Source organism: Coptis chinensis, chromosome 7, assembly GCF_015680905.1.
Source record: "Coptis chinensis isolate HL-2020 chromosome 7, ASM1568090v1, whole genome shotgun sequence".
NCBI lineage: Eukaryota > Viridiplantae > Streptophyta > Magnoliopsida > Ranunculales > Ranunculaceae > Coptis > Coptis chinensis.
Window position 1 is genome coordinate 64,864,626 of NC_141462.1, and position 72,089 is coordinate 64,936,714.

Below are 72,089 nucleotides of genomic sequence, written 5' to 3' on the forward strand. Positions count from 1 at the left end.
ATCAAGGCTTCACAACCCCCTCTAATGGAGGTTAGCCTTGAATCATTCCGCAATCATTTCCATTAAGATTAAAACTAAATATAATAAAAAGCATTGAAATTTACTTAACTAAACAATAATGAAATCTAATTTAATGACCAAATTGAAATAAGGACATGAATTGAAATTATATCTAGAATTGGAAATGACAAAAATCGAAATTGATAACAAATACTACTTTATTGATCTAATCCAATGAAGAACAAGATTTAAGGTTTAATCTAATAAAGGATTTGAAACTAATTAAATAAAACAATTAAATCTAGATCTAGAAGCTATTTTAATGGCTACTTTCTATTCTAAGCTATCTACCCTAATTCTCTACTTCTTAATCTACCATTAACAAAGACTTAAGCTTTTGTTCTTATACATTCAGATCCAAAATTCGTGCATGGGCTTGGAGCCGGGGTTTGGGCGGAGAATCGCCCCAAAACCCAATTCTTCGATCAAAAGGCCTCTTCAGCTGCAGTTGACTTCCACAGACTTTTCGTCCACTTCTGCTCCTCTGATTGGGTCAAGGCTTGGACCATTACAAAGCTCTTTCCGAGCCGGTCGTTTTGACATAAGGTATGCCCAATTCCGAGGTCTGAGTCCAAAGATACGGCTTTCGGAAGTTCTACTGACTTTTGCTCCTGTATCTCGCTAAAGTGGTACATTTCTGCACATAATGGACTTTGAAGCCTGAAATGCATAAAAACGCGTAATCAGTGTTAACTCTTACTTATTATTCACATAATTGGTCTAACAGTATGATTATTAAGGGGTTAAAACTACAGTTTTGGGCTCTTATCACCAGCATTCTATCGGTGAACTGTATGCCAGTTCGACCTGGATCTAACATGTTCATTAGCATTTGATCGATGAACTGCATGCTAGTTCGACATGGATCTAACATGCTCACTAGCATTTTATCAGTGAACTACATGCCAGTTCGACCTGGATCTAACATGCTCATTAGCATTTGATCGGTGAACTGCATACCAGTTCGACCTGGATCTAACATGCTCACTAGTATTTGATCGGTGAACTGCATGCCAGTTCGACCTGGATCTAACATGCTCACTAGCATTTGATCGGTGAACTGCATATTCCAGTTCGACCTGGATCTTACATGCTCATTAGCATTTGATCGGTGAGCTGCATGCCAGTTCGACCTGGATCTAACATGCTCACTAGTATTTGATCGGTGAACTGCATGTCAGTTCAACCTGGATCTAACATGCTCACTAGCATTAAATCGGTGAATTGCATGCCAGTTCGACCTGGATCTGACATGCTCACTAGTATTTGATTGGTGAACTATACGCCAGTTCGACCTGGATCTGGATGCTCAAATTCTTGATGGATTGCACTTCCAGGAAGAGCAATCATCAGCATTTGTTTAGTGAATTGTATGCCAATTCGACCTAGAACTTAGAATCCTCAATGGGTTGAGCATTTAGGGAAGCAACCATCATTATATGTTTAGTGAATTATATGCAGTTCAACTTGAAACTAGAGATAGTGTTTCTGGGCGAACGAAGTAATGAGACTTCAATTAGTACTCCAGACATCACCCAAGGAGTTGATAGGAAATTTCGAGTTAGATCCAGAACCTAGCATGCAATTGTAGCCTGGACCTATGTCGGCATAACTGTGCTGAAGAAGACTTTGCCACTCTTGACTTAGTCAACAGTGTCATCCTCAATGGGTTAAGCCTTTAGGGAAAATGACCACACTATCTATTCAATAAATTCATTTTGACTTGGAACCAGAGATAATGTTCCTGGGGACTTGAGTTGTATGCCAGTTCCTTGCATTCCCATGACATCACCACTGGGGTTGCTAGGAAGATTTGGGTTTGATCCAAATCCTAACACACGATCAATGGCTTGGACTTCTGTCGACATAATTGTGCTGAGGAAGACTCCTCTACTGTTGTTCTAGTGATAACCTATTTATTTTTTAAATAAACATGACCTATCGTTAATGAACACAGTGTCGTGCTGAAGACACCGAGATACCATTGTATAGAGATCCCATCCGATGCTATTTCTCTCCTACGATCGTGATCTCCACTATGGTTAAACATGATAGCTCCCATGATGTCCTAATCAGATTCTGGTTATGCCTCTGTTTTACTAGTTCAACTTTTTAGGGTTACCTATATTGTTCCAAATAAACTTTGGGGGTAATCAGAGATAGAATATACATATTAGTCCATCTTATGTCGTATAACAATGGAATTGTTTAAATGCATGCATAAATAAGCACAGAACTTAAGTGAGCTACAAAGTTCAACATTATAAAACCACTAACTATTAGTCGTTTATCTTCTTTAATGTACTAATATTCTAAAAAGTGTTGTGCGTACAAATTCCTTTGGTTTAAGACACTGGTTTTGTGATGACACTCAACTCTATGGTTAGTATAATTGGTGGTCAAATCAGTTCATGAGACGCACCTACATTACTAAGATAGATTACCTTTGCCTATGGTTAGTCTCTTTTGATGATCTACCGGTCTCATGAGTTGATCCGGTAGAGGCTTCTACACGACTAAGGTAGAACACATCGTTTCTTTTACACTTCACTAACTCCTAGTTATTCCAAATAAGCTATGAATCAGAGGCATTTGAACTCAAGGGTTTGAAGTTGGTAAAGTTTTTTGGTTTCAGTTCATGTATATAGACAAGAACTAAAAAGCAAAATGAGCTTAAGTGTTCAATCCAATATATCCGATTGAAATGTGGAGTCGCGAGTGTATCCTAAAATAAACTGTTTAAACAATTTAGTCTGAGCATAGACACTAAGTTATAGGCAACTTTAGAGAACTTCTCGCTCAAAGAGTTAGAGCTCAGTCCACGAGTGGATTGCAGTTCACCTCATATGAGCACTAGAATTGTTAGTAACACTTATTCACTCATAATTCAGACTAGTTATTATTAGAGATCAAGATAACATGGATCTAAGCCAATCAAAGTAAAGTTCTGAGGTGAAACACAGAATTCACAGGAGATCTCCTACCAAGAGTCACACCTCAGTGGTGTCAGCTGACTCTTGATAGGAGAGGAGACATCTGTAGGGGTAATATCCCGCCAGTGTCCTAAAGACACGGGGTACAGTGAGATTATCTCGAAGGATCATTATTAGAAAGAGAATGGAGCATAAGATAATGGCTCTAGAACTAATTTGGTCAATTCTGGTCAATTCCTACGAGTTTAGGATAGTTCCTTTATTTTAACTAGTAAGTTCTACAAAGTAGTTCGGGAACTGGGCAGGTCAATTCCGGAATTGGTCCAAAACTAGATGACGACCTTGTACAACTGTATTTCAGTATTAAAAGGACTCTTAGACGTGTTTAGAATAGGTGTTCCATTTATAGCAGACTTCTAGGTCTAAAGGCTTATTATGGAAACCTAGTCCAACCATGTCTCCTTCTATGTGATAACTTCTATTCTGATGTTGATCTTATCTTGAAAAGAAAAGAGGAAACCCTAACAAGAGGATGGTTTCTTGGTATCCTAGGAAACCTTATTCTGGGGCCTTCCATAAGTCACTATATATAGGAAGCAACAGTATGGGAATAGGGGACGGATCCCTAATGACCAAGATATAGAGGCGGCTCTCTATAGGCCGACTTCTAGTCATCTCTTCTTCCCCACTCAGTATGTTATTCAGCCCCATAAAGAACTACGGCAGACTTGATTCCTGAAAGAGGATACGTAAGCAGCCACTTCGTGGTTCAGTCCATATGATCAAACACTCCTATTAGCTTCGGTAGATACACTTTGGACTAGAACATGGTGTGAAGACATCATCAGCTGATTGTGGGATACTCAGAAAATCCTCTACACGCACCTTGATCAATACGGAGACAGAGAGATTACGGAACCTTGAATACTGACTTCGAACCATGGAGAATAATGAGACAGAGAGATTGCAAAACCTTGAACATGATGATAAACAGTACTGGTGAACAGTAATAATGAATACTAGTTATGAACAGTGATGATGAATAGGAGCGATGAACAATACCGGTGAACAGTATGATGAATAGTACCGGTAATAATGAACGATGAATAGTACTAGTGAATAGTGCTAGTGAACAGTAAATCCATCTAGATAAAGATTGAAACTTGAATCGAGATAAAAGAACTTCTTCTTGTGAGAAAGATTGAAACTTGACTTGAATTGAATACTGAAAATTGAAAAAAAAATTGATTTTGATTTTGATTGTTGGTAAGGGATTCCTCTCCTAGCATACCACTAAACTTTGATTTGAACCTGATGCTCTGATACCATGTTAAATTTCATATTAGTGGTGATGCTAGAAGAGTTGTGTCATTGATATATTGAGAGAAACCAAGAAGAAGAACAATGGATTGAGATATTGGAGATTGATTAGGGTTAGAGTGATCAGTTATTAAGTTCTCTACCCAGAGTTACATATTTATGCTAACCTACCTTGGATGTGAAGTAACCCAAAACATGAGAAGTGAAAGTATTAGATATGGATGTCCACACTTATATAATTGTGGGACTTTACATATAGGACATATTCCAATATTAGTTATCAATTCATAACTAACTAAATGTCTGATATTACAATTCATGTACCTTGACTTGTACTCTGCAAGTGGATTAGCTTCTACAATTAGAACTCTTATTTTGATTTGCCTATTTCAGAATTTCTGATAGTAATCAAAATTGGAATTGACAGCTTGAAATATGTTGAGAATGTTAAGTGTTAGGTGTCTTTTATTGTGTCTAAATGTTAGTCTTAGTAATATTATGTAGTGAATATTTACTCCCATATTGAATAACTAAGAGTCTTGTGTTATGTTCTCTCCTTATTTAGGTGTGTGAGCCCTATGTAATTGTTTACCTTGCTTAAATAAATATTTCTTTATAGTTTTTACATGGTATAATGTATGACTCTAAAAACTGACAATCCTTGATCTAATTGGAATGAGAGAGGTGTCGATCTGAGTGTTTCTATTAGGTACGACGTGTACTGGATCGGAAACTCTGTGTAGCCCTTTGCTTTCGAGGAAGGGGATGGTATTTGCATATAGAAGAGACTGAGTCGTATGGTTGCCTACATACCCCGTTGAGGGGATCAAGCCTAATGTAGTTCCACACCTTTTTAGCATGTTCTCTTAGTGGAGGGAATGGGTCAGGTAGCGAGGGTGAACGAACGATGGTCATGCGCCTCCTTCATTTGAGGAAGACGACAGCGCTGTCAAAGGTTCTAATGCTCCCTCAAAACCCTAAGCCTCTTCTCCTTCCCTCAAATGGAACCTCTTCCCCCGCCCCACTCTCTCTCTCTCTCTCTAAATCTCCTCCTATATCTCCTCTCTCCTCTCTTTCTAACCCTAGCTCTCTGCCTTATATACTCTCTCTGTGCAGTCCACTATGGACCCTCGATCCCGTCTTTCATCTCACGTACAATGGGACTCCACGAGTCACCCTCTAGACCGCGGAGTCCACTCTTTCTCGGCTGTGATCCTGTACTCCGAGGAATAAAAGCACATAAAGAACAAAAGTGTTAAGTAGCACAATTAACGTAAATTTAATTTCGGATAACCAAAGTAAGCAATCATAGCAAGCACATCCCTAATCATTCGTCATATTCAAAAACAGGATAAGAATTTGAAACCCTAAATTTATTTTTAAAGCTAAAACAACAAGTTACAGTACGTATTGCACTAAAAAAACCCTCAGCTACATCATCATAATCCTAAATTTTTAGAAAGCCCGACAATCGAAACAAACTAAAGGCAAGTTATACACAATTAGAGTCAATATCCTACCAATTCAAAAAGCAAGAGTAAAGTCCTCACCCTTTATGCTCTTGAAATAGTCTCAATGAACCATAGTTGAGGTTCCAATCGTGAGAGAGAGAGAGAGAGAGAAAGGAGAGCGTGAATTTGATGCTTCCTGTAAAGGCTCGAATTGGTGTAAGCTTTACAAGTCTTGAGTAGGGAGAAAAATGTAGATTTGGTGTGAGTTTGACTGAGTTCGCGATAAATGCGAACTACCTATGTATCAAGCTCTTGGGTGCAACTTAAATCAAGTCAAACCTAGTTCCACTTCTCTTTATATAGGCAAGTTGCCCGTGCTTCCTCCTCTCCCGCGTCAAGTCAGATTTAGGTCTTGAGATCATCTAGCGAGCCATGATGGAGACTAATAGATGTTTAATGAGGTGCACAACTGACACTCCACTCTTGAAGGAAACAACCAAGACATATGTTACTAGCCATTAGGGACTGGGTAGAGTGTATGCCGCAGAGGTCGCTTCTGGTAGAGGTCACTTACCCGACTTGAGTGGCTATGAAGTGAGCTCATAGGACGGGTACCGGAGGTCGATAGGCATGCAACTTAAATTGGGTGTGAGTAATTGGGGTGAACTCCTTGTACAGGTCGTCTTCCTAAGTCGGCTTTTATTGATGCGATCTTGTGAGGTGGTGACCCTGTGTTGGACACGTGTGTAATTTCCATTGGTTGTCGATATTACTCCCCCACACAGCCCCCTCTCCGTATGTTGCTTTGTATAAAGTAACGAGCTGCTGAGAGAGTTCAATAGCACGTGTATGGCACATTGGAGGAGGTGAGGGGTTTTGAAGTGGAATATTAACCGCCTTGTTTTGTGGGGAAATGAAGAAATCACATAATTTGAAACTGCTTAGGAAGACGTGTAGGTCTAGGCTTTAATGTAATTATTATAAGCGTTGGGAATTGAACATATATCTTGTATAAGATGCTTTTTGGAGAGTTGAGGAGTTGTTGGCGTCTTCACTTCTTCAAAATTTTGGATAGTGCTTAGGTTAGTTTCTCTACCATTTTTCTTTTCTCCTTTGCTCTTGTCTAATTAAAGCAAGTTCAATGGGGGCTATATATGGGCTGCTAAAGGCAAATATAGCACCACAACCACAAAAATGTCATTCCAATGGGGCTACTAAAAAGGTCTTAAATTTGGAAGGAGTAAAAAACCCAGCCAAAGTTAAGACCTTCGCTAGTAGCTGCTATAATAAGTTTGGGAGACGGACGACATAGTTTCTCCCCCGCAGTGTGTTAAATTCGGCCATTCGAAATTGTAAACGTCCCGTCCGTTCAAAAAAATTTCAAAAAATAATGGATGGACGGCAGAAACTATGTCATCCGTATCATTTAGCACTTCAAAACAGAAAACGCAATTGGATTGGTTTTTTTATTTTGAGCAACCAAATTTGGCTGGGCAAGCTAAAATGCCTATGTGGCACTTTTAGCAGCCCAATTTAGCAGCTCTCCATTAGACTTGCTCTTAGGCTTAAATAGATCTTTGGCATTTTAAAAATAAACGAAAGAGAAGAAACCCAACTATGTATGATCCTGATGACACCCATTCTGACGAGGTGAAAGAAAAGTCGTTAGGGTTTGATGAAGTGGAGGAAAGGGTGGAATCTGAGTCTATTATTGCTGTTGTGAGTAGTTTGAGTTCTGATGAAGCTTCATCTTCTAGTGGTTTACCTCCTAGGATCGTAGATAAACATGTTGTAAATAGTTTTTTAGAGTTGAGGGACGTATATGATATACATGTAAGCGGTCTGGAAATGCACGATCTAAGTTTTGTGGAGAATGTTTTTAGTTCAGAGTTCGTCCCAAGGGACTATGGGGTAGTTATCTGTGAGAGACAATTGAGAGATGGGATGAGGTTGCCATTGTCTAAGCTCACCTATGAGTTCTTGAATTTCTGTGAGAAAGTGCCCTACCAGTTCGTTGGTAATACCTGGTATTTGTTTAAAGTTTTTGACATGTTGAATGAAAGTGGTGATTACCATATTGAGGTCGAAGACATTGTTGAGCACTTTGTTGTGAAGCGATCTAGTGCAAGCAACTTTAGTCTTCAGACATTAACTAAGGCGTCTAGAGTTATGCATGGGGTTAGCAATGAACCTTGGGAGAAGAGGTCATTGCTCTTAATCGGGAATTACTATGTGGGTGGAAGTAGTTGTTTTGCTTTGTAGACACGTGTGTTAATTTCAACTTTTCATAACTGATATAATGACCAAACTAACCTTGTGATATTTTGACAGTGACAAATGTACATTCGTTAGACACGGGTCCTTAAAACATATAGTTTTAAGATGCGAGATTGACATTTTCTATATGAAAATTGTTGGTGTCATGGTTTAGGAAACGACAGTGACAAAAACACTTTAAAAATTGTTACAAATGCCTTTTTCTGTACTAGTGCGCTATAAATGCTCTTTTTAGACATGTTTTACGATCTATGGATAGAAGGAGATTGGTGTTTTGGTATGAATTTGACTGAATTCATGATAGATGTGAACTGCCTACGTATCAAGTTCTTGAATGCAAGTTGAATCAAGCCAGACGTAGTTCCTCTTCTCTTTATATAGGCAAGTTGCCCGCGTTTCCTCCTCTCCCGCATCAGTTCAAGTTCTGGACTTGAAATCATCCAACGAGCCATGATGGCGAGTAATGAGAGTTTAATGATGTGCGCATCTAAAGTTCCAGTCTTAATGGTGACAGCTGTGGCGTACGCTACTAGCTTTTGTGGTATGAGCGAATGCGAGCTTTTTGGAGGTGGCTAATGGTTTCAGACTGATGGGACGATCTCCTTGTAGAGGTCGTATACTTGGCCGAGTTGTTGAGAAGCGATTTGGTGAGGCAAGTAGTGCTGAAGTGATCTGGAGGTGTGGTTGAAGGAGATCGCTTGACAGCTCTGTTAGTGTTGGACACGTGTTTGGTATTCATTGGTTGTAAATATTATCTCCTCACATGTGCCATCTGCTTTGGTGCGTCCTCTCCTTTGATGAGTGATATTTGTGTATCCATAGTCCTCCATATTTGCGAGATCCACGTGGTGAATATGGCTACTATATATATATATATATATGAGTATGTGTCCTGGACCATTCCTTCCTAAGTGGATAAATCTTGAATGGGTGATAACTGATATCAAACTTTCAAGTGTTGGACTGTTTGTGTTTAGGTGAAAAAGCTAAGAACCAGTGCACGGCAGGATCAAGTCATTTTCAAACTTAAATAAGGTTCCATAAATAGTCACTTGGGTGAGTAAGTATTTCAACTTAAAACTACACCCACCTAAATATGTACGCATTGAAGTGATTTGCACAAAAAGTACTTGGCAATGTAAGAGTACTCTCCATTATAAACATCACCTACAATGCTATAAATATGGACCCATATATTAATTTTGTGTCAATTATGCTGACGCTGTTCATTCGGATACCACACATAATGCATGACTGCAAAGTCACTCTCTACTCTGCAGATACAGTTTGCTATTGGCGCAAGATAAAAACAAAAAGCTAGTGAAGAGATACAGAAACCCTTTCTGGTTTTGTCTGTTTGTACACTTGTCAGAATATGATAGGCCCGAGAAAATGTTGCAAAGCAACTTTAGAAAACTAATGAGGCAACCGTGCAGCCATTTCAGGGAGGAGCGGAGTATATGATCGAGGGGTCAGTATTGCATTTGTAATTTCAGAAATTTTTATACCGATAGTCATACAATGCAAGTATGCAACACAGGAATTTCGAACCAAGTCTACATATTTCCGTAACGGCATACCCGAAGTACCAAATTATGTGTCACACAGCTCACAGCTGGAAGATTCGTACCAACTCATTGAAGCCAGGGGTGGAACCAGGATTTTATTCAGGGGGCTATTATGAAGTTGAACTGTTGAACTGGAGAATTATTTATATATATATATATATATAGGGTGTGGACTAGCCTAGATGTTTTATAATATATATATATATATATATATATATATATATATATATATATATATATATATATATATATATATATATAGAGTGGGCCTATATGACTAGATCAAGGATGTTTTATTGGGTTTGTATATGCCCACAGATTAATATGGATAGAAACCTGCATTTTCATAGTATAAGACTATAAATATAGTCATTTTTTTTTTTGGTGGGGAAGTTAGGAGGGTGGGTGATATAGCCCCTGTTAGCCCTTTCCTAGGTCCGCCCCTGATTGAAGCTGAAGAGATATTTCATAATGGTGATATGCCATTCTGCACAACTTAGTATGAAATTGCGAACATAATATAATGCTCAACCTTTTTTTTTTTGGTGAACGCTCAACCTATATTGCATGTAACTGACTAGCTGGGTGATACCAATTCAATTAAGTTTCCACTTCCCCAACGGCACAATTGCACAAGAGGCTACTTAGGACCGCAACAAAACTTCAACGCGCCATATGGTAACACAATAGAATGGGCTTTGTTTCTACCAAAAAATGAAACAAGACTGGGCTTTGTTTGTGTAACTCAGCTACAATATGAGCCCCGATACTAAAAGATCAATCTCTTAGCATTATGGTACATGCTGCATCTAAACCGCCGTTAGATAGCATGGTGATGTTCACCCACACCCACACACAAATCTCTCTTCAAGATGTGTTACTATTACCTCCATATAATTGAAACTCACTCCTTTGTGTTGCCGTTGCTATTAAACAAAAATAGATAAAAGAATCATATATATCAACCATCTTTCGAATAGACGTTTCTTAACAGAGGTGATTTCGAGCTTTAGTTGATAATTTGTTCCTTTTCTACTAGTGAGTTTATTTCTTTTCTAAACTTGCCATTATTTTATTTCGCCCTAGATCTATTTATGGAGCAACCACATCAAAATGGTGACAGTTCAAAATTTTCTTGTGATGTTGTTGAGGACTATTGTAATAGTTCTAATAATGAGGAAAACATGCATGCTCGAATTTGTTTATGAGAATTACGAAAACCATTGTCTATTTGAAGGACATGAGCATCTTGAATGTGAAAATATTGTCGGAACCAATGCTGATAATGTTGAAAGCATCGAAAATGGCAGTGGAGGCGTTGAAATGGATGAGGACATCGAAGACATGTTAAATAGCATACGACCCTGTGTCATTGAATTCGAATCTCCAGAAGAAGCCTATGGTTATTATAATTATTTTGCAAGGAGAACAGGATTCAGCGTTAGAATATACGCCACATTTTATGTGTGGAGGGATGGTCATGATCACACATATCGAACCGTGACATATGATTATTGTGATAATATTGTCACATACAGCTGTTTGATGTTTGAATTTGTTGGATACATGTGCATGCACATTATGAAGATATTTGTAGTTGTGGATGTTTTGAACCTTCCAGAAAAATAAGTGCTTAAAAGATAGGCAAAGGATGCGAAGTCTGGATTAGTGACAACCAAAGATAGAGAAGAAATGCTATTATCGAAAAAAATATATATACATAAATAAATAAATATAGAGAAGAAATAGTAGATGATTGTCGTGCGTCTGTTACAGTAAGGTTTAGCCAACTCTGTCGTGAATTGAAGTCGTTAATATAGCAACTAAAAGTGTTTTATCAGTCGAAGCATTCAAGGTTGCAATGAAAGGTATCTATAATCTTTTAAAGGAAGTTGAAGTGACATTCAAAAATGTGGAAATCAGCCCAGCCTATGAAACAACTTGGAAGTGCACCAAGAGAAAAGTTGAGCCAAACGAAGTTTGGAATACGTATGCGCTAAGTGAAACCATTGAAAGATCTACCTATTGCAAAACATAAGGGGTGATAAGACCCTAACACTGTAGTTTAAGCCTCCTACCAATAATACTTTTAGACCAATTATGCGAATAATAAATAAGAGTTAATGTGGATTACGTGCTTTTATGTATTTCAGGCATTGGAGTCAATTATGTATAGAAATGTGTCACTTTGGCAAAATAAAGGAGCAAGGGTTGGTTGCTAAGAAGTTCTATAATTAAAGGCCATGATTTAAGGAGAAAAAGCCTTTTTAAATCCCGGTCAAAGTCAACGCGGGCAGAGACAGCGCACAAAAGTCAGCAGAACTTCCGAAGACCATATCTTTTGACTCAAACCTCAGAATTGGTCCTACCTTATGTCAAAAAGACCGTCTCGGAAAGAGATTTCCAATGGTCCAAACCTTGACCCAATCAGAGGAGCAAAAGTGGACGAAAAGTCTGTTGAAACAAAATCCGGCTGAAAAGGGCTCTGCGGACTGAAGAAATTGGGTTTTGGGCTTGATTTTCTAGCCCAAAACATGGCTCCTTAGCCCATGCACGAAAATGTGGATTTGGTCTCCTCCATTTCAACACACAAGACTTAACTCTGAAGGGATAATTAGGTTAGGTAGAAAGTAGCCATTAGAGGATGATCTAGATCTAGTTTTGAGTTTTTATTCCATTAATTAGTTTTCAATTATGGTTTTAGATCTAGTTTTACCTTTCAATTAATTAGTGTTAGAACAAGTAGATTATTATTTTAGAATCAAATATTAGTTCATAATAAAGTATTCATTTTTATCTCAATTTAGTTTATTAATTAAATTCTTATTAGTTTTAGAATTGTCAAATTCATATCTTAGTTGTTAATCATTTTTTAGTGTTAATTTAGTTTTGAATTGTTGAATTGAAACTTTATATTAGTAAAGTTAGAATCTTTATACCATGTCTTGTTTAATTTCATTGGGAAATGATAGCATAATTATTCTAGGCCAAACCTCCATTAGAGGGGTTTGAGGAAGCCTTGATGAAAGCTTGATTGTTGTTAGTGTAGAATAGTCGTAATTTCTATTCCATTCTAGAAAACGATTAGTTCACCATGAGAATGGGTTTAATTGTTTCATATGCTAGATGTTAGTTGGTAGAGATTACCATAAACAACTAAGAATTAGGAAGAACCAATTGCTATGCGAAAGCATTTCAATTCGGATTATGACGAATCTTTGTTAGTTGATTAAGTCGAGTTAAGGTGGAATCAATCCCCCCTAATTCCTCATCATATAGTCAATTTAGAAATTCCGTAGTTTGAATTAGCGTATCTTGTTATTTGAATTCACATCGTAGTATAATTCCCTTCGTAAAACTCTCATTAACTTTGGATAGACCGATAGTTGTAGAAAATATTGAATACTAAAGAACTAGGAGTGGAACGAATATTTTACTCCAACTCTATTTCGATAGATTCAAGAGTAGAAATCTTTGATAAATATAGTACAAGTTCAATTTTAGTTTTACTTGCGTTTGAGTTTCATCGTTTAGTCATACGTAAACTATTCATTTTACTTTTATCAAATGGCGCCGCTGCCATCTTAGTTCCCTTTAATATTGTTTTCTTTAGAATTGTTAATCTTCCAAAGTCCCATAACCCACCCACCCTTGTTTGATTCTAACTGTGGTTCTCTATTTCAGCACTGAAATTTTCCTCGCAGAATTACATGGAACGCGACCCGCGCCCTAGGCAGGATAAATTGGAGCGCTACCCGCGCCCAAATCACTGGAGCAAAGTGCACCCTGTGCCCTTCCAAGGCATAAACTGAGCGCGCCACGCGCCCAAACGCCTGGAACTCCAGTTTGACATGAGTGCGCCCCGCGACCTCCCAAGGCATAAACTGAGCACGCCACATGCCCAAACGCCTTGAACTCCAGTTTGACCTGAGCGCGACCCGCGCCCTCTACTGAAACTGCCCGATTTCAACAGGTTTGTTTCAAACTTCCATTTTTCAAGGTTTTCAGTATTCTAACTTGTTATATACACTGAGCTCGCGTAAACAAGACGCTATTTATAAGCGAAGCAAGGAGGCATTCAGGTACTCCTTTCTTCCACACCTCGCATCTCCAGTTAGAGGTTTATACTAGTATATCAGGATTGTTTGTAGTGTTGTCGTGTTTAGTTAAGATTGGTGTTAGCCTTGCATGAGATTAAAGTTAGGTCGAAGAAAAACACCTAACGTAATCAACCGGCAACGTCAACAAACACGCCTTTCTAGTATACCACTCACTACACCTCTAGCTAATATACCACACACACCATCTGAAATAATGGCTGAAGAAAGAGAGTCTCCTCTCTCTGACTTTTACAAAGCCTTGAACGATAGCCCTAAATCTTGCATCGTTCTATTAGACCCAGTGGGGGATTTCCGAATCCCCCCAAATATTTTTAATTTGTTACCCATTTTTCATGGGTTAGATCATGAAAAACCTTATCAGCACATGCGTAGGATTGACCAAGTCCTTACTACATTCCACCATCCTACGGTTGGTGCTGAACAAATTAAACTAAGGGTGTTTCCTTTCACTTTAGCCAATAAGGCGGCGTCTTGGTTAACTGCCCAAGCGCCTAATTATGTGGACTCGTGGGCCGAACTTGTTCAACTATTTATGGAACATATTTACCCACCACTAAAGACCGATGAAATGCTTTCCAAGATTTATTTCTTTCGACAGAATCCTCATGAATCATTTTCAGAGGATTAGAATCGTTTCACCGATCTTCTTATAGAGTGTCCACACCATAACCTCGCGAAAGACACGTTAGTTCGTGCCTTTTTCAAGGGACTATTATACCACCACAAAACGGTGCTTGACATAATGAACGGGGGTAGTTTCCTCAGTAAAGGAGCCTTAGAGGCTTATAAATTTCTACAAGATCAAACAAAGCATAATAATAACTGGGAGGTAGTGACGATATCCCCCGTTCCTCTAGTTCTTCTTCAACAGTTGAGGCCGCCGGGATGTTTGAGATGAAACCCGGTCCTGAGCTTAAAAACTTAATCAAATCTCTCACTAAAAAGGTAGAGGCTATTGCTGTTCAACAAAAGCCTACCTCTGTCATGAGTGTCAACTCTATTCCCTGTAATTTATGTTTGAGTCCTGGGGATCCCGACTCCTATTGTCCTCTAGTCTATGAACATCCATCCGCACAAGCGAACAATGTTTATTCCATTAATAGTGAACCTAACGCACCTTGGAGACAAAACCCCAATTTTGGTTGGCGAAATAATCAACAAGTTACACCTCCAGGGTATAATAATCAAAATGTTAGGCCAGCACCCAATTACAACCAAGCTCCCTAGAGACAAGGACAAGAACAAGGTAATTATAATAATTATAATAATAATAATTATAATGCTAATAGAGGTATCGTTCCTGTTAATAACAACTATCACAACCCACCTGTTAAGAATCAACGTGAGATAGTTCCAGTCACACCACCTATGACCACTACACCTACACAATCGGATCGTCTTGACGCCTTCATACAGATTAGCCAACAACTTTTCCAAACCATGGCTCAATCTAACCAACAACTTTTCCAATCCATGGCTCAATCTAACTAACAGGTTTTACAATCCATTAATCATTTAACCCAAGAGAAAGCCCAACCAAAAGGCGTGTTTCTAGGTCAAGCATTACCTAATCCTAAAACACCAAACACGGCCTTTGAGGTAATCGGTAATACTAGTAATGAAAATAGAAACGTAGGTGAGTTAAATGCTATCACCACTCTTCGTTCTGGAAGAGTGGTTGATAACGCCGTAAGTATGCCTATGGTTACCCCACCAATAGTCCCTACACCTAATATTTTACTAGATACCAAACTGGAAATTGAAGATTCTACCCCTGTAGAGATACCAGTTAAACAACAACCTAAGAAACAAAAAGCCAAGGTTAAACATCCTGTTGACCCTTATGCTAAATATAGAGAGAAACCACCGTTTCCCCAGAGATTAGTAATGTTAACCAAGGATACGAATTTTGATGAGATTAGGGAAGTTTTCAAAAATCTAATGATAAACCTTCCTTTTCTTGAAGCGATAAAAAAGTTACCTCACCATGCTAAGTTTCTTAAAGAGTTGTGCACTACTAGGTGCAAGACAAATATTCCTAAAGACGCCTTTTTAACTGAACAGTTCTCAACTCTATCGGAAAATAATGGAATCCTCAAGTACAAGAGCCCTAGTCATCCTACTGTACAATGCACCTTGGGGGATAATCACATGACAACTACTCTATTAGACCTGGGGGCGAGTGTTAACTTACTCCCTTATTATTTATATAAACAAATCGGTCTACAAGAGATGCAACCAACAAAAATGATGTTGCAATTAGCAGATCGTTCTATTAAGTATCCTAAGGGTGTGGTTGAAAACGTGCTAGTCAAAGTTCAAAATTTTTACTACCCAGCCGACTTCGTTATCCTCAACACAGAAGTCGCTAACGACTCTGTTCCTATCATTTTAGGGCGTCCCTTCTTGGCTACTGCCATCATGCTCATAAACTACCGCGATAGTTTGATGTCCTTATCCCTTGGCCATCTTTTTGTTGAGGTAAATGTTTTTAAGACGATTCAACAAGCATTACCGTGATACGAATCGCCGAGAGGTTAGCATGATCGAGAGCTTCGCTCGAGATTATTTTGACAACACGTTTCCTGATAATCCGATACCCAAATTTTTTTCCTTTGGAAGTTCAGACTCCGATGTTTTCGTCCCTACACTAGTTGATACCCATCTTATGGATGAGGACAAGATTGATGACTTTCTCAAGGATACAGAAGAATACCATAGTAATGTGGATGTGACCAAGCTTGATGAGGAATTTGAAGAGTTTCTTAGAGCAGGTGATGAATCACCCGATCAAGAACTACCTTGCACACCATCCGCCACGATTCCCCTCCTTCTACCCTTTCAAAGGAACCTAGAGTTTGCACTTGATTCTCTTGTTTTTCCTGTGCTTCATGATTTTCTAAACTCTCTTGTTAAGAAAATACTACCTAAAGAGCCACCTGACACTTTCATTTTTAGTTGTGTGATAATACCAACCCATGTCACAAATGAGTTTTATGCTAAAACCACATTCTCATTTTTTCAATTCCTTACTTCTAAAATTCATCCATATTCACCATATCTTCCACAACCATCCACTTTTTCACACTTATTCATTTGGCCACCTTTTCGTTAGAGAAAAAAGAAGGTGCATGCTCGGTTATGTTCTAGATCTATCAGACTTCGCTTTCATTTCACTAAGTTGCGTCGTCAAAAATCTTGGTGCTTGATTCTATTTGGGGGTGCATTTCATGTTATTTATTTATGGAAAGACCCACAACTCTTTAGGTTATTGATATATGGTAAACTACATGTTCATTATATACATATGTATTAGATAAAGTCTTGAGTATCTGACTATAAAATACTCATATTATTCTTCGGTGTACTTCCTTTCACTTCCATATATTGGTCAGTACACCATTCAGGTAACCGGGCCCTCCCCTTGGAGTGTGTGGCTGTAAGTATCGGATCCTAAGTCCACGTTTAACATAATTCACGTTTTCCACTCTTGCATGTTTTCTCGGTTTTTGAGTCATGTTTCTCTATGGTGTGAATTATGCATTTATTGCTTTATTGTTTTTCTTATATTAAATTTTATTCATAAAAAGTAAAACATATCAAATCCATAAAAATAGTAATTTAGGAAGTCTCGGGAATCTGACTTTAAAAGACCCACGTTTAAAACAAATTTTCTAAACTCTGTTATCTAAAATTTGTTTGGGGGTGGGGTGTTCGTTTTCCATTCTTGATTGTTCAACCTTCCAATTGTGTTGCTTAGGCCATTTAATCGTATTTCGATTTGGGTTAACATTATCTATTAATTTAGATTTCATTCGTTCGCATAACTTACGTCATGCCCACACTTTGAGGCATTTTCCATCTTCTTATATGTCACCCACGGTTGGAATAGAGTGTTTTACGGATCATTGAATTGAAAATTCTCTCCTGATCATTTCCATATCTCATTTGCAAAAATCGGACCGGTAACGAAGCGGCAATTTTAGTTTGAAGTTGCGCAAAAAATCGAAAAAATTCAAAAAATCAAATTAGGCTTGGGCCCAATCTCGTGTGCACGTGTCACGCACATGCATCTCCATCTTCAAACCAACAGTTCGCGTTTCCCATTTCACCACCGCCATTAACAAACATTCAAACCCTAACCAAAAAAAAAAAAAAAAAAAAACTAACTTAACCCACGCCCAAGTTCATTCCCACCCCAAATATTCTCCAAACCTCTCCCACCACCATCTCCATCAATTTGAACCACCCAAACATTCGAAAATTCAAAAAAACTTTGAACTGCCACGCCACCACCATTGTTTTTTTAGTGAGGTTGTTTCACATTGTTTCCTACACCTTATACAAACCCTCAAATCAGTACAAAACTTCCAATGGCTCAAAGACGGAGAATTTTGCCGGAACAAGCGTTTACGGCCGATCGCTTCGTGCCATTTTATGGTGACGAGATGATTAGAAGGGATTGGAGTAGGTTGTGGTACTTGACATAGGATTTCTATCACTCTGATTTGGTGGAACAGTTCTATAAAAAAAAAGAGTTGGATGTGAATTGAGTTTTTGTTAAAGTGGCCGGGACGAGGAGAGAAGTATCTAGGAGGTTGCTGGCTGAGATTTTAGGCATTCCGCCTAGATGCCATCTCGACACCACATTACAGGAATCCCAATTTGGTGGGATCGAGCCTTTGATGAATGCGACGTTTGTGGAAGGGAGCTACAATGCGAGCTCACATTATGTTTGCTAGTCGTCACTACGAACCAACCAGCTGGTTGTAGCTCAGTGGATTGGTAGGAATGTCACGAAAAAAGAAGGTAAATGACATCAGTTTAAACTGTCTTCACGTTCTTTGGATACTCCAGGAGCAGAAGTATAAATTCTGTATTCTGGGGTTTTGATTAATATGATTATGGGAGTTGGGAAGAGTATTGCACCTCTCTACATATTGATAACAAAGATCATGATAAATTTTAGAGCAACTCTAAAAACTGAGCGTACTATGATTAAGATGCATATGAATGTCGTAGCATATATGGACTGTGTTCAGAAGGTTTGGAGGTTGCCTGAAGACAGGGTAGGGGAAGAGATTGACTCGGAGGATGAGGAGGACACGACATGTTTTGATGCCGATGCCTTGGAGAGGTGTAGGTCGAATGCAGAACGCATGTCGGTGCTTCACCGTGGCATGCGTTCCCTCAATACTATTTGCAAAGATCTCCTGACTCGGCAAGCTACCATCCATCGTAACTTCGAGACTCGAGCCCAGCGCGAGGATGAGTGTTGGGAAGAGATGAAGGCCGAGATGGAAGCTCAACGGAAGTTCTGACCAGATATGCTTGACCACTACCCACCCCCATGGTGGTTCTTCTTCTGAGGAGGTGTTTGTGAGGCACAAGTGTCGTCGCCGAAGGACGGATGGTTCTGGACCATCGGGAGCTCAGGAGTCATCTCCTTCCCATGTGCCATCCACTACCCGCAGCGTGTTCTTTAGGGATATTATGCGTTGATGTTATTTTGTATTTGTTTTTATTTAGTTCGAATGTTAATTTTTGGATTCCGTAGTTAAATTTGAATTTGGTAGTTATATGTTGTACGAATTTCAATTTTAATATAATGCAGTTCTTTTCAAATTATGCGTTGTTTTTATTGTTAATCCCACCTTCCCGAATTGTTTGGGGGTGGTATTATTTACTATAACATGATTTGTTATATGATCCTTCATTTTAGAAGTTATTTCGGAGTGATAGTTGAGAATATTGCCGATATTGGCATGCCTAGGATTAGATGTGGTGGTAGGATGAAATCTATAAGAGTTTAGAAGTTACTATTCTAGATTCAGTCTAAGAGATATTAGGTTTGTAATAGAATCAAGAATATGGGTTGTTTCCGTTTCCGGTTTTGGAAATTTTTGTTTCCGGCAATTGCCTTAAAACTTTTTGGAAACTTCCCGATTTGTTTTGGAAACTCAAACCTATATAAACTTCATTCATTCTCCACACAAAACTCACATCTCTCACATTCATCTCTCACGTTTTCCTTCTTTTTCCTTCTCACTTCCGCATTTCAGCACCTCGGAGCACACCTGCGCCCTAGGCACTATCAGTCAAATTTTACCCTGAACGCGACCCGCGCCCTACCAAGCCAAACCTGAGCGCGACCTACGCCCAAAACACTAGAATTCCAGTTTTCCTCTTGAGCGCGACCCGCGCCCTACCCAGGCATAGGTTAAGCGCACCCTGCGCCCGTGGGCACGAAAAATTCCGATTTTTGGTGGGTTGTTCCAGGATCGTTCCAGCTATTCTAGAGAGTAGTTTTGTGATGACATCACCTATAGTCATACCTAAGCAGTCTTTCAAACACTTGTTGGGAAGCGAGACTTATGGACATTGGTTCCGCGACAGGATCTTGCAGTTAAGATGGAGGTATCTACTGGTAAGTGAAGATGACTCGTATTCACCTAAGCTTACTGAATATTTTTACAATAATGTTAGTTTCTATTGTAACCATGATGGAGAACAAGAATTCTCCGTCATGGTTGATGACACGCCACTAGATTTCTGTAAGTCTTTGGTAGCGTTAGTTTCGGGATTGCCCTTGCCTGACCCTATGCACACGTGGGGATATATGACCAATAATGCATACTTTCATGAGTATTATGGAGGAGGGGTATTTCGAGTAATGGACCAAGGGCGATATAGCATAGCCCTTGGTAGCCTATCCCTGAATGTAGGCACAACCATGTTATTCATTATGATGAATATTTTAGGGGAGTGGCAGTTTACTTCTGCAAATAGTACCGCTAGTGACATTTTCCTTGCTTTAGTTAAAGGACGTCGCCGCTATGCCATTCCACGAGTATTAGTGTCTAGTCTTAAGAGAGCCCACATCATGAGGCATAAGTATCTTCTTATGCTTGTTTTGGTTTGCCGCATCATGCATGGTTGTTTACTTGAATTTTGTACCCAGTTCACGGATTGGAAAAGGGTTGAAGTCATGAGACCCACCAATTGGGTGGTTCGCTCTTTTCGAGTTATGATTTAACCGGGATGGCAGGTGCAACCTTATTTAGTTGCTCCTTACTATCCATCAGACATAGTAACACTCGACAGGTTAACACGTGTTGATGATACCCAGCACCAGGCTTGGCAAGTTATCATGGCATGGCAGGACGCGAAGGAACCTCATCTCTTTAAAGATAATGAGGACGAGGAGGACGATTAAACGAGAGATAAGGTAAGTTTTTAGTTTTAGTTAGTGTCTGCTTATGTCCCAAGCAATTTATTTCTTATTAACCCCATAATGGGTGGAGCTCCTATATATTTGCGTCAGTTTTATTTTCTATATTAGTATGTTTTAACCTTGTTTTGCAGATGTTCCAGAATTTCACGCGTTTCTATGGTATTTTACTACCCTTTATATTTAAATACTTTGAGGCAAAGCATGCTTCTTGTTTGGGGGTGGCATAGAAACACGTGTAATTAAGGCATCTGTTAGGATATAGATATGTATAATATGCACTTGTTTTCTAGTTAAAATTTCAAAAATTTAAAAATAAAAATAAAACGTATGTTATACACTTAGGAATATTGGTATTGTTTTCTTTCTCTATGCTCTTAATAATCTAGAAGTCTCACGTAGCTTTTGCATTATAATAGTCTTTAGAAACTTAGGTTAATATGTAGGTAATAATCTTTATATCTATCTATAAATATATTACACTACTACAGAATGACACATTTACCACGGTAGGTGAGAAGTTTTATACCACTGCTTTACCAAAAACAGTGACAAAAACATGTATACCACGGTAGAAATTTTTATAGTTATTTGTTTACTAGCTAATGCCACGGTTTCATGAAAACCGTGGGATCTAGTTTGCCATATGCCACCGTTCAAATTATCTATGTTTTTTAAAGAAGAGTACCTCACTGTTTCGCACAAACAGTGGTTTATAACTTATGCTATTTTTTATTTGGAAAAAAAAATCTTATCTACCGTGGCCTTTGAAATTTTAGGGCCAAAAACCCTCATTATATCGGAAAAAAGGACTCAAAACCATCTCATGGCTATTCGCTCTTGAACTTCTTGACAACCCTGTGAGCTTCTCGATTCATATTTTAATTCAGATAAGGATTTCTCCTTTCCAAATTTAGAAGCAAGATTTATCAATATGGTTCGATTTTCACTATGCTTCTTGCGAGGGTTTTCAAGTTACCGAAACGAGGATCCGAAGTTGAATGAGTTTGTAGATTATTCAAAGAAATTAAACAATTATGAGAAATCTGGTGTGTCAAAAAGATGTTGGGACTAATTCAGATGATGGGTTTGATTTGGGGAGAATGAATCGTTTGCTTGAAAGGCTTGGAAACCCTCAGTCCAAATTCAAGGTTTGAGCTCATTTTAAAGTATGTTTGTTTTTATCAAATTTGAGTTGGGAACTTTAAAGTGGCGCACTTAGTGTTTGATGAAAGTTCCAAGTGAGTGGTATTCTGTTGGTTGCTATACTAGGTATGATCAATGATGTTTCCTTCTTTTGCGAGAAAGCTACATGGTTTGTTTACGTACTAAATTTGGTTTGTTTTATAATTAGATAGCAGCTTTTCTTTTAGTGTGCAGCCCACACCTTTGGAGTATATGCATGGGAACGAATTTAATTAGGAAGAGAGGGAAATAGTCTAACATGAGGCATTGAGTTGCCTTTTTCGTCAAGAAGTTAAGAACATTTGTTGATGAGGTAAGGAAATTTAAGGCGAAGGAATTTTTAGTTGGTGTATTTTTAGTATCCTTGTAGTTTTGAGAACTTAGGTTATTTTTCTTTTTGTGAATTTGTTGAAGGGTTTAGTTAGGTTTTAACTTGCCTGTTAGTGGCTTGGCGATGACCGACCTGTAGTAGTCTGGTAGTGGCCTGGCATGGCTGTAACAAGCGAGACACACAAAAACCCATTCGTTTGTATCTAGCAAGGTATTTGTTTTACGGTTTTTCTTAGTGGCTTAATAAAAAATTGGACTGAAGAAATAAGATATGGAGGTTGTACATAAATCGGTTTTAGAAGTATAGTCACTTACGCTTTATTTCGAGCATGAGCCTTCATTAAGTAGAAGAATCAAAAGGGGAAAAACTAGATGAATATCTTAGAGTAATTCGACAAAGGATTTAAAAATGAAATTTCATTAGTTTCAGCTCAATGTCTTGACTTAATTTTTTTAGCGAGCATGTGAATGCATGAATGACATACACATTCACCAGGATTGATGCCATAATGCTTTTCCATTCCAAGTTTTATTGTTATTCACATACTAATATACTATATCTTGTGGCTCTTGCTTCTTCTGTGTTATGTCCATTATGTGCGTTTTTTTTTTGGGTGTTCTATATGCACAAGCAAACACTTTGATTATCCTATTTGTAAAAAAATCGTTGGGTCCCCTATGCTTGGAGTATGGGGACCAAAAGAATACTCCAATTCTATGAACTTTTAACTTTTGGTATGTAATTTACTGTTCTAGAAATATTTGTGTCTTATTCCATTCTTTTAGAAAGAACGTTGCTGAAATAAGTTCCACATTGTGTCGTGCAGTGTCTTGCGTTTAAGTAAATTCAAAAATTAATTTGCATTTTTATTAGGTAATATCTTATAAATGAAATCCGCATATATAGTTTGGTCATACAATTATTGAAGCTGCTTGTGCTTTGGTTGGTGATTATCATCATTTTGGTAGTGGATTTCACTTATTAAAATTATGTTGTAAAGCATGGTATCATTGTATGGTTTTGTCACTTAGTAGCATAACAAATTAACAAGTTTGTTTTCATTCAGATGGTTTAAGAAGGAAGTGGAATTCTAAGGGCGGGACATGTATGTATATTTCATGTACTTGGCTTAATGATTGCCACCTCTTAATTTGGTGTAAGCAGGAGCTGGTAGGCCATCTCTTTTGAGATTTCCGGAAACATGCTCAGCAGTAAGAAAAAGGGAAGATGGAAATAAGGATGGGCTGGAAGAGACCCTACAGGACGTCAACCATCTGGTTGCTCATTTACACCATGTGTCCAAGGTAAGTTAAGGTAAGCAAATCAATTTATTTAACTATTATTAAAGACAATTATACGGCTTATTAAATAAGGGAGTTGCATTGGAAAATAAGGGTGGAAAAAGGACAAATCCCAACTAAAATTCTTTCTTTATGGGTCGATTTTAGTAAATTTCTTTTAATCCACATGGGATCTCTCTCTTAGACTATATTTATACTATTGTGAACCATTTATGTAGTATTTTGATGGCTGGAATTGCTTGATTGAAGTGGTACAGGTGGAACATAGGTTCTGGTAGTACTTTTCATCTTGTTTTGTTGGAGGTTTACAAGTGAAATTATAAATAATTGATGGTGAATTCACCTGGGTTTGGATTGGGAGTATGTTTGTATGTGTTTCTAAAGCTAGGTTCTCTTGAAGATTATTATGAAAGCTTGCTGTGAATTATATTAGAACACTGAAATGTGGGCATTAGTTACCTTAATACGTACATTCATGAATTGTTAGATTAGGACTAAGCATATGAGATAAATTCCATTACACTGAATTGTTTAATTAGGTTGAATTTGTAGTTCTAGACTGGTAGTCACTAATTCAATAATTCCATTTTCCAGGAAATTAGCACCCTTAATTCAAAGCGGCGAGCAACAAAAAAATATAACCACTCGTCAGGCAAGATCCTCTTTTTTCTGATATTGGAGAACAATTGGTAAGTGTATTTTGAACTATGGCAATACGTACATACACACGTGTACTCCTCAATGTGATGCTAGTTGTCTTGGTATCGTCTTGGTATCCCGATGATTTATGGAATAGATGACGTTCATGGACATAACAACATGTATAGCAATATATTTTAGGAGGTGAGCGTAGCTATATTTTTTGACATATCTTAACATTTTGAGGTACTACCATAGTGAAGGTACATAAAGGATTGAATTAAATGAAGTACTAAAGACATCTCCAATTAGACTTCCCACTAGCGATTGTGAATTAAATGTTTTGCATTTATCTTATTATGAAGTGCGGTCCTCACATTGCAAAGGGTTGATGGGAAACGAGTTCCGCTGAAGTGGGACAAGATCAAGGTAAACAAATCCTACACATTATTGTTTTTTTTTTTTTAAAAGTATATGTTTACATATGTTATGAGTCTATATGTTAGGGCCCATATCAACCAGGTGGCACAGAGTGTGGGTATTATACAATGAAGTTTATGAGGGAAATAGTAGAAGCTTGTTCAACTGGATCATTTGAAAATAAGGTATTCGAAAGTTTTGACAAACACTTTATTTGGCTCAAAGACTTCGCCTTATTCTTATATAGTAACTCCACATGTTGTGCTTTGACTCATCCAGATGACAAATTTAGAACTGAAGGAGACATACACGGAAGATGAACTTGACGGTGTTCAACTCGATATTATTCAGTTCATCCAGGAAAATGGGGTGTTTCAGCCGGAAGCGAATGAGGATGAGTTTTAGCTATGTTCGGACCCCTCCAGTTTAATTTATGAGTCTTACCTTTTTAATTTATGAAAAGGAATTTGAAGTTTGTTTTCTTAGTGAACTCAAAAAATTAATGGAAGTCTTTTTTTATTATTATTATCTTTTTTTGCAATGTTTGATAGTTTATTGTACATTTTGGAATTTGTTGGGAAGATGGAAATGTTATGCGTGGCGACTGCGTGTAAATTTTGTTATCTTGAGGTTCGGTTTTAAGTGGAAGACTGTTACTAGCATTATTATGCCAAACCGTGGTATTTATATATATATACCAAGGTTTGGCATAAACCGTAGTGTTTAGTATAACTATATACCACAGTATTATAACACATACACTAATATAAACTACAGTTTCAATAGCTTATATGCCACGGTTCTGTTGACAACCGTGGTATATCATAGGCATACAAATCACTGTTCTTTGAAAAACCATGGTATCCGTTAAACATATATACCACATTTTTGCTATTATTATATACCACACCACCTATTGTCACGGTTGCATAACAGTGGTAAATATATTTATACTACACTTAAAAACAGTGGTATAAGTGTCATTCTGTAGTAGTGTTACATGAGTATCTATGATTGTTTGGCAGTAAGTTTCTGAAATCTAGGCTAGAGTACTTATTCTACAAATCCTGTGAGAATGTAGCCTAAAGCCTTATATGAGTGAAGCATTTAAGAAATGACACAAGGGAGAAGTAAAATCCGGATAGAGAAATCACACGTCCACTTGCTTGATCACTATACCATATCCTAAGCGAGAATTTAGGCCCTCTATGGATCGATATATCCAGAAATTCAAACCTTATGAAATTATATTCCGTTAGTCGCCCCTCTGAGCCTTTCTTTAGCCTTTCATAAACCATAATTCCTTTAACCTTTTACAAAACAAAATAAAAATAAAAATCAGCCTACCCATTCTTTGAATGAGTCTGAGAATAGAGATGAAGAATAGAAAAGAGAAAGACCTTTGAAATCAAGATTTGTTAGTCGCTTCAGATAAGAAAAGAAAGTTTCCATCCAAATAAAAAAAAATTAATTATAAATAAATAAAAGAAAATAAAGAGTTAGAACTCCAAAAATAGAATCAAAGGAGTCAAAAGCCAAAGAAATAAAAAGAGAAAAAAAATATGGCTAAGGATGGAAACAAAGTGTAGAAGCAAAAGTAAAGAACAAGGTTTTCTCTAGTTATATAATATGAAGACTCTATTATCTCATACTTGTCCTTTTTTGAATATCCATTTCCTTTCTTCTTAAACCATCTCCTAATCCCCGCAACACCTAATAAAGACCTCTAGCTCAATTAGGAATAGGTTAGTGTGATAGTAAGTTGCAGATGTGTTTGATCGAATCCGGCTTCCTTGTGTATCATTGAGATTGTAATGTAAAGTGTGCCCACTGCACACTAGAGTAGCGAAACTTGAGCGGAAAAATCAGAGTGGTTTGTCTTGACATTTATGTGAGGACCTACTTAAGGACGATATTCCGAGTTTTCAGAAACGGACCTGTTAGAGCATTTCATAGTATTACTCATTGTATATATGTTTATTCGTAGATAATTGATTATTATTATAACACCCCGTCTTTTTTATTTTATTTTCCTATAATAATAATAATAATAATAATAATAACAATAACAATAATGATAATAGGTTAAACTAAATATATGATAACTATCAGCTTAGGGATAAAAGTCTCGTAAGTAAATAGATAAGTGTTATCCTTGTTTTTCGGTGAGGTTTTTAAAACTAATAAAAAATGAGTTTTCTCATGTAGAGTTTTTGAGGGAAAAACACAGCGAGAGTTTTATACAAAGGAAAGAAAAGAAAAAGGGGTTTTACTGAAAGAAGAAAAGGAAGAGTTTTTCTGTTAGCTAGCTGATAATCGGAGCACGCTACGGGTGAGTAGATATTTTACGGTTTTTAGATTTCTCATTTACTGTAGATTTTATGATACGAGGTATTGTTCACATGATGCTTTGTTTATTCAGTACTGTATACTATTTAGTGTTAACTGTGTTTATATGCGCGTTTATGGTTTGAAGAAAACTCTGTCTCCGAAGCCTTGTCCCGAATCCTTGATAACAAGCGAGTGCTCAAATGATTTCAGGCCTACTGTAAATAGAGTGGTTAGTCGATGAATAGATTATTGGTAGTCGCGAGTTGGTGGAAGCTTATGCGCGGTTCATGGCGGCTAAATCCCCACCAATAGAATCGTCTGTAAATTTTGAACTAGAATATATTTTTATTTATTTCATGATGTTTGGTGGTTGTTGTGAAGTGTTGGGCATGCAATTGATGTTTGTTTTGGGTGATTGAGTGTTGGAGAGGAGTGGGACTGTTCAAGCTCTGTTGAAGCTCTATAAATGCGGTAATGGAGGCGCGAACTCGATTTCATACTGTTTAATTGTGTTGTTTGCTTTGGTGGGTTAGGTCGTGGTTCTAATATGGAACTGTGTTAGTGATTGGAAGGTTGATTTCGTAGTGAGTTGGGGCTGTTGAAGCTCCAGAGAAGTATTAATGGAGTCGGATCGATTTTTATCATAGGATTGGAAATCGTGTTTTGTGGTATCATTGGGTAGGGGTTTTTACAAGGAACCGAACTGCTGGGGTGAGGGTGGCGAACTAGTGGAGGTTGGTGGTGGTTGACTAGTGGTGGAGGCGCTGGAGAGTGTGAGAGAGGAAGATGAACAGTGTTTTTTTTGTTGTTGGGCATGGGCCAAATTTTGTGGGTGGGCTTGATTGTTTTAAATTTTGAAATTTCATTTTGGACTTAAGTGTTAGACTTTGGGCCTTAGTCTTTGGGCTTTTGGGTTAGAGGAGTTTGGGGCTGGTTGAATGCTGTTGACCTTTGGTAGGTTGACTTTGACTGTTGACCAGGGTTGACTTTGACCAGTTGACCCAATTTGACCTTTGACTTGACTAAGATTAGGTCTATTATGATAGGTTTAGGGCTATTAGCGTGCTTGACTTTAGGCTAAGACCTTTATATATACGTGTGTATGTGTATTAACTACTATGTGATATTTTAGCCTTTTATAATATACAACGTTATGACACTTAGACATCCATATGATTAATAACGTGTAAACCAAAAATACAAGAAACAAGATACTCCTTCGTTCTCTAAAATAATATATGCAATAAAGTTTAATAATACGTAAACAAATTTACCGCACCCTTTTAGAACTCTCCACGCCTCAAGTTTTGGAATTGAGTTTTATGACTGATGATGTCATATGTTAGGTGGGCATTTATTGAATGTGCCATAAATGGCCCGTTAGCGTTATATATGGGGTATTCATTGAATGTGCCATGAATGACCCTTGTATTCATTAAATGTGCCATGAATGACCAGATTGTTTGGACTGCCCTAGAGAGGAACTAAGGTATTCGCCTTGCGGGTTAGTTGTATTCCTTGAGTGTACGGGAATGTAGGGTTGGGTATTTCTTGAATGTGGCGGAAATGACCCAGGGCATTCATTGAATGTACCATGAATGGCCCGTTAGTGATATGATAGGTATTCCTTAAATGTGGCGGGAATGACCTAAGGTATTCATTGAATGTGCCATGAATGACTTGAGTTTTATGCTCTAAGAGGCTGTGAAATATGTGTATGAAAGCCTAGAGATGGCTATGATATTGTGGTATTCAGTGGGAGAGAGGAACACAGAAATGTGTGATTTGGCAAATGTGTGGAGTGCAAATCGTGGAGTAGGTACTAAAGGGTGGGTGTATAAGAAAAGTAATTGATTAAGTTATAAGAGAAATTGATTTGATTATGCGAGTGTGTTTGGGCTTACATTTGAATACCTATAAGATATTTACATATGTTATATAAAATTTCTAACTTTCTTTTGCAGGAGGGTAGGACTTAATAATACTTTGTGCAGGGACGCGGTCCTACCCTTATACAGCAGTGGATATCGGTAAGTTTTAATTCAATTACTTAGTTATTAAAACAAGTTATTATAACGAGTTAATACGATGGAAGTCTTGCTTGGGAAGAAACTAACTATGCCTGTTGAAATGACAGAACTACCTGTCTTCCAAGCTGAGAATGTTTAAGTTGATATATTTAAAGTGTTAGATTGAGAAGTAAAGACTGGAAATGTTTATATGTGGTTAGTCTACTCATACCAGCAAATTCCATTTTGCTGACCCATGTTTTCTCTGTTTTGGCAACGTGGGTGTGTTCTTGGGAACATAGGTGGAAGGCAGTGGAACCACGGCGTGTGATTTAGATTCTTGCCTGGAGCAGTCAATTAGTTCTTTTATTAGGTCCGATTCTTATTGGAAGGATGTAATAACATAGTTTACATTTTCAGCATGACATGAGAATAAGATATTGAAGACTTTTATTATTAGAGTTTGTTTGATGTTTTATTTGGACGGAAGATAGTTTAATAAAGTGATATGATGGTGAAAAATTATAGGGATTGTGCAGTTTAAGTTGATTCTTTTATGATTTGGGTTTTAGGTTTTGGCATATGTTGTATCCCCCGTCATTGCCTGAGTTTTTAGACAATTGAACATAGTGATGTTTGAGATTTTTATATTTCAAATATTCACTTTGTAATTGTTTAGGAATTCGGGTTGTGACAATTATGCACATATTAGCTTAGGTTTCGACTTGATTATTCTGTATTCATTGCTAAGTGAGATGTATAGATAATTTAGGCATAAATAAGGAAACAATAGTTTTATTTCTTAGTCATTATAGTATAGATGAAGTTTGTGAGTACCTGATAAAGCATAAAAATTGATATAGTTTACCTACGAAATGAACAATGAACTCAAAATGTAAGTAAACTAAACTATGTTATGAGCCTATATTTATCAAAGTTTCTACTCTCAATTCTATCGAAATAGAGTGGAGTAACAAATTCGTTCCACTCCTAGTTCTCTAGCACGGAGTGTTTTCTAATCTAATTGATCAGTCTTAAGTCTAATGAGAGCTTTACGAAGGGTGTTATACTACGATACAATATGAAATTGATTATGTTGAATTTAAACTACTTAATGCTATGGAAATATGATTGTTTTGAATCTAGATAAAGGATTAGAGGGGATTGAATCCACCTCGAATCCAACTTAATAACCTAGCATAGATTCTTGTATCTCAATTCTTACGCTCTTCACGGCAAGAATTTTCGAAGTTCTAATCCCTAGTGTTCATGGCATTCCTACCAAATACTAACTAGCATGTGAGGTCGTCCACCCATTCTCATGGCTTAATCACGACCTTCTAGAGTGGAATAGATTCTACAATGCTTCTACACTATACCACTAAGTTTTCATCAAAGCTTCATCAACCCCTCTAATGGAGGTTTTAGCCTTGAGTCATCAACCCATCATTTCCCATTGAATTATAACTACATATCATATTAAAATTCTAACTTAACTAATTTAACTAACAATAATTAAAATCTAATTAACAACTAAGAAATGATAATCAACAAGAATTAAAACTAGATCTAATAGATTGAAATAACAAAAACCGAAATGATAAGAATAATCACTATTTTATTTATCTAATGAATGATATTCAATGATTCAAGAAATTAATCTAAAACAAGAAAATGAAATTCTAAAACTAAGTTCTAAAACTCATTAATGGAGGCTAACTAATATAATTCTAATCTAGGTCTAACTATCTACCATTAACAAAGAGCTAAGCTTTTGTTTTTATACTTTCAGATCCAAAAATCGTGCATGGGCTTGGAGCCATGTTTTGGGCCAGAGAATCAGGCCCAAAACCCAATTCTTTCAGTCTAAAAAGGCCTCTTCAGCTGCAGTTGGCTTCAACAGACTTTTCGTCCACTTCTGCTCCTTTGATTGGGTCAAGGCTTAGACCATTGGAAAGCTCTTTCCGAGCCGGTCGTTTTGACATAAGGTAGGCCCCATTCCAAGGTCTGAGTCCAAAGATACGGCCTTCGGAAGTTCTGCTGACTTTTGTAATGTTTCTGCCCGCGTCGACTTTTCAGCTTTTGATCGGGCTTTAGAAAGGCTTTGTCTTCTTGAATCTTGGCCTTTAGTCACGCAACTCCTTAGTAACTGACCCTTGCTCCTTTATCTCGCTAAAGTGGCACATTTCTGCACATAATGGACTTTGAAGCCTGAAATGCATAAAAACACGTAATCAGTGTTAACTCTTAATTATTACTCACATAATTAGTCTAAAAGTATGACTGTTACAGGGTTAAAACTACAGTTTTGGGCTCTTATCAGTACCTTCACTGGAAAACTCTCACGAGGCTATAACTCGTCCACTAGGGAATTCCTAGTGGTTTAAGGCCTTGTTGCATATGGTCAATCAATCGCACTCAGTGAAACGAGAATAGTTACAACTTCATTTTTGGTCACTTATTCTAATTTCTCATATTTGCTTGAGGACAAGCAAAATGCTGTTTGGGGGTGGTTTGATAAGAGCCCAAAATTGTAGTTTAAACCCCCTAACAATAATACTTTTATACCAATTACGCGAGTAATAAATAAGAGTTAATGCTGATTACGTGCTTTTATGTATTTCAGGCATTGGAGTGCAGAAATGTGTCACTTTGGCGAGATAAAAGAGCAAGGGTTGGTTGCTAAGAAGTTCTATGCTTAAAGGCCATGATTCAAGGAGAAAAAGTCGTTTTAAAGCCCGATCAAAGCTGAAAAGTCAAAGTCAACGCGGGCAGAGACAGCGCACAAAAGTCAGCAGAACTTCCGAAGACCGTATCTTTTGACTCAGACCTCGGAATTAGGCCTACCTTATGTCAAAACGACTGGATCGGAAAGAGATTTCCAATTTCCAAGCCTTGGCCCAATCAAAGGAGAAGAAGTGGATGAAAAGTCTGTTGAAGCAAAATATAGCTGAAAAGGGCTCTGCGGACTGAAGAAATTGGGTTTTGGTTCGATTTTCCGACCCAAAACATGTCTCCTCAGCCCATACACGAAAATGTGGATCTGGTCTCCTCAATTTCAACACACAAGACTTAACTCTGAAGGGATAATTAGGTTAGGTAGAAAGTAGCCATTAGAGGATAATCTAGATCTAGTTTTGAGTTTTTATTCCATTAATTAGTTTTCAATTATGGTTTTAGATCTAGTTTTACCTTTCAATTAATTAGTGTTATAACAAGTAGATTATTATTTTAGAATCAAATATTAGTTCATAATAAAGTATTCATTTTCATCTCAATTTAATTTATTAATTAAATTCTTAGTAGTTTTAGAATTGTCAAATTCATATCTTAGTTGTTAATCATTTTTTAGTATTAATTTAGTTTTGAATTGTTGAATTAAAACTTTATATTAGTAAAGTTAGAATATTTATACCATGTCTTGTTTAATTTCATTGGGAAATGATAGCATAATGATTCTAGGCTAAACCTCCATTAGAGGGGTTTGAGGAAGTCTTGATGAAAGCTTGATTGTTGTTAGTATAGAGTAGTCGTAATTTCCATTCCATTCTAGAAAACGATTAGTTCACCATGAGAATGGGTTTGATTGTTTCACATGCTAGATGTTAGTTGGTAGAGATTACCATAAACAACTAGGAATTAGGAAGAACTAATTGCTATGTGAAAGCATTTCAATTTGGATTACGACAAATCTTTGTTAGTTGATTAAGTCGAGTTAAGGTGGAATCAATCCCCCCTAATTCCTCATCATATAGTCAATTTAGAAATTCCGAAGTTTTAATTAGTGTATCTTGTTATTTGAATTCACATCGTAGTATAATTCCCTTCGTAAAACTCTCATTAACTTTGGATAGACCAATAGTCGTAGAAAACATTGAATACTAAAGAACTAGGAGTGGAACGAATCTTTTACTCTAACTCTATTTCGATAGATTCGAGAGTAGAAATCTTTGATAAATATATTACAAGTTCAGTTTTAGTTTTACTTGCATTTGAGTTTCATCATTTATTCGTACGTAAACTATTCATTTTACTTTTATCAAGAGGCGACTAGGATAGAAAAAATCATGGACCGATAATAATGGCAAGAAACAAACAATAACCAATCCCAGTCAAGCTAAAAATATTAAGAAACTTGGCAGGTTTGAGTTAGAGATTATGGTCATTATTTGCTTGTGTTTGTTAACTTGTAATTGTAGTTTGTAGTGATATGCATTCTTACTTTGTGTAGTCAACAATCTTCATATTTAGGAGCTGATGACTTGTCTCATGGTAGCATGAACATCAACCTTTTTTTTTAACAATAAGCTGGGATTATGGCTTGACCCCTAACCTGCATTAACTTAGGTCCTCAAGTACATTTTGCCTTCCCTATCCTCGTTTACAATAGACTGTAACATTTCAGTCAATGGAGGAATGAAAGTAAACCAACTATCAGATACAATGTGCTAGGGTCAGCCATGGATGCCGACAAATCCATTGCCCTATTTGTTTCTCTAAATACATGCTTAATTTCTATAAACTCAAAGGAAACACTCATTTTATGTATGGAGACTACCATATCAGCCATCTGCCATGGGGGCGCATCAATCTTTGTTATGGCATTAATTGCTCGTAAAGAATCAGACGCCATTGTAACTTTCAGTATACCAAGTCGAAGACATAGAGATATTCCTTGATGTATTGCATTTACTTAGTTTTCCAAACTACTTCCTATGTAAGCCACCATTGTATAACCGTTGCTATCACGGATGATACCTCCTGAGCTAGCACCTCGACTGTTCACTGCGCCATCTGTGTTCAATTTCACAACACCCTCATCAGGTTTAAGCCGGTAGCATGGAATTTCGGTGGTCTCCTTGAGAGTCACTTGTAACTGAAGTGTGTGTAAGAGTTGTTTGATCAATGAGATCAACTAACTCCTTGGCTTGGAGGTGTGGAACAGATTGAAACCTTCTCCTATTACGCTCTGCCCAAATCTCATGTACCGTCGCACAAATGAATGCCTGATATATGTCTGCCAAGTCTTTCCTTCTTTCTCACACTCGAAATATGTTGGACCATTCTCTGTTAGCATTGACAGTAGCAGTGTAAAGATTCAACAATGGTTTAATCCTATCCATCACTTCCCTCGAATATGGGCATTCAAAGAACAAGTGTTTTGAATTCTCTTTTGAACAATGGCAAAAGCAACATTCAGAGTGTTGGAGGACCCTTCGGTATACTAACCTATCTTGTGTTTACAAACTCCCCAAAAACAATTGCCAGGTGTAGAATGCATGTCTCGGGTGTACCCATCTTCCCCATACTAAGGATGACCAACGGACTTTTGGGGATTCCCTAGCGAGGGTTGTATATGTAGAGCTCGAGGTGTATCGTCTCTGTATGAGACGGAGTTCATATCACTTCATCCTCAAGAAGGTTCGAGTGGATTTGAATACTACTGATGTGTTCTCGTAGTGCATTATCATGGAGAAGTTCAATGTGATCATTCCATCTGCCATTTGTAATTAATTCACTCACTTTGGCATCGGTTGGAAATATCTCATTCCAAGCATCTTGTGCATGTATGTTTAGGTTCAATGGTACTGCTGAACACCAGAGATTATGCTATATGAGCGTGTTGGAGCCATTTACAATTCTGCACTTTATGAATTGAGCTGCAATGGATCTAGTAGCGAGGACTTTTCTCCATGCCCAAAAACAATCTTCTGGAGAAGGCATGCACCAAAAATGTTTTTCGTGAAGATGTTGCTCATACATCCATTGGACCCAAATACCATACTTAATGAACATCAACCTTAATGATCCTAGTGAGGTGATAATTTTTCTGTCTTGTTACAATTATTTATACATGTTTGAATGTTTGCAAAAAAACTTCTTTGAGTACTCAACTCATTTTATTCTTAGATTACTCTTTATTTTATTCTTATATTAATACTTTCATGAAATTTTATAGGTTTTGCAGGTGGTGAGTTAGAATGGATAGAAATCATGCATGCATTTTGGCTCTGTGAAACAGGGAGATGACTAATGACAGTAGATATTCTTTATGACTTTCTACTTATTATATGTAATAAAGAATGGGAATTGGTGGTGTTATGTAACTTCCATTTTTGGTGCTTCCTGATTGCCTTTTTTCTATACTAAACTCACTATTTTGAACGAATATAGGAAGATGAGTTTGTGAAGTATATTTTTATGGCTACAAGCACTTCTCTCCATTGTTATGTTTTTTTTTTCTTAGATAATTTCCCTTGTTATGCATGTTGGTATTTATTATTGCCTTTGTTATAAAAGAGCAGACGAGAAAGTTATTCATGGTTTTGCGTCCTTGGATTGTGATGCATCGTTTTATATCACATCCTACTTGTTGAGCTTCTTTTTTAGTCCATTTGTAGAGATAAGATTGATGTGGTTATGCTATCCTATTTTCATGGTTCGGGAGGTATTGAGTTTTCATTGTATAATTTGTATTGAGGAGATTAAAAACAATAAATAAAACTACGATAGTCTCAATTTTCATATTGTTTTATCTGTTGTGCTTTGAGAAGATTTCGGTAGTGCAAAAAAATGTGCTTTTGAATTAGTTTGGCTTAAAGCACAAATTTTTCATACCTTTTCAGGGGAACAGAGCTTTCATCTCTAACATTCTTAATTAAACAATTTGAGCTTTGGATACAAATCAAATAACTCGAGAATACTCCGGCTCCTACTAATAATTAGATACATAGTTAACTAAAATGCACAAGAAAAATATAGTAAGAAATATCTAATAAATCATTCGACATTAAAATTTCAATTATGAGATAAAAAATTACATTGATCACTGATTAGTGACAATGAAATATTCAATTATGACAATGTAAATGTACACATTCCTTACATAAAAAAAATTACATTGATCACTATTGATGCTACAAAAAGCTATGTGCCTAAGAAATCTTCTTTAAAGGCAGATACATTAAACAAACTTCATAAGTCGGTTGCGAAGAGATTTCTCGCAATTAAGCCCACCTAATATTGAGCTTGCTGTCATTGTTGTCCAAATAAAACCTCATGACAACAATCATAGGTGGGGATTGTAATCACTAATTGGGAGTGCTAATTCTTCTTAAGCAATCAAAAGTCATAAACCACCAAAACTACCTTGTAAAGTGTAAACTATCCTTGTTAAGATTACGAAATCCAATACACATTCAACTACAATATAATTTTACATCAAAACTTCACATTTGAACAAAGTTAACTTTAGATATAGAGACACCAATTGCATACATTATAAACACATGGATAATGACTTAAAGGACTTCGAAAATGGCCAAGAACGAGGGATGTACGTAAAGACGTGTAGGCACATGAAGTGAATGTGTCAAAGGCCACTTGAGGGTTTCATCACCTATGCAATCCCATGTCTACAATTGATTCCACATACAAAAATGATACATTAAGATTGACTTTATCTTCCATTATAAGTAACTACTTCTAGTTGAATCAAGTGCAGAAATGGCGTGGGCATAATAAACTCATAACCACTCAATATACTTTAGTCTACGTATTGTGTCGATATCGAATAGCGGTATAGGGCAAATAATTAAATAACAAGACGACCACATAAAATTCGCAAGTGTCCTTCAAAAGCATTACCATATTTGGGATTGGAAGAACGAGTCTTGTTCATCCATCCAACTCTCTCAAAAGTAATGGTAACATAAGAAAACTTGTTAAAAAAATATAAAATGATTTATAGTATCTTAGGATATAAAGAACAACTGCTAGACAACATGCCTCATCATCCAAGAGACTTAATGTAGAATCATCACATCTTCGATCAAATCCATTGATAAAAAAACATACTCAAAAACATAACATCATTAACTTAATCTAACAATTTTCTCAAAAGAGGCTTCTCAAAAATCTATAAAAGAACAAGCTCCATTCTTCAAACACAAACCCCGCCAGCATTGAAGAGGTACTGATCTCATTTAAAACGGGTTTGCCAATAAAAAGAAAATAAAAACCAAACTGAGAATACAAGAATAATCACACAACTAAGAATAGATAAGCTTCATTCTACAAACCCAAGTCACATATATAATAACGAATCAGTTCAACAAATGTTAAAATCAAACACCCACCTCAAAAATGAATCAATAAGTCAAACACAATGGAGTAGCAACACAAAGGAGATTTGAAGGTGTCAACAGTAATAAAACTTGAAGAAAGATTAGGGGGCCGGGAAAAAGAGCGAGAAAAATGCTTCATCGAGAGAGAGAAAAGGATAGATTTCACTGTTTGTCGTCTTCTCAGACTCCATCCCTTCTTAGTTCTTGCGGTCTTTCCCCACTCTTTTTGGTTTAGTTTTTACTTTTTTTTTTAGTTTCTCGATTAATTTTCTTTTAGGGCTTGTTTGTTTTTTTGACTTTCAGCATTCAAAGCCTCTGAAAACTTAAGTTTCAGCATTCAGTGGACAAAATCTTGTTTGTTTTTTCAAGTGGTTTCAACATTCAAAGGCAAAAGATGGTTTCAGCGTTCCGCGCTAACCTTCGTACTGAATGCTGAATTGAACTGTTGAAAGCAAAGAATTCCACCCTATACCCTTTGTTTATTTTTCTTTGGAAAAAAAGATTTTCACTGCAAAATACATCCATGCACCTTTCTTTGCCTTGATCTTTTGTGTAAATGGGCATCAACAATCTTTGAATCATTAATATCTGAGATTGATTTTCAAGGGGTCATAGATCGATAATGGGTGGATGAGAGAGACAGAAAGAATGGGGTTTTAAAGACGGAGAGAGAATGAGATTTTATTTTGGGGTCGAAGGGTTCTTATTTAGAAAGTAAACTTTGATGTCTTAACATGACATCTATATTTTGATATAATTTTGCTCATTTAATGTGTTGGGTTTTTAATTTTATTACAACTAAAATTCTTATATTTTATATATGTAAAACAATAATAAAATGACATTGGTTAAATACATTTGTTCTTCATTATTTGCTACAAGCAATTATTTTGTAGTCTTTTAAAAATAAATTTCTTGATTGCCCAAATAAAAACAGAATAATAAATTCTAAAGTGTTTGTGTTCAAAATAGATAAAAGGGTGAAATTGTCCAAATAATTTATATTCAGCATTCAGAGCTAGGATATTTTGACATAAAACAAATATGTTTTTCAAAGTTTAGCATTCAGCATTTAGCATTCAGAGGGTGAGTCATTCAACATTTAGCATTCAACATTTAGAGGCTCAGAAAAACAAACGACTCCTTAGTTTTGATTTTGTTTTATTTCGTTTTTAATTTGGAAAAGATAAAGTAGTGGCGAAAGCAATTCGCGTGACCTGTTTTGGCCAACTTAAAGCACGTGATGAGTGCAACATCACTAGAACATCTTACGGCTGAGATGTGATAAGAGCCCAAAACTGTAGTTTTAACCCCTTAATAATCATACTTTTAGACCAATTATGTGAGTAATAATTAAGAGTTAATACTGATTACGTGTTTTTATGTATTTCAGGCTTCAAAGTCCATTATGTGCAGATATGTACCACTTTAGCGAGATAATGGAGCAAGGGTTGGTTGCTAAGAAGTTCTATGCTTAAAGGCCAAGATTCAAGAAGACAAAGCCTTTGTAAAGCCCGGTCAAAAGATGAAAAGTCAAAGTCCACGCGGCGTAAAAAATTGACACAAAGTCGAAACTTCGAAGACCATATCTTTGGACTCGGACCTCGAATTGGGTCTACCTTATGTCAAAACGACCGACTCGGAAAGAGCTTTCCAATGGTCCAAGCCTTGACCCAATCAGAGGAGAAAAAAGTAGACGAAAAACATCTGTCGAAGCCAACTGCAGTGAAGAGCCCTTTTTGATTTGAAAAGAATTGGGTTTTGGGCACGATTCTCGCCCAAAACATGGCTCCAAGCCCATGCACGATTTTTGGATCTGAAACATATAAAAACAAAGTAAAACTTAGTTCTTAAGTTATCTAGTTTTATTTAGAAAACTAGTTCCTTGTAATGGTAGCTAGGGTTAGGTTAGAAAAAGTAGATCTAGATCTAATTAGTTTTAATTAATTAGTCGCAAATTCTTGTTTTTTAGTTTAAACATTTGAATCATTGTTCTTCATTTCATTAGATAAATAAAATAGTTATTATTAGTCATTTCGATTTTGTCATCTTACATTTATAGATCTAGTTTAAATTCTTGTTTGTTATCATTATTAGTTTAATTCAATTTTTGCATGAGTAGTTTCGAATTGAGTTTAAACAAGTAAAGTTCAAATCTTTATATTATGTCTTGTTTAAATTCCATGAGAAATGATAGTTTAATGACTCTAGGCTAACCCTCCATTAGAGGGGTTGAGGAAGCCTCGGTGAAAACTTGATTTTGTTAGCTTAGAATTCGTCCTGATAATCTATTCAATTCTAGAAGTAATTAGTTCACCATGAGAATGGGTTTAATGCTTCACATGCTAGTTATTACTTGGTAGAGATTGTCATGAATAGTTAGGGATTAGATTTACCAAATTGAACATTTCAATTTGGAGTCGACAGTTTCTTTGTTAGTAGATTAAGTAGAGTTAAAGCGAATCAATCCCCCTAATTCCTTATCATAGAGTCCAGTTAGTATTTCTGTAGTTGAATTATCATATCTTGTTAGTATAAATTGAATCCGTAGTATAATCATAGAATAGATATTTCATATAACACATCACTCTCACTGTTCCTTGTGTTTGATAAATTGAATTCTATTTAAGTCTTGAAGGTTTAAGAGTGGAACGAATCCTTACTCGTTGTATTGCATGATTTTGTTTTGAGAGTAAGAAATATTGATTTAAACGCGTAAGAACGGTAGGATTACGTATTAGTGTTCTTGTAGCATTAATATTTAGGATTCTACTATTTTTTCGGGTTATCAAATGGCAGCTGCCATCTTAATCTCGTTCAAGACAAGAATTCAATTGCTTGAATCCAGGGGCAATCCCCATTCTCTACCCACCCACCCTTTTAATTTTTCATTCTTATTTCTTGATTTTTGGAACTGCTTCACTTTTTAGGCATTGGGGCTGCGGATTCACTGAGAAAAAACACTGCGGTGAAGGTATTTCTAAATTTTCGAAAATTCTAAAAATTTTCATACATAATATTTAATGTGTTGTTGATTTACTGGAATATTTTAGAATTTTCAAAGTTGGTTTTACCTTGTGAAAAAAAAATACGATCTTTACAGTGCTGCATTTCAGTTTTCACACCGTATGTTCTTGAAAAACAGACGAATAAGGTTACTTAGGGAGTTCTAAAAATTCTATAATTTTTACAGGAGTATCTATCCTAAGTCAGGAGTTTGTAGTAAAAATTTGACGAGTTTTTGATTTGTTTTGACCTCCTAAATAGTAGAGTGTTTCCAGTGTGTTTCTGCAGTGTTGCAAACACTTAATATCTGGAACACCAGCTAATAAGGAGAGGTTGTAGAACTCCAATTGCTCTAAATTTTTTACAGGAACAATTAGGATCTGTCAGGAGTCTCCAGTAAAAATTTGGCAATTTTTGGATTTGTTTTGATGAGTTAACCATTCGGTTGTTTGTATTGTGTCCGAAAACCGTTTTGCAAACTTTGAAGGGCAGTAGAGGGACTTTCACAACTCCGATTGATCTAAAATTTTACAGGCTACTTGATAGACGTCTTAGAAAATTACTGTAAAAATTTCAGATTTTTTGGAGTACGATAAAAGGCCTAAAACTTGAAAACCCTGGAGCGCGACCCGCGCCCAAACCGAGCGCGACCCGCGCCGAAACACTGTAATTTCAACTTACCTTGAGCGCGACCGCGCTCAACCCGCGCTTAACCTGCGCCCTACAAGGAAAATTCATCGTGAACAGCCCGATTTTCACAGGAAAGTTCAAATTTCTATTCCTTAAAGTTATTTAGTGTTTCTAACTTGTTAAATACACTGAAATCGCGTATACAAGACGCTATTCGTAAGCGAAGCAAGGAGGCATTCGTGTACTCCTTCTTTCCTCCTTGTTTCTTCGTCGAGGAGTTTTAATTCTAGTATAATCAGGCTTGTTTTCTTAAAACGAAATACCACACGCCTATCTAGAAATGTATGCTTAGAGTTGTGGTTGCATATTAATTGCCCTATAATATATTTGAAAAACCAATATGGCATATCAATATGTAGACCAACAATCATATGATAATTATGCAAACCCTTCACCATGTTCATGTTGTGGTAGTCCTGACCATTGGGCTTCTCAATGCCCATCATATCAAGAGCAATCTTATAATTATTATGAGAACCCTTCACCATGTTCATGTTGTGGTAGTCCTGACCATTGGGCTTCTCAATGCCCATCATATCAAGAGCAATCTTGTAATCATTATGGGAACCCTTCACCATGTTCATGTTGTGGTAGTACTGACCATTGGGCTTCTCAATGCCCATCATATCAAGAGCCTGAGCCTACTATAGGATATAGTAATAATTATGAGCCTCAATTTTCAAATTTTTATAGTGACTCATACAATCAAAAGTTTCCTAGTCATCCAAACTATTCATGTAATTCCACCAATAACAATCAACCCGACCATTCAAATTCAACCTAACCCATCACAAGATGCGACATCAACCGAGTCACTCAAACGCCAATAACTATGACTATCAAACACCATACCAACCAGACCACACACCACCACCAAGCTTCACCTCGGCTAACAACATTCGATGAAATGATGGCCCAAACCAAAATAATACTTCAGAAATCAACGGAACCTAAAGATACTAGGTTCACTGCGCCCGGAACATTTCTACCATCCCGGAGATCGACACTATTCCCATAACTAACCCAAATCAACCTAGTTCACACCTACCCTACATTTCATGAACCATTGCCTTCCTAAAACCCCTCCCATTAACCATGATATTAACTCCACACCCCACTGGATGAGGAAATTCTTGTAAACGACTCTTTAGGACTAGTTTCGGATGACCACTCAAACTTGAGCGATGTCTCCGAGGAACTTCCCACTGATCCACCTGATGATGAATATAATGATTACACTTTAGAAGATATTTATAAAGATGTGACGAAGGAAGAATTTGATAACTATTGGCATTCTCGTAATATGGACCCTCCTGTTGAGCATGTCCAGGCCTTTGAGTTTGCAAACCGCACTCGGCTGGATGATGTCTCGACACATTCGAATGAGGCCATTGAGGATACTTGTAGTGTTTTAAAGGAAGAAGGTGAGGACATGGAGATTAACAATTCAAATCTAAGGCATGAACAAGTTAATGTGCAAGAAAAACGAAAAGTTACATCTTTAGAGCAATGTGAATCTCAATTCAGTTTGGCGGTGAGGAAATAACAATGGAAGAAATAGAGGAAAATCTTAAAGATAAAGCCACGAACCACAACCTTGTGGATTCAAATAAGCCGGATGTAGAGTTCTTAAGAGCATGTGAGGATCCACCACCCGATGAACCACTAACCAACCACCATCCACTGAGTTACCACCTCCTATAATCCAACCATCTACCACAACTAAGTCATCCATTCACCCACCATTTAAAAGGAACCTCGATTTTGCCCTTGAGCCAATTGCCTCAGAGACCATCTATAATTTTTTCAACCCTCACGGTGAAGAGTGTTTGCCTAGCACACAATCCCATGAGTACACCATTCGATAATTGAGAGACAAACTCGACCGAGTGTGTAGTGAAAACCTAGTTTGTCTTATTTTTTTTCATCTAAGCTTAATGAAAGACATCGGGATCCACACTTCATTCCCTTCTCACCTAAAAGTATCGCTAATTCATCTTTTTGGTCATTCAAACTATTTAAAACAATTACAACATGATGGTTTGCATATGTTCTTTGATAGGATGCATAAGTTTTCATTCCTTTGCTTACATGTTTGCTTCCAATTATACAACATTATTCGTTTGGGAGTGCATTTAGTATCATATTTTTATGGCTAGACCCCAACTCTTCCGACTATTTGTTTATAGTTGACCACGCATCATCCACTTTGTGCCACCCCAGTTTCATGCTTGTTTGGGGGTGTGCAGATCTAGGAATCGGAATTAAAATGACCCCACATTAAGTCTCGGGAATCTAACTTTAAAAGACCCACGTTTTAAAACAAATTTTTACAAACCTATTTTCAAAATTTGTTTGGGGGTGGGGTGTTTGGTTTTTCCATTCTTGATCACTCAAATTCCTATTCTTACCCCCACCTCATTGCCTTGAAGAGTAGCTAGATTTCTTCTTGTTTGTTGTTTTGATGTTGTTTTTATTATTTTTTTAGTAGATAGGATGTTACGTTGTTAAATTCCGTAGTTAACTTTGAATTTGGTAGTTAAATGTTGTTTGAATTTCAATTTTAATATAATGTTGTTCTTTTCAAATTGTGCATGGTTTTATTGTTAATCCCACCTTCCCGAATTGTTTGGGGTGGTATTATTTATTCTATCATGATTTGTAGAAGATCCTCCATTTTAGAGTTTGTTTTGGAGTGAAGGTTGAGAATATTGTCATAATTGGCATACCTATGATTAGATGTGGTGGTATGATGAAATCTAAGAGAGTTTAGAAGTTACTAGTCTAAATCCAATTATAAAGATATTAGGGTTGTTATAGAATCAAGAATATGAGTTGTTTCCGTTTTGGGTTCGAAATTTTATTGTTTCGAAATTGCCTTAAAGCTTTTGGTAACTTACCGATTCGTTTTAACAATTTAAAACCTATAAAAACTTCATTCATTCTACACTCACAACCCACACTACACCTAACTTCCATTTCTCACCTTTCACTCCCACGCTTCCCACGTTTAAATCGCATTTTTCACCAATCAACACCTCGAGCACGCCAGCGCCCGCTTCCTTTCGCTTCTCTACACTTTTTTGTCGAAATTTTGTTCGGGCGCGCCCGCTTCAAGGTCAGCGACTTCGCTCTCAAACACTGGAATTCCAAATACCGCGAGCGACTTGCGCCTAGTTAGTTGGCCTTTCGGCGCCGACTTCCGTCGACCAGAAAAATTCCAATTTTCCGCGGGTTGTTCCCGTTCATTCGCGGTTGTTCGAGCGTAGTTCGAGATGACATCTCCTATAATAATCTTGGAACAGTCTTTCAAAGATTTGTTTCAAAGCACTACTTATGGTGCTTGGTTTCGTAGTGATCACACACGTAGGCCGGGAACCGCTTATGGTTCTTGCTAGCATTTGTTCTTGGACTTGCTATGCCCGCTGAAATACAAGACCCATGGTGCTATTGGGTAGATAATATGTATGTCTATACTTATGAGTTTTGCATGAGTCGGTATGGGGCGGGCATTTTCCGTATCGTCGACCAAGAGGAATATAACGTCGCCTTTGGTAGCTTTGTCCATGAACATAGGAACTGTTATGTTTTGGATCATGCTAAACATTTTAGGGAATGGTATTTTTCTTACGTGAATGATGCCACTTGCGGCGTCTTCCTTTGCTTTAGCCACGGGGCGTATGTGCCATGACCTTCCCGAACTTTGATGTCTAGTTTAGCTCGAGCCCATAGCATGAGGCATAAGTACCTTCTTATGCCTATTCTAATTTCCCCGTATTATGCTATGTTTCTTTCCTATTTTTTTGTGCCCGTTTCACGGATTGGGTTGGGGTTCGACATTGTGAGACCCACCAATTATATTATCGGATCTTTCCGTGCAATGACTTGGCAAGGGTGGAGGATACAACCTCATCGGGTTGCACCTTACACCCCATCCGACTAAGTGGCGCTTTAATAGGTTAGCAATCATAGATGATAAATGGCGTGAAGCATGGCAAATTATCATGGCATGGCGGGGCCGAAGGAACCTCACTTCTTTATAGAAAAGGAGGATGACGAGTTAAACGCGGCTGAAGTGGAGGTATGTTTTTAGTTTGGCCGCTTATGTCCCAAACAATTTATTTCTTGTTAACCCCATAATGGATGGAACTCTTATAGAGTTCGTCCGTTTTCTTTCTATATTAGTATGTTATAACCTTGTTTTGCGGATGTTCGAATTTCCAGCGTTTCCATGGTATTTTTTCCTACCCTCTCTATTTAAATACTTTGAGGACAAAGCATGTTTTCTTGTTTGGGGGTGGGCATAGAAACACGGTAATTAAGGCATCTGTTAGATATAAATATGTATAATATGCACTTGTTTTCTAGTAAAAATTTCAAAAATTTCAAAAATATAAATAAATAAGTTATGCTACACACTTAGGAATATTGGTATTGTTTTTTTCTCTATGCTCTTAATAATCTAGAAGTCTCATATAGCTTTTGCATTAGAATAATTGTTAGAAACTTAGGTTAATATGTAGGTAATACTCTTTTGCATCTATCTATAAATATATTACATGAGTATCTATGATTGTTAGCAATAAGTTTCTGAAATCTAGGCTAGAGTACTTATTCTACAAATCTGTGAGAATATAGCCTAAAGTCTTATATGAGTGAAACATTTGAGAAATGACACAAGGGAGAAGTAAAATCCGGATCTTGAAATCACACCGTCCACTTGCTTGATCACTAAACCATATCCTAAAAGCGAGAATTTAGGCCCTCTTTGGATCGATATAGCCGAAAATTCAAACCTATAAATTATTTTCCCTAATTAGTCATTAATCGAGCCTTTCATTAGCCCTTCCATAAACCACAATTCCTTTACCATGTTAAAAAACAAAACAAAATATATATATATAAAAAAAAAAAAAAAAAATCAATCAACCTACCCATTTTAGAATAAGTCCGGAGGATAGAATGAGGAAGAAAGAAAAAGAGAAAACACATGTAAACAAAAATTAGTTAGTTGCTTCTTGGAAATAAAGAAAAGAAGTTTCCATCCAAAGAAAAAAAAAATAGAAATAAATCAAAACTCGAAAATAGAATAATAAAAGGGAGTCAAAAGCCAAAGAAAAGAAAAAAGAAAAATATGGCTAAGGATGGAAACAAAGTGTAGAAGCAAAGTAAATAACAAGGTTTCTCTAGTTACATAATATGAAGACTCTTATCTCGGACTTGTCCTTTTTGAATATCCATTTCCTTCCTTCTTAAACCATCTCCTAATCCCCTGACACCTAATAAAGACCTCTAGCTTTGATTAGGAATAGGTTAGTGTGATAGTAAGTGGCGGATGTGTTTGATCGACTCCGGCTTTCTTGTGTGTCATTGAGATTGTAAGGTAAAGTGTGCCCAATTGCTGACCGGAGTAGTGAAACTTGAGCCGAAAAATCGAGTGATTTTTGTCTTGACTTTGATGTGAGGACCTACTTAATATTCCGAAGTTTCAGAAAAACGAACCTGCTAGGCATTTCATAGTATTACTCATAGTATATATATTTGTATTATAGATAATTGATTATTATGCATATATTAGCTTAGGTTTTGACTTGGTTATTCTTATTCATTTGCTAATTGTATAGATAGTTGAGACATGAATGAGAAAAACAATAGTTTTATTTCTTAGTCGTTGTAGTATAGAAGAAGTTTGTGAGTACCTTCACTGGAAAACTCTCACGAGGTTAGGGAATTCCTAGTGGTTTAAAGGCCTTGTTGCATATATGGTCAATGCTGTCGCACTTTCAGTAAACGCTAGTAGATAGAACTCCATTTTGGTCACTTATTCTAATTTCTCATATTTGCTTGAGGACAAGCAAAATGCTGTTTGGGGTGGTTTGATAAGAGCCCAAAACTGTAGTTTTAACCCCTTAATAATCATACTTTTAGACCAATTATGTGAGTAATAATTAAGAGTTAATACCGATTCACGTGTTTTTATGTATTTCGGGGCTTCAAAGTCCATTATGTGGATATGTACCACTTTAGCGAGATAATGGAGCAAGGGTTGGTTGCTAAGAAGTTCTATGATTAAAGGCCAAGATTCAAGAAGACAAAGCCTTTGTAAAGCCCGTCAAAAGATGAAAAGTCAAAGTCCACGCGGGCGTAAACTTGATCAAGACAAAGTTAAGCGAGAACTTCCGAAGACCATATCTTTGGACTCAGACCTCGAATTGGGTCTATCTTATGTCAAAACGACCGACTCGGAAGAGCTTTCCAATGGTCCAAGCCTTGACCCAATCAGAGGAGAAAAAAGTGGACGAAACATCTGTCGAAGCCAACTGCAGTGAAGAGCCCTTTTGGGTTGAAAGAATTGGGTTTTGGGCCTGATTCTCTGGCCCAAAACATGGCTCCAAGCCCATACACGATTTTTGGATCTGAAACATATAAAAACAAAGTAAAACTTAGTTCTTAAGTTATCTAATTTTATTTAGAAAACTAGTTCCTTGTAATGGTAGCTAGGGTTAGGTTAGAAAAAGTAGATCTAGATCTAATTAGTTTTAATTAATTAGTCGCAAATTCTTGTTTTAGTTTAAACATTTGAATCATTGTTCTTCATTTCATTAGATAAATAAAATAGTTATTATTAGTCATTTCGATTTTGTCATCTTACATTTATAGATCTAGTTTAAATTCTTGTTTGTTATCATTATTAGTTTAATTCAATTTTTGCATGAGTAGTTTCGAATTGAGTTTAAACAAGTAAAATTCAAATCTTTATATTATGTCTTGTTTAGATTCCATGAGAAATGATAGTTTAATGACTCTAGGCTAACCCTCCATTAGAGGGTTGAGGAAGCCTCGGTGAAAACTTGATTTTGTTAGCTTAGAATTAGATCCCCGATAATCTATTCAATTCTAGAAGTAATTAGTTCACCATGAGAATGGGTTTAATGCTTCACATGCTAGTTATTACTTGGTAGAGATTGTCATGAATAGTTAGGGATTAGATTTACCAAATTGAACATTTCAATTTGGAGTCACGTGATTCTTTGTTAGTAGATTAAGTAGAGTTAAAAGGCGGAATCAATCCCCTAATTCCTTATCATAGAGTCCAGTTAGTATTTCAGTTGAATTATCGTATCTTGTTAGTATAAATTGAATCCGTAGTATAATCATAGAATAGATATTTCATATAACACATCACTCTCACTGTTCCTTGTGTTTGATAAATTGAATTCTATTTAAGTCTTGAAGGTTTAAGAGTGGAACGAATCCTTACTCGTTGTATTGCATGATTTTGTTTTGAGAGTAAAAAATATTGATTTAAACGTAAGAACGGTAGGATTACGTATTAGTGTTCTTGTAGCATTAATATTTAGGATTCTACTGTTTTTTCGGGTTATCAAGATGCATAGGGTATATATACTATAATGCTAACAGATCGATGTTTTATATAGTATTAGGACTCTTAAGATATTGAACCAAGTTGCATCCTTTTCTATGAGTGGACGAATCAATTCTGTTTGTTGTATTTTACTCTGGCAAGGGTATTTATGTAACTTCTTTAAAGAAAACGAGGGCTTCAATAGTAAATTCATCACGTCGTTAATTTTTTTTCCGATTTTGCCCCTTGCCAAACACGAATATTACAGCTCAAGCTATTTTTTGTTTTATTTTTTTATTTTATCTTTTTGCAGGGGTAAAATGGTAGTTTCACATCCATAAATTAATGAAAAATAAAATAAAATCGGAAATTGTTAACGTGGAGGAGACACCTACAAAGAGGCTAGAGGCTAGTGTATTTAAAGTTTTTAAACTGCTACTTTGACCGTCATAACAGGTTCACCAACGGGTCAACATGGTCAGACGTTAATTTGTTTGAGGTCGAAAATTTCGTCCTCCCAAATATCCTCACCACCTTTTCCAGCAATGACCTTTATCCAACAATGCCAATTAATCTCCACCCAAAAATAATCCATTATTTCTCAAAACATTTCCCTCTAACCATCATTCCCATGCAACATGATCATGCGTTCTGAAACAAACGACGTGGATATAGAACAAGGACTAATAACAACATGTCCATTAAAACCATACCCCTATCCATCATCAACATCTTCTTCACCACCATCTCTAATACTATCTGCATCTTGTAGACGTAACGATCAAATCAATGCATCATCAGTTCCAGCATTAGTTTTATCGAACTCTGGAAAACGTATCGACCAAGTTGGTCGAAAAAAGTACGTAAAACAAGTAACGGGACGACACAACGATACGGAATTACATTTAGCTGCACAAAGAGGAGATGTAGTAATGGTGAAACAGATTTTAGAGAATATTAATGATCAAATAGTTGGTACATTGAGTGGTGCAGATTTTGATGCAGAGGTTAAGGAGATTCGGTATGCGGTGGTTAATGAGGTGAATGAATTGGGAGAGACGGCTTTGTTTACTGCGGCGGAGAAAGGGTATATTGAGTTGGTGCAAGAATTGTTGAAATATACTAATAAGGAATGTGTTTCGAGGAAGAATCGATCGGGGTTTAATGCTTTGCATATTGCTGCTAGTCAAGGACACCAAGGTTATTATTTGATATATTAAGTTTTGTTGAATTTTAGCTTGTGTATTATTTGTGTTTGTGTGTATGATGTAGTGCGTAATAAGAACATTTTAAGATTGTGTATATTGAAATTGTGATCTTTGAAGAAAAACCTAGTCAACTCTGACTCCACGAGAATAGATTGAATTTAAGGTTTCAGAACCTATCGCAACCATTACACGAACTCGAGAGTAAAGACCAAAATCTTATAAGAATCAGGCTATATCTCATAAAAATTATGAGCCTCATGGTATATATTTTTCCATGATAACAAAATTAATAGGCATTATACACCACAGTATAGAAGCCATCATGATTGAACCCGTAGGAAACAGGGAGGGGGGGTCGGTTTTAGCAGCAGGAAAGATGTGCCACGCGCTCACCTAGACTTCAGAGATTAGGCGCAAGGCTCAATCCTGGTGACCAGTCTGTACCTGTGAGGCTGTGACTTCATAGGTGAGATCCAAGTCTACTATACTCCAAGAGCTCTCTAGAGTAATCCCTACTATCTTTTAAAGTATTTAGAAAAAACCCATTGTGGAAACCTAGAAAGAACCTTTAATTTCTGAAAGCCTTTTCTTTCTTTTTAATTTTTTTTTACCAGCACACTAGTTCTGTTTAAGAAAAGTCTGCAAATCCATTAACTAAATATCTGTAAATTTATGGTATCTTCGCCGGTAGAATTTCAGGTTGAGCTCTTTCTCTTTACACATTTGTGAATGTAGATCCCGTCATCTGAAGGTTAATAAACCAACCTATATGATTTGTTTGGTAACTCAAGTCTGATAACATTTTCATGAAGTAAAATACTGCAGAGACGCTACTTCCACGTACTCTTCAACTTGGGAAAGCGTCATAGATGCGATCTAATAATTGAAAGACTTATAGTAGCACATTCTCATAAACTCTGTCCAGTTCAAAACATGGGTGTTACCAGATCCATGTCCTAATATAGATTGCTAGAAGTTGCGCACCAAGGGGTATTAATGTTCGACATTGTCTGTCTCTAACCAGACCGCAAGAAAACAGAGTTTGTGCATAGAAACACAATTCCATGTGGATGATACAAATTCTATGAACCAAACACAAATTGTGTAATCCTGTTAGTGTGGAGGCATGCACATACTTGTTCGCATTGTTCTCGCTACATATAATCATCTCTAACAGATCTCATCCTTTATGTAACTTATGTTCCATAATGAAAGGATGGCATGAAGGCAGAAGGGAAGTAATCTAGTTCTTCTGTCCCTTTAAATTATGTTTCATAATCCTGACAGTTGGACTTATCCTGACCACTTCTATACAGCTGTTGTTCAGGTGCTTTTGGACCATGACCCCGGGCTAAGCAAAACACTGGGACCATCAAACACAACCCCTCTTATATCTGCTGCTACAAGAGGTCATATATATGTAGTGAATGAATTGCTATCAAAAGATCCTAGCTTACTAGAATCTTCTCGATCCAATGGAAAAAATGCACTACATTTAGCTTCCCGACAAGGTCATGTAGAAATTGTGAAAGCATTGCTTGATATGGATCCACAATTGGCACGAAGAACCGACAAGAAAGGGCAGACTTCATTGCATATGGCCGTCAAAGGAGTTAACTGTGAAGTGGTAATGTTGCTTCTTGTGGCAGATGCAGCTATTGTGATGCTCCCAGATAAGTTTGGTAACACTGCATTACACATAGCCACCAGGAAAAAGCGGGCAGAGGTACTTCTTCGTAATTCCAAACTTCATATCCGCATCAATTTGCATGATCAACTTTATCTTCATTTACCTTGAGCTACGTATAGATATTCATGTTATGACTTTTCTTACGTTTTCATTTTTATCTTCACAAGTGAAAAATAGTAGTGATAGCACATCCATTTTATTGCGCGCCCCATCATTGTTGAAGTGTTGAACTATGTTTATCAGAAAAGTGATTAAAGTCTTGGTAATGGTCCAAGCCATAAACCTTAAACTTTGTATGTTGTAGAGAAAAAAGAGTTTTTTCTGTTTTTCACGTTCAGAGCCTTGATCAAGGCCAGAGTGAAGCGACCAGCTCATGGTCCAGTTGTTTTTGCGACCGCCTCAGGTCTTTTTGGGGCTTCGCATTCTGAATCAGCGATTTTGGTTTTGGTATAAAAAACAAAAATCAGTTTTTTGAAAACCTAACTTTTCCAAAACCAAGAAAGAGAGAGATTATAAGAGAGCAATTCTTTGTGAGTTGAGTGTTCATTCTTTGTGAGTGAATTGAGAGACTTGTAATCATTTACTCGGGACATCCAAAGAAAGCTTGGAACTTCGCGATGTGGAAGTAGGCAAATTGCCTAACCACGATATATCTTGTCTTGTGGTTTGTTCTTCCTTTACATTAATTGTTTTACTTTATATGCTTGTTATTTGATATTGAGAAGTGTTGGGATATTGCTTGGAGGGTGTTGAAGTCTTGTCTAGTGTGAAGGATCGATCTTTGTGTAGGATTGATCCGTTTTGTTGTGGGTAACGTTGTTTCCGCGACTTATATATTCACAAACAATTGGTATCGGAGCGTAGGTATCGACCTAGGATTTTGAGTTTAGTGCTCAAAATTTGTGTAGACAAGGTGTTTGATTAAATTCGAGGTGAAACCTGTTTCTTTTGGGTTATTGTGTGTAACTTGAAAGATGGCTCCCAAGATGTCAAACGCAAGATTTGAAGTAGAAGTTTAATGGGAAGAATAACTTTGGGATTTGGCAAGTCCAAGTAAAGGACATCCTCATCCAACAAGGTTTGCCTGAAGGCTTTAAAGGGGATTAAATCTAAGGCGCGAAAGTATGAGTAATGATGATTGGGAAGAGTTCGATCTTCAAGCTTGTTCATCAATCCGGTTATGTCTTGCTAATGAGTTATGTATAGTGTGATGGGAGAAAATACCTCCGCCCGGTATTTGGCTCAAACTAGAGTCTATGTTTATGACCAAGAGCATGATTTAACAAGATGTACCTTAAGAAGCGTCTTTATCGGTACATGATGGTCGATGGTTCAACGATGCAAGAACACGCTTAGTGAGTTCCGTCGACGTCCTAGCGGATTATTTGAATGTTGGTATGAAGATGGATGATGAGGATCAAAGCGGCATGTTTAATATTCTCCTTGCCGAAAGCTATGAGCATCTAATGACTACATTCATGAACGTAGAGAAGTCGCCGATCTTGACGAAGTTCAAAGTGCACTTCTTTCTTATGAGTTGATGAAGAAGACACGTGTAGAGAATAGCATTGATGCAGTCGGGGCTAGTGGCAAGAGGAAATTCAGATGAACGTAATTATTCAAGTAATGAGAATTCTAGGTCCAAGTCAAAGAAGCCTTTAAAATATGTACAACAAGCTACAATTGCAATGAAAAGGGACATTATGCAAGTAATTGTCCTCACCAAGAAAGAGAACAAGAGATGGTCGGAAGAAAGGTAAGACAAAAATTTGAGGCAAATTATGCTTCGGCTCTCAAGAGGATGAGTTCAGTCTCTGTGTGTCCACACAAGACTATATGACCGAAAAGTGGATTCTTGATTCCGGATGTTCCTATCATATGTGCCCGAATAGAAAGTGGTTTACTTCTTATGAGAGCATTGATGGTGGTTCCGTTTTAATGGGTAATGACATTGCTTGTAAGACGGTAGGAATTGGAACTATACGGGTCAAGATGTATGATGGTGTAGTGAGAACTTTAACCGATGTGAGACATGTTCTTGAGCTAAAGAAAAGTCTTATTTCTCTTGGTACCTTGGATTCCAAAGGCCACAAGTTTGTGGGCGAAGGTGGAGTCCTAAATATTGTTAATGGCTCTTTAGTTGTTATGAAGGGTAAAAATATGGAACCTTGTATACTCGATAGGTAGTACGGTGATAGGCGATGTAGCAGTGGGTGCATGTAGTAATGATTCTGAGTGCACTAAGATATGGCATATGCGTTTAGGGCATATGAGTGAAAAGGGTTTGTCTGAGTTGTGCAAGCGAGGGTTCTTGAAGAACTTGAAGAAGCCAAGTATGGGGTTCGCGTGAGCATTGCGGCCTATGGGAACCAGTCTTGAGAGTCAAGTTCAAGTCAAGCAAGCACACGACAACAGGCATCCTTGATTATGTGCATACGGATGTTTGGGGACCCTCCAGGGTGGCTTCCAAAGGAGGTAACCGCTATTATGTCTCATTCATTGATGATCATACTCGCTATGTGTGGGTGTATATGATGAAATCGAAAGATGAAGTGTTTGAACCATTAAAAAGTGGAAGGCAAAGGGTTGAGAATCGCACGATAGGAAGGTAAAGACATTACGGTCCGACAATGGTAATCGAGTATACCTATGGACCTTTCTAAGAGTTAAATGCGCGCAATGAGGAATTGCCGCATTACACTAGGATAAATAAAGGGCACGCCATGTGAGAATGGAATGGCGAGAGGATGAATAGAACTTTACTTGAAAGAGCAAGATGTTTATTGTCTAATGCGGTCTAGGCAAAGAGTATTGGGTAGATCACGGTGTCCATGCGTGTTACATGCATATAATAGGTCACCATTACCAGCTATAGATTGCGGACACCTTATGAGGTGTGGTCGTAACCCACCGATTATAGTATTTTTCGAAAGTGTTTGGATCGACTTACTACCATGTGAGGGACGACAAGCTAGATCCTGTGAGCTAAGAAGGCCATATTCTTAGGCTTCACAAATGGGGTAAAGGGATATAGATTGTGGTGTCTAGAAGACCACAAGTTCCCCGGTCGCCAGAGATGTTACCTTTGATGAGACTTCCGTGTTATCTTTGATGGTTTCCGGCGGAAGTAGGCGCGTAATGGCGAAGTCTATAGAAGTTCAAGCTAATGAGCTTGAGTTGTCTGATGCAGCAGATGACTGGTTAGATCATGATGAGGTACCAAATCATGGAACCACACAGCAACAAGAAGAAGAGCAAGAGCATCCGCAACTTGTAGTGGCTGACCCTAAGCCACAAAGACAAGTTAAAGAAGTGCACAAGTATAGGCACGAGAAGCCGGTGAAACACTATGGTCAGGTGGATTTAGTGGCATATGCACTGAATATCGAAGATGATGAGCCAGATAGCTTCAAGAAAGCTGTTAGAGATGCTCATTACAGAGATTGGTTGGTAGCTATGCAAGCAGAGATGGAATCTCTTGATAAGAATCACACATGGGACCTAGTTTTATTGCCAAAGGGCAAAAGGACTATCGGCAGTAAATGGGTGTTCAGAAAGAAAGATGTCCTCCCTGAGTCCGACAGTACTGGGTACAAGGCAAGAGTGGTAGCAAAGGTTTTTTCACAGAAGGAAGGAGTTGACTACAATGAGGTATTTTCCCCGGTGGTCAAACATACGTCCATTCGTATGTTATTAAGTTTAGTTGCTCACTTCAACTTGGAGTTAGAGCAACTTGATGTGAAAACTGCTTTCTTGCATGGGGACTTGGAAGAAGAGATCTATACGAGACAACCTGAAGGGTTTGTCGTTGCTGAGAAAGAAGATTATGTATGCAAATTGAATCGGTCACTGTACAGGTTAAAACAATCACCTAGGCAATGGTACAAACGCTTTGACACATTCATGATACAACATGAGTACACCCGAAGTAAGTATGACTGCTGTGTCTACTTTAGAAGGCTTCGTGGTAATGACTTCATCTATCTCCTGCTTTATGTGGATGACATGCTTATTGCTTCCAAAAGTATGGTGGAGATAGACAAGTTGAAATCTCAACTTAGCTCTGAGTTTGAGATGAAAGACTTAGGTGGAGCCAAGAAGATACTGGGCATGGAGATTGACAGAGATAGGAAGAAGCGACGGATAGTTGTATCTCAGAAGAAATACATTCAGAAAGTAATTTCTCGATTTGGTATGGAGAATGCAAAGTCGGTTTCTACACCTTTAGCTGGGCATTTTAGGCTTTCAGCTAAGTTCTCTCCTAGTTCGGTGGAGGAACAAAAGCATATGGCAAATGTTCCTTATGCAAGTGCCGTGGGCAGTTTGATGTATGCTATGGTGTGCACACGCCCAGACATTTCACAGGCAGTTAGTGTTGTCAGCAGGTATATGGCAAATCCGGGAAGCAGCATTGGGAGGCAGTGAAATGGGTACTAAGGTACTTGAAGGGTACCTTGGATGTGGGATTAGCTTATGGTGGAGGCACTTGTTATGTCAATAGATTTGTAGATTCTAATTATGCAGGTGATCTAGATAGACGACGATCGACTACTGGTTATGTGTTTATGATGCATGGTGCACCGGTTAGTTGGAGGTCTATGCTTTCAGCATTTCTGATTGCTCTATCTACTACTTGAGGCGAGTATATGGCGATGCTGGCGAGGCAAAGAAAGAGGCACTATGGCTTCAAGGTCTTCTAGATGATTTGGGTATTGAGCAGAACAGTGTTGCTTTATATTGTGATAGTCAGAGTGCTATTCATTTGGCGAAGAACCAAGTTCATCATGGTCGGACCAAGCATATTGATGTCCGTTATCACTTTATACGGGATATCATTGAGGATGGTGATGTAGCACTTGAGAAAGTAGACACCCATGACAATCTTGCTGATATGTTGACGAAAGTTGTCACCGGAGTTAAGTTCCAACACTGTTTGGACTTGCTCCAGATCCTACATGTTTGAAAGAGCCCTGTGTGGGCATAGCCCTTCGGGGCAGTTGACTGCGAGTCTTCATTTCTGGAGGTGTTCCTACTGGATGTGATCTTACTGGATGTGTTCGGCTTGGTTTTATGTGTTAAAACCTCACCGAGGTGGAGAATGTAGAGAAAAAAGAGTTTTTTCTGTTTTTTTTCACGCTCGAGGCGTGCACAAGGCTTCGAGTGAAGCGACCAGCCATGGTCCAATGTTTTACGCCAACCAACCGTAGACCACGCCGAAGAAGCGCCCGCCAGCTTTCGAGTCTTTTTTTGTGGGCTTCGCTCAGTAACCGCAATTTTGGTTTTTTGGTATAAAAACAAAATCAGTTTTTTGGAAAACCTAACTTTTTCCAAAACCAAGAAAGAGAGAGATTATAAGAGAGCAATTCTTTGTGAGTTGAGTGTTCATTCTTTGTGAGTGAATTGAGAGACTTGTAATCTGTTACTCAGGACATCCAGTAAAGCTTGGAACTCGCAGTGTGGAAGTAGGCAAATTGCCGAACCACGATATATCTCGTCTTATGGTTTGTTCTTCCTTTACATTAATTGTTTTACTTTATACGCTTGTTATTTGATATTGAGAAGTGTTGGGATATTGCTTGGAGGGTGTTGAAGTCTTGTCTAGTGTGAATGATCGATCTTTGTGTAGAATTGATCCGTTTGTTGTGGGTAACGTTGTTTCCGCACTTATATATTCACAACATATGTCATGGGAACCGTAAACCATTTGTGAAGGATCAGGAGAAGCACGATTGGACAACAAAGGGAGCTTGTGGGAAGTGGCGTAGGTTTGCATGAGAAATAGTTGTCTACTTGGATAACTATATCCCATAATCATTATCTCTGAGAATTAGTTAACAGCAAAGGGACTAGTGGAAGTGACATAGGTTTGCATGAGAATAGTTGTCTACTTGGATAACTAGAGCCCAAGATCGAAAGCAGTGCTGGATTCAATGGAGAGCAGGGTGCAACTGCTCATCTGCTCCCAAAGATTGGAAGCATCCTATATTGTAATAGTAATTAAGAATGATTATAGTAAGGATTTGCTTCCTGAATTTCTTTTTTCAGGATTTTGCATCCACTCACCCCCACTACAGGCCTAGGCAAGCACTATGCTCATCTTACATATGAAGGAAATAAATAAAATAATAAATCAGGCTTTGTAAAGCAAGTCTCAAGATATATTATTCCTGGCATGACTGGCAGTACACAGTAAGTCGAGCTTGTAATCAAGGAGATTACAATTCTATTGGCCATCATTTTGCAGTTAATAATCTTACAATGTAGTCTTTTTTTTCTGTGTACAATTGGCCATCGAGGAGATTACAATTCTATTGCGATTACAATGTAGTCTTTTTTTTCTTTTCTTTTTTTTTCGATCAGTTTACAATGTAGTCACAGTTGCAACTTGCAACAAATGCAACTTCTTTCTTTCCAATAAAACTTTATGGATCCTGCAATTTCGTTATGTTTGATGGAGTCCAGTTGTTGAATCCTTGGCACTTCAAGAGAGTCTTCACTATCATCAAGCGTTATTCTGACACCTCTGTGCCAAGATTTTGCAGAAAAGCTCTTACCATTTTGATTGCAATATTAAGTCATGCTAGGTAAATTTCCTACATGTTCCATCACGTGCTTATTATGCGCTTAACTTTGTACATCTTTCCGGTTGGAATTCCCAACTCACATGTTCTTTTTTGTTCCACGAGATTCCTTACATATTGATGTAATTGACCTTGTATTTTAGGCTTGTAAATTGGTCAATATAGATATTTTATACTAGCGACTATACGTCTTCCAATGGTACTATAATTCCTTCATTCCCTCTTTTGGTCTATCTACATTCCAGGAAAATCAAATGCTCCACGGACAGAGCAAAAGGTGGAGTGTTGGTTACTTTTTGAGGAACTCAAATGGTTTACCACTGTCGATACTGAGAGTCTTCATAGTAATCGACTCATGTCATCACCATCGAAGTAACAAACTAGACTGAATATAAGCCACGAGTTACGTATAATCTGCATAGTTTTTTACACCAACATTTGCTTATTGAGACATGCTCAGGGGAGCTTTGAAAAACCTCCAAGTGTTGCATGAAATTCTGTTCAAGCTTAGTTCTTCGTTTACGTGCTCTCCGGTATATTCTGCATCCAAGTATAACTTAAAGTAGATTGAGAATATAATAGTTCAGGATGTCAAATCATGAATCCACCTTGTCAAACTGCTAAATAATAAAATTTTGAGTTTGGCATTCTCATTTCTTGCAGATTGTAAGTGATCTGTTGTCTCTTCCTGATACTAACGTGAATGCACTGAATAGAGACCACAAGACACCACTTGACATAGCAGAAGATCTCCCTCTTTCTGAGGAATCGACGGATATAAGGGAATGTTTGGCTCATTATGGTGCAGTCAGGGCAAATGAGCTAAATCAGCCTAGGGATGAATTGAGGAAAACTGTTACACAGATCAAGAAAGATGTCCATATCCAGCTTGAGCAGACCCGGAGGACAAACAAGAATGTCAGTGGGATTGCAAAAGAACTTAAAAGGCTGCATAGAGAAGGGATTAACAACGCCACGAACTCCGTAACTGTCGTGGCCGTGCTCTTTGCTACAGTTGCATTTGCAGCAATTTTTACTGTACCTGGAGGTGATGATGAGACTGGGGTTGCAGTTATGGTATCACGTCCTGCTTTCCAAATCTTCTTCATCTTTAATGCCATTTCACTTTTCACATCCTTGGCGGTCGTGGTGGTTCAGATTACACTAGTTAGAGGAGAAACAAGAACAGAAAGGAGGGTGATAGAGGTGATCAACAAATTAATGTGGTTGGCATCCGTGGCGACCACAGTGGCATTTATCTCATCCTCTTATATAGTGGTGGGCCGGCACTATCAGTGGGCAGCAATCCTTATCACTGTTGTTGGGGGAGTAACAATGGCTGGAGTTCTTGGCACCATGACTTACTATGTGGTGAAATCTAAGAGGAAGCGGTCAGTCAGGAAGAAAGAGAAGTTGAAAAAGAGCATGTCCAACTCGTGGCGTCACTCTGAAATGTCTGATTCAGATATCAATCCTATATATGCCATTTAACGTGGGACGGTATTGATCATCTGACCTAAGGTGCATCACACTGTACTCTGGAGACAATGATGAGACGGCTATCACTACAAGGGCAAATCGGGCATGATAATGATGAGGCCAGCCTTTGATGTATCTCTTACTGGGAGGCGCAATGGCGGACCTAGGCGTGGGTTATCCCGTGCTGAAGCTCGGGTACATATACATATGCAAAAGCCCATATTAGTGTTTAGACAATTCGTGACAACATATCACACCAGCAATTTCAAGTTTATACGTTAAAAAAAATGTTGTTAACAAAACTTTTTTTTTTTTTGAATAAGTTTTTGGGGTTAGGCAGACCCCTACCTGTATTAAACTTTTATATAAACTTGACCTCTTTTATCCTCCTCCACAATACATGTCAGTTGTCTAGAGGAGGAACAAAATAGAGGACATCATTTACATTTGAAAGTGCTGATAGAAAGTCTGCTGCCCTATTACTTCTCTATAGACATGTATGAACCTAATGACAGAAAAGTTAACAAAACTTTGATATGATTGATAACACATATACAACTTACGATGAAGCCGGCCCTGGAGAATAGGAAATGGCAAGTAATTGGAACTTATTTTTTCGTATGAGGTTGTTATCGATGTTTCATAGTTAAAGCATGATATTGATAGTATATGCTTTTTCTCTGCCTTTACTTTGTAAACTCTAACGATGAATTTAGAATCGTACAGTTAAAGCTTAAGATGTTATATGGTTCTATCAGCAATATGGAAAGATGGTGTTGTTAATTTGTTATTATAACAGAAAAAAAGGTTTACAAGGCCTAAACTAGAATCCACCATTTTTCTAGCTCTTCTCACCTCGTTGTGACGTAGAACGTAGTTCTGGAAGTTTTTCGCTTGTGCCCTTAATCACTTCCAACGTTCCAAACCTCATGTTGCCGATAGAGAAAGATTCTGCACCCTCTGGGAGTACCACACGTCGCATGTTCCCAAAGCGTTGTTGCAACCATAGAAAACACAAATGGCGGTTTCTAGCATTAAGAAGGAATGACCGACCGGGGTTTCCATATGAATCGACAAGTAACTGCCGATTGTCATCATCATCATAATCTGGTTATAACAGCAGGTGTGGTTATATCAGTTTTAATTTGTAGGAGAAAACCTTCCGGATATAATGCAAGATGAGATAGTCTCCACCAAGTGCGGCCATGGTGCTCCAACAAACAACTTTCCTGGCGGCTTCTGCCTGTGTATGATCATTTTCGAGTTGGAAAATGGTAAATACAGAGACCACCTTCGTCATGGATCCAGAAACAAACAGTCTTTACATACAGATGAGCTTCAGCGCCACATAGGGGGAGAGGGAAATCATCGTCCACTGCACCCAACAACAGGGAGCAATCTCGCAGCGTCTAGATCTTCAAGTCGTTACCCCAAACAAGTCCAAATTCCAAATGCAAAGCGTATAATCTTTGAAAGCCAAGACAGTGGAAAGACTGAGGAGATGACAAGGGGGTTGGCATAGAAGTAATTTTTGTTGGAGTTATCCCTCACATGAGGAGAAAAAAGCCTTTACATCTGAGGATTTGTCGAGAGGAAATCATCGCCACCAAAAGGCGTCTAGATCTTCAAGTTCCAAAGCGTGTTCTTTGAAAGCCAAGACCAGACTCGGAGATGACAAACCCAGCATAAAGTTCCAAGAGTTTTCACATGAGGAGAAAACGGAGCCAGCTCAAAGATTTGAGCACCACCAGCGCCGAGTCTAATTTTTGAGTGGGCTTCGCTCTGAATCAAGAAACGCGAAATTTGGTTTTTGGAGATAAAACCAAAATCAAGTTTTTGGAAAACCTAACTAACCAAGTCAGAAGGATTGGAATCCAGACTAAAACAAAAGAGAGAGAAACCCAATCTTGAAAGCTATCAAGATTGAGAGATAACCTTTACAGAGATACAACACTGTAAAGAGATAAGAGTGATCTAGTAAGGTGAGAGACTGAAAGGAGATATTGTAATCTTCCTTCCCACTTTATAAAGAACTGGCTCTTGTGGAAGTAGGCATCATTGGCCGAACCACTGTAAATATTTGTTTTGTGGTTTGCTTTTACTGCTTTACATTATTATCTATTGTTAATAGTTGTTTAGCGAGTTGGGCATGTTAGTATAGGCTGTAGTTGATATTTAGATTTTGTCCGGAGTTGAATTGTGTTCATATACAAGTTATTTGTGTAGTGGGGGAATCGATTGGTATTGGTATAATCCCCAACAAGTGGTATCAGAGCCTTGGTTAGAATAGCCTAGGGTGTTATCCGAACCTTGGTCGGGGTGGTGTTTGTAAAATTCTAAGAGAAGATTTGAGGTTAAATAACTTGTAGAGATGGACCATTTCGTGAACACTCACATGATGAGTCTGAATAGGAAGAACTACACCATCTGGAAAGCCAAGATGGAAGACTTGCTATACTGCAAGGACTTGGCACTTCCCATTGAGAATGAGGGAGTAAAACCGTAAAAAACCCCGATGAAATTTGAGTGGAAAAAGCTTGACAAAAAAGCGATTGGATACATTCGACAGTGGATTGACGACAGTGTCTTTCACCATGTGTCCCAAGAGACTAGAGCCTTCAGTCTGTGGAAGAAACTCGAAGACCTTTATGAGAGGAAGTCGGGTGGAAACAAAGTGTTAGTCATTAAGAAGTTTGCAGACACGAAGTACCAAGAAGGTTCTTCAATGTCTGAGCATCTTAATGAAGTACAGAATATCATCAATTAGATGCATTTGATGAAGATCAATTTGGGAGACGAAGTTGAGGCTTTGTTTCTATTAGGCTCTTTACCGAAAAGTTGGGAGACATTAGCGGTTTCTACATGGAACAAACCCGATGATGGAATTGTTACCATGGAGATGGCTACCACGCGTCTTTGTTGAATGAGGAGACTAGAAGGAGTGCAAGAAGCGCTCTTCTCACTCGAGAGATCCTTTTCACGAGAAACCGGGGAGAGGTCGAAACGAAAAACCATCTCGTTCTAGAGGTGATGGCCAGTAAAATCTAGGGGTGAAGCTAGAACTCCTAAGGCGGAGAGGCAAGTTACTATTGTGCCACCAAAGGCCACTTGGATATGAGTCTGAACAATCAAGAGGGATGAGAAGAATAACCGTGTACATGAAGACATGGTGTAGAGGAATGGAAACACGTAGAGATATACTACCGCGACTAGTTGATGACCTGGTGGGAATTGTGGTCGGTTGTGGTGTGTCTTTGTCTTAGTACCTCATGTCGATATACGAGTGGGTGATAGATCTGGGGAGCATCCTATCACGTCACACCGCACATGGGGATTCTTCACTACCTACACTTGTGGTGAATATGGTGAAGTGGGATGGGTAACAAAATGGAGTCTCAAGATTATAGGCATTGGAGATGTTCATGTAGAAACCAATGTCGGCTACACCTTGACACTCGAGGATGTAAGACATGTCCCCGACATACGGTTAAGCCTAATTTTGGTACCGGGAAATTAGATGATGATGGCTTTGTAAACTCGTTTGGTAGCGGGGTATGGAAACCGAAAGCGAGAGGTTCCATTGAAGCGGCGAGGAAAAAAAAACTTGCTCTCTTTACAAAACACAGGCTAGTTTGTGTAAAGCAGAAGAAGAAGCTTCATCTGAACTGTGGCACAAGAGATTGTGTCACATGGGCATAAAAGGGATGGAAGTTCTTGCTAAGCAAAAGGCCGTGCCAGACATTAAAGGTACACATTTAAATACATGTACTCATTGTTTGATAGGAAAACAACACAGGGTGTCTTTCCAAAGATTCTCGTCTCACAGAAAGGACACTGTCCTTGAACTAGTGCACACATACTTATGTGGTCCTATGAGAGTAAAGTCCCACCAGAGAGCTTCATACTTCTTGACATTCATTGATGATGCGTCAAGAAAGATATGGGCCTATAGTCTGAAGACCAAGGATGAAGTACTTGGCGTGTTTGAGAAATTCCACATGGTGGTGGAAAGAGAGGGAAGTTGTTGAAGTGTATTATTCGGATAATGGGGGTGAGTACATTGGGCCATTTGAAGAGTATTGCTAGAGTCATGGGATTAGGCCATGAGCGGACCGTTCCCAAGACACCGCAATAGAATGGAATAGCGAGAGAGAATGAACCGCACCATTGTAGAGAGGATGAGATGCATGCTATCTCACTCTAAGCTACCTAGAAGCTCTTGGGTAGAAGCAATGCGTCTGTGCCATGCATGTGATCAACCCGTCGCCGACAAAGCCTCGAATAGTGATTATCCGGAGAGAGTATGGTCGGCGAGATGTTGATTATGGATACTTGAGGTATTTGGGGTGCGGGGGCATTTGTGCATATTCGAAGGATGAGAGATCCAAGCTTGATGACAAAGCCAAGCGGTGCATTTTTCCTCGGTTATGGAGATGAAAAGTTTGGTTACAAACTCTATGATCCGATTAACAAGAAGGTAATCCGAAGTCGAGATGTTGTGTTCTTAGAAGACCAAACCATAGCAGACTTTGAGGAGGGTGAAAGCTTCTGAGGCTTTCACCAATGATCTTGTTGATTGAGAACCGAAGTTCCTACCGTGGAACGTCGCGAAGGCATTGAGAATGCAGAGAACCATGAATTTGAAGCTCATGATGAGAATCCTATTGCTCATGATGGGATAAAACCTATTGATATAGAAGATGCAGATGAGATGCATGAACTACCACCAGAGCAAACGAGAAGTGCATCCTCCCGAGGCACCGCCAGATGGGGCAAAGGAGGTCCGACGGGGAGCCTAGCTTCAACTAGGTATCCACCACATAACGTGCGTGCTACTATCGGATGGTGGAGAACCTACGCATCTATCAAGAGGCACTTGAAGGTACGCACAAAAGAAAAGTGGTTGAAGGCCATGCATGACGAGATGGATTCTTTGCATAAGAATCACACTTATGAGTTAGTTGAAAACCCAGGGAGAAAAGTTCTCAAGAATAAGTGGATATACTGAAGTCAAGCATGAGGAGAACAATCCTTACCCAAGGCACAAAGCTTCGCCTTGTTGTGAAGGGATTCGATCAAAGGAAAGGGATTGACTTTGATGAGATTTTCTCTCTCCTGTAGTGAAGATGACTTCTATCCGGGTGGTATTGGGTATGGCCGCAAGTATGAACCTAGAGGTTGAGCGACTAGATGTTAAAGACGACTTTTCTTCATAGAGACCTTGAAGAAGATGTCTACATGGACCAGCCAGAGGGGTTTGAGGTCAAAGGCAAGGAGCACCTAGTATGCAAGCTGATAAAGAGCTTGTATGGGTTGAAGCAAGCACCGAGACAGTGGTACATAAAGTTTGACTCCTTTATGGCGAAGCAAGGATACAAGAAGTCTGCTTCCGATCATTGTGCGTTTGTTCAGAGATTTCCAGATGGGGATTTCATAGTGCTATTGCTGTATGTGGATGATATGTTGATAGTTGGCCCAAACATCAACAAGATATCCAAGCTGAAGAAAGACTTGAGTAAGTCCTTTGAGATAAAGGATTTGGGTCAAACAAAGCAGATACTTGGAATGCGGATCACTCGTGACAGAAAGAGTGGAAAGTTATAGCTTTCTCAAGAAAGCTACATTGAGAAGGTGTTGAAGAGATTCAACATGGATCAAGCGAAGCCAGTCAGTTGTCCGCTTGGTGGCCAGTTCCGCATGACCAAAGAGATGTGTCCAAAGGGTGAGCATGAGCAGAGTCAGATGGAAAAGATTCCTTATGCATCCGCAGTGGGCAGCTTAATGTATGCCATGGTGTGTACTAGACCGGACATTGCTTTCGCCGTTAGTGTTGTAAGCAGATTTCTGTCAAATCCGGGTAAAGAACATTGGGAAGGTGTTAAGTGGATATTAAGATATCTCAAAGGCACTTCCAAATTGTGTTTGTGCTTTGGTGGAAGTAAGCCCTTACTTGAAGGCTACACTGATGCAGACATGGCAGGTGATGTTGACTCGATGAAGTCCACCTCCGGTTATCTGGTTACTTTTGCAGGGGGAGCAGTTTCTTGGCAATCTAAGTTGAAAAAATGTGTTGCCCTCTCCACTACAGAAGCCGAGTATATTGCAGCCACTGAGTGTTGTAAAGAGATGCTATGGATGAAGAGGTTCTTTGACGAATTAGGGCTAAAGCAGAAACAATTTGTAGTTCTATGTGACAGTCAGAGCGCCATCCACTTGAGCAAGAATCCGAGTTTTCATTCTAGATCCAAGCACATACATGTGCGTTATCATTGATTAGAGAAGTACTTCAAAGACAAGCATTTGTGTATCGAGAAGATCCATACCGACAAGAACGGGTCGGATATGATGACCAAAGTCTTACCGAAAGGTAAGTTTGATATTTGTTGTGCTACCGCCGAATGGTAGCATACTCCTCCCCGCTGATTTGGAAATTGCATGGAGGTATTCCCCTCACCGCTCGGGAGGGGAGATTGTTGGAGTTATCCCTCACATGAGGAGAGAAACGGAGCTGATTCTCGCGATAGGATTTCGGCGCGACCAGCGACCAGCGCCAAAGCGGGGCTTAACCTGCTCGGTTCCAGTGTTTTGCCGACCAGCTTCGGATGAAGCGCCTGCGCGCCAGTTCCATGTTTTGGCGCCGACCGCTCAAAGGGAGCACACCCGCGCCCAGGTCTAATTTCGTGGGCTTCGCTACTGATGAACCACAAAATTTGGTTTTTGGAGATAAAACCAAAATCAAGTTTTTGAAAAACCTAACTAACCAAGTCAGAAGGATTGGAATCCAGACTAAAACAAAAGAGAGAGAAACCCAATCTTGAAAGCTATCAAGATTGAGAGATAACCTTTACAGAGATACAACCCTGTAAAGAGATAAGAGTGATCTAGTAAGGTGAGAGACTGAAAGGAGAGATTGTAATCTTCCTTCCCACTTTATAAAGAACTGGCTCTTGTGGAAGTAGGCATCATTGGCCGAACCACGGTAAATCTTTGTTTTGTGGTTTGCTTTTACTGCTTTACATTATTATCTGTTGTTAATAGTTGTTTAGCGAGTTGGGCATGTTAGTATAGGCTGTAGTTGATATTTAGATTTTGTCCGGAGTTGAATTGTGTTCATATATAAATTATCTGTGTAGTGAGGGAATCGATTGGTATTGGTATAATCCCCAATAATTTTATCAGAGTGAACTGACACTGCACGTAATCCTTCTGGCAACCTCCAAGAAAGTAAATCCGTGATTCTGTAAAGTATGAGTTCGATAAACTACGGATTCAACTAGCTAACTAGCTGTGCTGCGATCATTATCATCATATTCTTTTTTGATATTTAGATCCTTGATATATCATTATCGCGTGCATTGATAACACACCATCACATTTGCCAAGCCCTCCTTCCATATGAACACATATATCATGCTCCCCTTCTTTTATTGTTCAGAACGGCATAATTATCACTCACCAAAGGCTAGTTTTGTTGCATGTAATTTTGGTAACACAATACTAAGTTTGTCAACTACACAAAATAGGTCGGTTTGGCGGTTTGGCGGTTTGGCCTAAATATAAAACCTACTAAGTCTGAAACTCGAATTACTGGACTACTGAAGTTCGAGCGACCGAGCAATATTTCTTTTCAGAATTCCCAGGCAACTTCATATTGTTCCTTCTCATCGTTGTTGGTCACCAAATATTAGTGATATAACAATGGATTTGTATTTCTCTGAAGATATAATTTTAGGAATACTATCGAGAATTCCAGCAAAGGATTTAATCCGATTGAAAACCGTATGCAAACTTTGGGACTCATTTATATCTGATCCAATTTTAGGAATGCCCACCTGCATCATTCTCGTTGTCGTTCTCAAAAACAGATTATTTTAAGAGGCTCAAAAGTGTGCAATATAGGCATGGATGGGTGAGTACGTCTCCATTAAAATACAAGACGAAATATATGAGTATAGGGAAATTTGATCTGATACGTGAGGTCTGGCGGGCATCAGTGGTAGGTGGTTGTAATGGTATATTACTCCTTTTGGAAGGTTATAGTGCTGGAAAAGTTGTTTAGATATGAAGTTAGTTGTGTTAGGAATTCTTAGACATTTGAATAGTCTAAAAACTAGCCTATTTAATAATGAATGAGAAATTGTCTCTTATACTTTAGGCTTAGGCTTATGCAGGCCTTCTCTTAAACGTATTATCCGTTAACGGACATGGTGTCTTGAATAGCTTATTTTGTGTCTTGAACAACTTTCATTTACGCTTATTAACATGGTCGTGGGCAAGACACTAAATAAGCTGTTCAAGACACTAAATAAGTTGAGTCAAGACACTATATAACATGTCCATAAACGGATAATCCGTTTAAGAGAATTCTTGTAGGCTTATGATGTATAATTAATATTTCTTCTAGAAGGTAGTTTATGTAACTGCCGTAATCGAATTTGGTTTTTGTGAAAAGGTTGTGTCTTTTCAAAACATATATCCTTTCGAAAAGGTGCATGCTCTTCTATAAAACCAACCGAAATCATATTTTGAATGAATCTTTGGAAAAAGTCATTTGTATTATTTTTCGTGCATTCTCTCTCTCTACAAGTTTCTCGTTGTTCGAGTACAAACACAATGTTGAGTTAGTTGGTTCTTTGGAATTGAAGTGCTACATTCCTTAGAATGAAATCCGTTCTATCTTGGGAGACAATTGCTTATCAACCTTGAGCACTGAGAGGGAGCAAATTTGTCTTAAAGACATAGTGATTATCAATAGGCTCGGATTTAATCATATCATTGGTAAATTAAGTTCATTCGTTGAACTAAAAGGTTTGTTTATTTGTTGAACTAAAAGTTAATTTGTTCATGATATATTTGTTATATCAATTTGATTTTCTTCTTTACTTAACAATAAATATATTTTTGGAATAAGTTTCATACATATAGCAGTATGTGTGTATGTAACTATAACAACCCCAATTTTTAAACAACATAAATTACATTATTTGAATTGAAAATAACTATTATATTATGAAGTCTAGCTTGTTCTAGAATTTATTTGGCTGTTGTTGATTTTTCAAAATTGTTTTTATTTGAATTTGTTGTTAGAACTTTTGTGGGTATTTTAGAATCATTTTGGGCTTTGAAAACATTGTTAAAATGTGTCCATTCATATATGTATGGACCTTGGGTGTTTTTAGACCCATTTAAGGCCCATAGGTTAACCTAAACAGGCTTAAAACATTGAAAAAAAAAAAACAACGAATTTCCTCTGAAAAATATTTTTTATTCAAAAGCAAAACCCTAGCCTCCATTAACAAAAGAAACTTGGTGATATTTGTTTATTGAAATAAAGAGAAGAAGAAAAAGAGTAAGGATTGGAGAAAATAAAGCATTGATATTCATTTGCAAATTCAATTTCAGGTGAATAGACATATTTTTATCGAAAAAAATATATAAATTGTTTTTTTTTTTGATTTTTATCTTGTTTGCTTCATAAATGCTTCATTATCATTTTATAAAAGTTCCATCTTTAATTATGAATGTTTGCTATTTGTTTTGAAATTTTAATTGTCGTTTGGAATGTTGATATGTTTGCAGAATTCTACACAAGTATTGACTTGTGACTTGAATTCGACTAATTAAATGATGTAACTAGTTTTTCAACATAACTAAACAATTTAATTTCTTTGAGTCATCTTTCATTTACAATTGGCCTTGACTGATTCCAGTTTATATTCTATTTGATGTGAATTTTACAAGAAAGTGTGTCAGAAAATTTAATAGCAGAATTTAAGTTGTTAGTCTGTTTCATCACATAGTTTAGGGTACATACTAAACGAATTAGTATTTATGAATTTTTGTATTGAAATGGATTTTCTGTCTAATTTTCAGAATGATATAATTGATTCAAAACTTTGATTATATGAATTCTCTAGAATTTTTTAGAATGGACAAAGGTCAAACTGTCCTAACAAATTTCTTATGCATAAAACAATAAACGTAACTTATTAGCGTAGGTTTAGCTGTACAAGAAAAATGTAATGATCATACAATTTGTATCGAATTAATATTTCAAATAAATGTGTATTGATTGGAGGAGTAATTATTTTATTTGTCTAAAGAGTTCTATTACATGTATTGGAATAAGGGTTGCATGCATAATTGTTTGATGAATATTGTATGTATAGAGCATATATTGGTAGCTAAAGATTTTTAGTTTCTTCTCGTTTGATCCTGTAGATCTAATAGTAGAATTAATATTGTTTTGTTTTACGTGGAATGCATCGCGTGTCTTTTTAGTTTAACTAATGTGTGATATCTATGATTTATATAATTGACAATAAGGTGAGTTGATTGGTTATTGTATTTGGAATCTTTAGTAATGATTCTATTGCTTGATACGATGTTTATTTTATAATAAAAATATTATAATAAATGAGAACTCTTTGGTGTTAAAAAGTGTTGTAAAAAGTCTTGTGAAAATTTAATGTGATGCCCACATCTTTAGATCTCTCCACGCCTCTTTGATGAAAAGAAATGAAATGAAATGTTTATGACTAATGATGTCATGTGAAAAGCAGCCTTAGAGAGGAAATAAGGCATTCACCTTGTGGGTTTGTTGTATTCCTTAAGTGTACGATAATGTAGGTCTGGATTCTTTGAATGTGGTGGGAATGCATGATCCAAGGTATTTATTGAATGTGCCATGAATGACTTGTTAGTGTTATGATGGGTATTCCTTGAATGTGGCGGGAATGACCTAAGGTACTCATTGAATGTGCCATGAATGACCTATTAGTACTATGATGGGTATTCCTTGGATGTACGGGAATGACCTGTTGTTATTGTTATGCCCAAAAAAGGCTTTGTTTAGGCGCATTGAAAGCCCAGAGATGGCTATGACTTACAAGTTACAAGTTTACAAGATGGAAATATATACCTGGAGGCGATATCCCTGCTTGGGACATATGTCTTGTAGTGGTAGTCGGTGTGAGTCGCACACGGGTATGTGTGATTTAGCAAATGTGAGAAGTGGAAATCGTGGAGTAGGAACTAAAAGTTGAACAATGTCTATTAATAAATGACCCAATGAGATAATTAATAAGCAAAGTAAAATATTTATTTTACATATAAGTGAGTTATTGCATATGATCGAGTATTTATGTATTATGATGTACATGATTTCTTACAATAAATGTATACGTGGTTTGTGTGAGGTGATACTTACAAGGGATGAATGTACTCCCTAGTTGTGATATATTTTCCTCGTTCTCATAAGTAGACGAGTGGTTTCTAAGTAAAATATTGGTTTTATGCATGAGCGAGTTGTTGGATATGATTGGTTGTGTATTATGATATGATGCATTTGGTTTCTTATATGAAGGATGAAGGAATGTGAATGTGGTTAGCGTGATATGATGGATATGGTGGTGGGACATGAATGTTAATATATGTGATGTATTATGTCAGACTGTGTATGTATACCCATGATAGTTTCAGTGAGAGTGAAATAAATGTATACTTTAAAGGATTTCATTTGGGAAATTTAACTTTGTTTTGCAGGATGTTAGGATTTATTAACTTTTTATGCATAGACATTGTCCTACCCTAAGACGTAAGCGGTTATAGGTAAGATTTTAATTAAATCAACTTGCTAGATATTGGGATTGAAATCTTACTTGGGAAAAAAACTACACGCCGTTTTGGAAAACAAAACTATCTTGTCTTCCAAGTTGAAATGGTTGGTGACATTAGATTTATTTATTTGAAAGATTAAATGTAGTACTATATATTTTATTTTAGTCTTATTCATACCAGTAAATTCAATTTGCTGACCCATATTTGCTTTATTTTGCAACGTAGGTGTGTTCTTGGAAACATAGATGGTAGAATGCAGTGGATTAAGATGTTTGATTTGGATTCGCTCTTGGAGCCTTATTGGTTTAAGTTTTCTAAAGTGCAAAGTTTTGATTTGAAACATGTAATAGAATGGGTTAATAATTCTTGAATTCGTGAATTATTGTTCTTTTAATCTAGTTTGATATCATATTTTTAATGTCGTGTTTGATAATGGGTTATAATTTCGTTTCATCTTGGGTTTTCAGATTATTGAATAGGGTGACGATTGAGACAATTATATCTTGGATAATTCCCTATTTTAAATTTTCTAGAAATTTGGAATATGATAGTAACTGTTGAGAATAACTAACTGTGGAAACAATACTATTCACTCCAAGTAGATCAACCCTACCCAAGGATTGATCCTTCTCACTAGACAAGACTTCAACACTCTCCAAGTACTATCCCAACGCTTCTCATTAACAATTAACAAGCATATAAAGTAAATATAATAATGCAAAAGAGAACCAACCACAAGACACGGATATAATATGGTTCAGCAATGTGCCTAATAGGGTTATATACTAAAAGCATTACTTTTGTAATAACTCTAATTCTTTATATTTTGAATGAAAATCATATGGGCAAATGTTATGCATATTATATATGTTATTAGTTATATGCATGTGTCTAATACTTTATGTTGTAGATGATATGGTGTGTGGTGACACACAGAAGATCATATAATCAGTATCTTATAAAGTATAAGTAAACGTTCACAACCTAGATGGATTTTGACAAACCATTGGTATGGTTGTAGTATAATCTGGTATTAGTCTATCTTGACTATAGGATTACACTAATACACTTTGTGTGTATTGAACAGGACCAAGTGAGGTTGTTTCTCTTTATACTGACTATATAAGAGAACAAAAACCTCTGTTAT

General features: G+C 37.5%; 2 protein-coding genes across 2 annotated transcripts; both read left to right on the plus strand.

Annotated features, from left to right (window-relative positions):
* Window positions 1–20,141: 20,141 nt before the first annotated feature.
* On the plus strand, window positions 20,142–25,365 carry LOC147488413 (uncharacterized). The gene is made up of 6 exons (XM_086574370.1): window positions 20,142–20,157; window positions 23,642–23,781; window positions 24,373–24,467; window positions 24,783–24,846; window positions 24,924–25,022; window positions 25,117–25,365. The coding sequence occupies exons 1-6, from the start codon at window positions 20,142–20,144 to the stop codon at window positions 25,240–25,242; spliced, it is 540 nt and encodes a 179-aa protein (XP_086430496.1). The 3' UTR covers window positions 25,243–25,365.
* A 23,458-nt stretch (window positions 25,366–48,823) lies between these two features.
* LOC147488414 (ankyrin repeat-containing protein ITN1-like) lies at window positions 48,824–59,815 on the plus strand. The gene is made up of 3 exons (XM_086573480.1): window positions 48,824–49,565; window positions 50,890–51,299; window positions 58,508–59,815. The coding sequence occupies exons 1-3, from the start codon at window positions 49,004–49,006 to the stop codon at window positions 59,333–59,335; spliced, it is 1,800 nt and encodes a 599-aa protein (XP_086429606.1). The 5' UTR covers window positions 48,824–49,003; the 3' UTR covers window positions 59,336–59,815.
* The last annotated feature ends 12,274 nt before the right edge of the window (window positions 59,816–72,089 follow it).

What these genes read in the sequence shown, in the direction of transcription:
- LOC147488414 (XM_086573480.1), top strand. Translation starts at nt 49,004, where the DNA reads ATGATCATGCGTTCTGAAACAAACGACGTGGATATAGAACAAGGACTA. An exon ending in TGCTAGTCAAGGACACCAAG is followed by an intron (nt 49,566 to 50,889) that starts GTTATTATTTGA and finishes ACTTCTATACAG; the next exon opens with CTGTTGTTCAGGTGCTTTTG. An exon ending in CCAGGAAAAAGCGGGCAGAG is followed by an intron (nt 51,300 to 58,507) that starts GTACTTCTTCGT and finishes CATTTCTTGCAG; the next exon opens with ATTGTAAGTGATCTGTTGTC.
- LOC147488413 (XM_086574370.1), top strand. An exon ending in TGAAGTGGGACAAGATCAAG is followed by an intron (nt 24,847 to 24,923) that starts GTAAACAAATCC and finishes TCTATATGTTAG; the next exon opens with GGCCCATATCAACCAGGTGG. An exon ending in CTGGATCATTTGAAAATAAG is followed by an intron (nt 25,023 to 25,116) that starts GTATTCGAAAGT and finishes TGACTCATCCAG; the next exon opens with ATGACAAATTTAGAACTGAA.